The 63,304-nt window shown below is 45.0% G+C and overlaps 2 protein-coding genes across 26 annotated transcripts; one reads left to right on the top strand and one right to left on the bottom strand.

Annotated features, from left to right (window-relative positions):
• Positions 1 to 5,349: 5,349 nt before the first annotated feature.
• On the bottom strand, positions 5,350 to 7,457 carry soul2 (heme-binding protein soul2). Its single transcript, XM_049009568.1, has 4 exons — positions 7,288 to 7,457; positions 7,071 to 7,197; positions 6,726 to 6,888; positions 5,350 to 6,617 (listed from the first exon to the last, which is right to left on the bottom strand). Exons 1-4 carry the CDS (start codon positions 7,408 to 7,410, stop codon positions 6,443 to 6,445), a joined length of 588 nt encoding a protein of 195 aa, XP_048865525.1. The 5' UTR covers positions 7,411 to 7,457; the 3' UTR covers positions 5,350 to 6,442.
• Positions 7,458 to 10,146: 2,689 nt separating this feature from the next.
• Positions 10,147 to 26,767, top strand: LOC125739534 (coiled-coil domain-containing protein 85A-like). Of its 25 annotated transcripts, none has more exons than XR_007397200.1 (6): positions 10,256 to 10,850; positions 12,496 to 13,420; positions 24,049 to 24,106; positions 24,226 to 25,859; positions 26,105 to 26,174; positions 26,210 to 26,767. XR_007397200.1 is itself a non-coding variant. In XM_049009751.1 (5 exons), the coding sequence occupies exons 2-5, from the start codon at positions 10,647 to 10,649 to the stop codon at positions 24,239 to 24,241; spliced, it is 1,203 nt and encodes a 400-aa protein (XP_048865708.1). In that variant the 5' UTR covers positions 10,147 to 10,325; positions 10,617 to 10,646; the 3' UTR covers positions 24,242 to 26,767. The 25 variants fall into 25 exon arrangements, 2 of the variants coding, with proteins under 2 accessions (XP_048865708.1, XP_048865706.1); XR_007397198.1 differs by having other exon boundaries at positions 24,226 to 25,894; XR_007397196.1 differs by lacking the exon at positions 26,105 to 26,174 and adding an exon at positions 26,000 to 26,034 and having other exon boundaries at positions 24,226 to 25,929; positions 26,175 to 26,767.
• The last annotated feature ends 36,537 nt before the right edge of the window (positions 26,768 to 63,304 follow it).

Below are 63,304 nucleotides of genomic sequence, written 5' to 3'. Positions count from 1 at the left end.
GGGAGAGAGACCCTTTGAAGGGAATCTGTCATGAACAGGAAGACCAGCCTACAATTCTGTATCCTAACAGAAGGAAGAGGATTCTACACCCCTCAGTAAGAAGCAGATGTTCCTCTGGCCTCCATCAGCATTTTCTCGACAGGACTGACCACGCCATGCAGCCTAACCCCAATTCCTCACATTCTTGTAGTTGACATTTAGGGAGGAATAGCATGGAGCCAATTCCTGGTGAGGCTTAAGGAAAAAGAACATTTTCAGGCAGCAAGTCAATGAAGCAGTACGATGAAGAGCATCTTTACATGCTTCGGTAATTCCGTTGGATGTTCTTTTATCGTAAGCGCAGACTGATTGTCCCCTCTGACATCTGCAAGCAAAAAAAAATAAATTTAATGCAAAATTGAAATATTCGATGATATATAAGCAGGCCAAACTATACGTCTGTTTTATACGCGACTGGAATGTGGACTAACTTTCCCTTTTCCTCCACATCTTCAGCTGCCCTGATCTTCACATTTCGCATCTCTAACCTGCCATGGGCCCTCATTCCACAGCTCCATAGTGGCACATTCCACCGGAGGTAAAGCCCTTCAGAAAGCTGATTTTACTGCTGTGCCACAGAAATATTTTCCATTGAAGGTTACGGCAGTGTTTTCACGACCACACGCACAGCTATGCTATGTTCAATACCCGCAATCAACCACGCGCAAAGTCAAAAACCCACACGATATGCTATTTCTTTGGTTTGACAGAAGACTGGGATGGTATGTATATACCTCAGTTTCTAAGCTCGTAATGTATTAGGAGAAAAATACTTCAAGAAAAGTTGGCCCAGTTGTCTGTGTTCCTCACCCATGATAATCAGATAATGACTGGAGACTATCTGTCTGAGTGATTCTGCGTAGTCCACGAAGCACCTACTCTGATGTCTTAAACATAACCACAACAGTACCGTGCAACACTTTCACTTCTGCTACTAATTGCATGAAAGAGGATTAGGCCAAGTGTGACTCAAAAAGTTATAAACCTACAACGTTAGAAACAGGAAGTTATTCAGAATGAGTGATGTGTCTGGCGATTGGATTTTACCATTTTTAACAAACGTGTGAGAGGTTGCATCACTCATGGACACAAGAGTCTCCAGTGCAACTTTTTCAACTTTGGTGACTTTGATCTGATGCAGGGGTGATGACACCCCACCGTGATGATCTGACGTAACTGCAACGTCATTAGCGTTGCTAGCTGATCTCCACAGGCCAGCCTGGATCACAAACCTGGATTTTTGGGTTGGGAAGGCAACTTTCAGGGAGTCTGAGTTAAATGCGAGTGAGCAAAGATAAAGTCCATTTAAACTGGGTGCATTAACTCTGAGAAGTTATCCAGCTAACTAACAAATCTCACTTTGTGATACAGGCCCCCGGTGTGGCCCTTGCTTTGGGGTTAGCTTCCCTCTTCCTTTATCCCTGTTTCAGGAGGAAGTCACAACACAGGATCAGCAAAGTTACATAGAGAAGTAAAGGACTCTAAATTTCTCCATCAAGCCTTACAGAACAGCTCTTCCCATTTCTCACTCAGTCTGACTGTGTCTCTCTCTACTGGTCTGGTTGCAGTTTTCCTCTCATTTCTGACTGTGTCATTCAAGATACCCCCACCTTCGCCCCCCCCCCCCCCCCCCCCCATTTGCTTCTTATGTCATACTGCCCCACCTCTAGGACAGCGCATTATGTAATAACTCAACAAAATGTTACATATTTATAGACTACTGTGTAATTTATATTGTGACATAACCGTATTATTATCATAATCATCATTATTGTTTTTATTATTATGAGTTATTACATAATGTGGCATTGTTACAGCATGATGCATTGTAACAACTTCATTACCTTGCCTTATGATTTGGAATGCTTTTCACGTGGCTAAGTTTAGATTTATAATGGAATAATATAGATTTGCCTTAAGAATTCTTGTGTGAGCGTGAAAGTCTGAGAGCGTGAGCGTCACACCAAATGTGACAGTTAGCAAGGCTGACCCTGGCAAATCTGACATAATAATCCACAGTGCCCCCTACAGGACAAGTGCTGCACTGCTGCACAGCATTCGGGTCATTTAGCCCTGAAGCAGGGACCGCTGATGATTTCACTTGAGCAGCGGCACATCTGCAGTTATTCTGACAAATGATTAAAAAAAAAAGGACCAGCAAGAAGGAGACGAGATCCGGATGGGTGGGCTTCCCCCCCGGCTCGCTGACCTGCTGCAGCAAGCGCATTTGCAGCAGGCCTGCTTTTCAGACAGATAAGAGCTGGGTGACAGATAGCCATTAGCAGTTAGCGCTCTCGGCTCACTGAGAAAGCACTGGCAGCTGGGAGCGTCGGGGACCGATAAAGCGGGATATATCCGCCTCTTGCCGTTAATGTGCCTTCGCAGCTGTCATGCACATCCCCGTGATTTAAAGGAACCTGGCAGTTGGTGGCAGGGTTTGGCGGGACAATGTGGCAGAGGGTGCCGGGTGTTGGCAGGCAGGCCAGCACAGGTTATCAGCCTCTGCCAGGCTCAGGCAGGCATTGGTCTCACAAGCGCTGACATCTCCACACCGTGTTCGAGATCCCGTGCATGTGCGTGAGCCCAAAGGATTTAGTTTCTTCCATGGCTGCTGTTGCTCACATATACATTTGTTTTTTTGTGCAGCCAGACCCGAAATATCTGCATGTGTGCATGTGTGTGTATTTATATGTGTCTGGGTTGGTGCCTGTTTGTCCAGCGACACCCGCTGTAACAATATGTATCCATGTGTATTTAATGAGGTCACAAAGGCCAGAGCCTTGCCTATGTCCGGACCTGCTGTACTTCCAGACCAATGGGTCATATTCCCCAACAGGTCAGTCAAGGTACAACCAATCCGATCCTCTCCTCCCCAGAAGAAACAAAGATGGTCATTTGGTCCATCCATGCATGTGTTGAAAGCCTCGTAAATTTCTGCTTAATCATTAATGACCACAGAAGAGATCTTTATAACATAAATATGAAACGTGAAAGCCACAAAATCTCCTCGAGAATAGATCATATATTATTCATGATTGGTCAGTCAAAGATTTAACACACAGGGGACTTCTGTAATATTTCAGAAAGGCTACTTAGGGCATGAGGTCAATAGCATGACTGGAAAAAGACAATCCTGACACTTTGGGAACTGGACAGATGAGTGGAAACACACAGACACACACACTGTGCGGAAGATCGAAAACAACAAAAATATTTGAGGGTAACCAGAGGCAGTTGAATTTAACGTCACCGCAGAGTGTTAGTGTGAATCCAGAGAGGCGCAAACACAAACAGTCCTATTCCCAGAGTCCTACAGCTTGGCGTTTACACATAAATGGTTTCACTGCAGCCCATGCGCTGGAACAGAGGCACACCTACAGATTCCCGACTCCCCCTCAGCGCTCACTGCAGTCTGATGCCGCTCTCTTTGTTCCCTCCAAAGCTTTCAGAAAAGCTCTTTGCTGGGTGGCCCCGTGACGACAGCTCTGAATAAAAGTGCTTCATCAATAATGGATACGAACCAGACGTGCAAAAGAGCCTCCGGTAGCGAGAAGACCCGATTTCATGCACGTCGTATCTGCAAGTCACCACTGGGCGGAGCGTAGCTGCGTCTGTCCACCCTGCAGCCCAGAACAGGATGCGGATCCCAGGCTATAGTGGGAAACTTCTGTTGTTTGGGTCTGAGGCCGATGGCTTCTCTTCAGCAGTGCCCAGAGGTGTAGCCTTCCACATAGCTTCTTGGAAGACCTTAGCTTCTCTGTCAGTATGATCATACTAAACCCCAACAATCAACCCATTGGACTGACTTCTAGTGGTCTGTGCTACTCAGAAGCCTAAAATGTGTGGGACCCAGCTTTTTGTATTAATTTAATTTTTCAGTTCAGTTTATTATGGTGGGTCTCAGAGGGCATCAAGTGAAGAACACTGCTAGATTGTACTGTTTGCAGACTTTTCGAGGGGCAGATGCTTGAATTGGGGGGTGTGACTTAGGGTAAATTTTGTTGGTCCAGGGGGAAAACTTTGCATGATCATCCGTCATCGAAAAGGGGCACTTAGAACCTCAAATGTTGGGGGTGATTCAATTATTTGGGCACTCAAGCACCCCCTGCCCCCCCCCCGTGCCTGTCCTGCACTGGATGCCAGCCCACCGTAAGGTATGTACTCACACAGAATCACACATTATGGGCAATTTAGCGATACTAATTCATCTAACATCACATGTTTGGACTGTAAGAGGGAACCGACACAAACGGAGAGCAAGCAACCCCCACACGCAGGGCTGGGAGAGGGAATCGAGCCCCAGATGTGAGGCTACAATGCTGAGCGATCAGCTACTGTGCCACCCTCCATCTTGAAACGCTTTGTGAAAAATTCCGACAGCATGTTCTGCAAAACCTGCTAAACTGTCATGGATAGCAGCCCCCCCCCCCCGAACCAGGGGTGAGTGATATATCTAGCCCTGGATGGACATGCGCTATAGTTTCCTGTGACAGTTCCCATATGAAAAAGCATGTTGTGAAGTTATATAAAGTGAACAATGGAATTTCCAAAACCGCTGAAAGTGCCCTAACAGAACAATATCTGGGATTGGTATTCTTCATCCACAAAACAGGCAGTGCCATCTAGTGCACATTAATGAGTACTGCAGCAAATATTTTGGCAGTACGTACACATTATTCCCGCAGCGGAGGAACTATAGGCGACTATAGTGAAGAGAAGTTATCCAGAAGGAAAGGGGGTTTAAGCCCATTCTCTCATATATACCTGCTGTATCACGTCATCATGTTTCTGCTTGCAGGACACACTCCCCCCCACCCCTAGGTGGAGCCCGATAGGACCAATTAGGATGCCTCTCCATTACCGTGACACAGTGCTTCCTGAGTCCTCCAGAGGTTTGACCCACATTCCCACAATACATAACTCTACTGGGGGTGGAGTGGGGGGGGACGTCCACACTGATGGGACTGAGTAATGAAACCATGCAATTCCAGAGGAAGTCAAATGTGTGATGGTGCAGCCGCTGAGGTGTGAGCGCTGGGCAGTCCTGACTGCCTCTGGCTGGGGGGGGATAAATCTACCCAGGTTCTATTAAAGCCACGACGGGAGGGGGGAGGGAACGGCTTTCTGTGCTTACAATGTGAGACAGACCTCAGTCAGGCTCCAAGACCCCACGCAACAGTATAGTACCCAGCCTTAACTTAGTATTTCCTAAACTAGCCTAACCACCCCCCCCCCCAATCCTGTTTCAATGCATTAAACACACCTATGGCCATAAATCACTTAATCAAAACATACCAGCAAACACACAAGGACTCTTTCCATAGTTTTATTTTGAATATTATGTGATACACTTTATTACACACAGAGTGCACCTTCCAAATCATTCATTTTGTCACTTCTGTGGGAATTTCTTGAACATCTGCTAAGTACATAATGATCAAAGGTGGCTGTGGCTGTGACTGAAGTCATGTCACACAACATACTGACATTTATGTATATACCAGACATATCTGAATATCCAGTCACGTCCCATCTAGCACATAGCACACATTCATCAGCTTCTGTTTGTTCGTTTTGTCTCGTTTGAGCAACAGAAAACTCTCCTTAGTGAAGCAAATCTTGCTGACCTAAAAACAAACTAAAGCCTACTGTAAATATCCATCAGCCTTGTTTTGATTTGTCTGATTTAAAGCAGTAAATGAGTTTTTATTGCCCTAAATAATCATCTTTGATAAACATCAGAAATTCTAAGATCCCAGAAACTAAAACATGGCATCTTAAAGATAACAAACAATAGGTATTTTATTCAATTATTTTCTTAGACCTTATTTGGAGTTAATAACACGCAATAAATCCTTGCTTTTATTTATGCATCTTAAATCCTTTAATCATGCAATTGTAATGTACTGTATGCTGCATTTTCTCTGAACAAATGTCTTGTTAAACAACCCGAACAAGTGCTACTGCTCAGAGAGTTTGTACCATTTAACCTCCGGGTAATTAATTGTCAACCTGGAATGAGGAAATGTCCGTAACACATTCTTCAAACCGGTTAGTCGGCTGAAATTATGAAGTCGTTTCTCGGACATACTCATCTTACAAATCACAGATGACTGGTATTTAGGGAGATTTTATTGCAAAAGAGTCTAAAGCAACAATCTGCTTTTAAAATCGGCTTTTAAAAATTAACACGACAGCGAAACATTAAGTAAGACATTCGGCTATCACGTCTAATATGGTGAAGTTATCGGAATACAGGACAGATATGCATGGGCATCCCGGCGAAAGAACATCGTTTACTGAAAAAAACGAGTAACTGCATTATTATATACAGAGTAGTATTATAACAGTAACAGGGTTGCCAAGCCCTGCTTCGGGGGGGCATTAATAAGTATCAGTAAACTCAAACTGCGGGGACCCAGACCTCATTGTGCCTAAAAAATAATTTCCATGGAGGGTCATAACCAGCGGCAACATAGTTCTCAGCGTCAAACTCCTTCCCTTCCTTCAGCAGGTCTTCCCGTAGCTGACTGACGTTCTCCAGCCAGTCTGACTCCGAGGCTATTCCATCAAAGGTTCTAGTGGCAGAGCACCATGCCCAAATAATGATTAAGGCACGCAAACAACACCACTCAATAACTTAACTTATGCAAGCTGTTATTCTGATTTGTTCAATTGATGCTTACCTGACAAACACCCTGCCTTCGGGTCGGTCCAGACTCACAACATCTGTGTTAGTGGGTGCTGGTAGGTCGAAGTTGGGAGGAACGTAAAAAGAGATCGATACCGGATCCTTGTCCGACTGAGACGTCGCTACGATAACTGGAAGAGTCATCGGGATCTCCTGACCTGTTACAGGAAGCAGCAATATTATCGTTCTGAAAGATATCCACTGTATTACAGCTTAAACACCTTATATCTGAACATTCACACTGATGCAAATTTCAATCTGCAATCTGAAATGAATTTCCAAAAAAAGGTTAATTTTTATTTATTTTCTTCGTTTAGCCCACTTACAAAGCCTTGCTTACTTCTCTCATTTTCTCCGTCGGTGTATCCATACAATTTCATAAAACCGTCGTACACGACCGATGACGCCGTATTTTCAATACCAGTCATTATCCAGCGGCTGGCGTTATAGTAGCGTTCCTCGAAAGTCTGTTCAGTAAGAAAAAGAAAATGTCAGTAAATAAAGAAACGATCAACAGTAAATCACCGAAAGAAATAAACGCGATACAATCACTTTACCTCATATTCTCGAATGAGCTCGTACTGCGGACATTCATAGCCATGGCAAAACCAAGGCACAGACCAATCATCTGCGGATGTCAAGGCCAAAAGGAGGCAAAAGACGAAGACAATCGCTGCCATTTCTCAGGTTCTCACTGCAACACACGCGGTTGCCCGAGATTAAATCACAACCAACAATTTACAGCAACTCCCACTTCTTATTTTAGCGCAGATTTCATTTTACCTGCATAGCCGGACCTCCCACAGTAATCATGTAATTAAAGTCACAATTTCCCATACCTGTACTGAAGTATATCAGGCAGAACAACACGTTCCATACTTGAAATGTTACAAAAAAAGATAATAGACGTTTGCTATGTATTTAAAATATATTTAGGGTAATTAAATTTAAACCTTATCCGTTTTCACTAAGAAGATGCCTCATTTTAATTTCTTAATTAATCTTTAGATGGAAAGTGTTTTATATTATATTACGTTATTTTACAGATCTGATTATGTATATCCTAAACTATGGTGAAACTGTATTTATCTTGCAGGAGAAGCAGGACACCGACCCTTGCATGGACTGTAACAATGAAGAATAGTTTCCTCGTCTTACTGTGTAAACTCTTGAATAATTGAAAATGAAATTAACAAAGTTTTTACTGCATGAGCGTCAATCCGAACACTCGGGGCTATAGTCCCAAGTATTTTATCCCTGATCTTAATCTTCCTTCAAAAACAAATAAGTCAAGCCCCAGGTAAACTCGAGAGCCCCTGATATTTTCAATAGCTAGACACTGTCCTGGTTAATCTCTTTGTTTTTCACACCGTACTTTCTAGAACAGGGCAAATCAAATCACGGTCCTCGGGGTCCAAGCCCTGCTGATTTTCCATCCTTCCTTTACCAGTGAGCAGGGTGTAAAGCCTCTGGCTAATCAGAATCAGTAATTATTGAACTAGCTATCTGGGAGAAATGAAGACAAGGCCTGGATTTGAAAATGAGGGCCAGCTTGCGGTCCACAACTTCAGTGGATCAGCCATTCAGGGAAACTGGGTGACACACTGGGCCACTATTGGAAATGTAGTACCTGTGTACTACTGAATCCGCGTGCTCCTGAAGGTGGTTGTAGTTGAAACAAGTAGTCAAGAATAAAACGGAGAAAGCTTTCTGCCATCTTGTGTATTTTTATTACTGGGGATAGTGACAGCCCCGGGTACAGTAGTGGCTAACCTCTGTTTAAGCCGTGAATCTTTCTTTATTGTAGTACAAACTTGGGAGAATTCGCCTGTACATCACTAGGGGGCGACAGGATATTACGTTCGACGAACACCATCATGGTGTTTCGCTCTTCGTGATACGTTTTCTGAACGTTCTCAGCACAATCATGTGGAGGAATGGCATGAAGACGGATATTATCCCAGGGTAAATACAGTCGACTGGGAAGTTACATTATGCAATTAATTATTGTCGTAACTTCTAATTATAAAACCTTGATGAAATATGCCAGTATGCTACTGGTAGAACACACTATTTTTCTCAGGATTCAAACAGACACTTTTCATTTGCCATAAGCCACAAAAAACAGATAGATAGATAGATAGATAGATAGATAGATAGATAGATAGATAGATAGATAGATAGATGGATGGATAGATAGATAGATAGATAGATAGAAGGATGGATGGGTGGATAGATAGATAGATAGATAGATAGATAGATAGATAGATAGATAGATAGATAGATAGATAGATAGATAGATAGATGATGGGTGGATGGATGGATAGATAGATAGATAGATAGATAGATAGATAGATAGATAGATAGATAGATAGATAGATAGATAGATAGATAGATAGATAGATAGATATGGTTCCCACCTGTCCTGATTCATGTTCATTCATTCATTATTGCCTGCTTTTCTTCAGCTCCTTGCTAATTCCTTGTGGCTGGTTCCCTTTGTTGCCTTGTGTTGTTGTGCTGGTTCCTTGGAGTGTAGCTTTCCTGAGTACCTCCCTGCCTTTAGTACTGTGGTCCTGGTACTGCCCCAGCCTTGATTTCTGTTTTATCAGTTCTGTTTAGAACCCTCATGGTTCCTTTATTTTCTGGTTAGCCCTTTGCATTAGTTTTGCTAATAAACTCCTTTTGTTGGAGACTCTTTGTGGATGTAAAGATCTATAGGAAACTGATGCCATTTGGAGTCAAACAAGCAGCAACAGCCTCATTTGCATAACAGTACCAATTAAATAATAGTGAACAAATTAAGAAATATATTATCTTCAATTAAATAGAACTAGAGGAACTTCACTCTGCATTAGACTACATAGGTTGCCATACTGTAAGTAACACGTTAAATCAGAAGTGCTATGTTTGTGATGAAGGACATGGGTATTTGCGTTTTGCTATATTTTTGCGCACATATCTGGCTGAAACCTCACACCTCCACAGCTGGCTGACCGCTTGTGTGCATGTTGTCCCATGGATAAATGAATGATTTGTCTTTGACACTTTTAAGGATTTTAGATTTGTAAAATTTATCACTGCAAAGGACAGTTTAACGCTCGATGTAAATTACTTCAGTAATTACGTCAGTCAACTAAGACCTATAGCGAAATGGGCTACCGATCATTTAAAAATGCTGTTCCTGGGTCAATTTGTAACTTCAGATATTCCAGCATTTTATATTCTAAAATGCATAGCGTCTTATATCTGGTGTATGAGCAGAATGCTTCGGTCCTGTAGGTGGCGCTAGGCAGCAATGAAACGCACTCCCAAATCCCACGCAAAAGCAGGAAAGAACTGGGCTGGAGGAGGGGGAAAAAGAGGACGCTTTTCACCACTGTGTGCCAGTCCTTCTCGCTGCAGTCACGCTCTATCCCTCTTTCCCTTTCCGTTTTGCTTGTCAGCCAACGCTGTACCCTCCCTCGATGCGCTCGCTGGCAGCGCTCTCTCTTTGCAGAGGCTGTGCACGCCGTGGGAGGCGTGTTCACCGGCGGCCTGGGAGCCGGCGAGGGTCTCCTTAGTACAGAAAGGATGCAGGAGCAAGGGAAGCAGGGTAATTATTATAAGTCGCAAGATTTACATTTTTATTTTTAGCGGAATTAAATGTACAATCTTACTATCTTGCAGTTTAATTGGAATATATATAGGTTTTTTTTCTTTGGACGTTAAATTCAGGATGGAGTACCGAGAGCAAGAAAATATACAGTATATATAATAAACTGTACAGCATTTTTTAACAGCCTAATTTGGAATTGCCGGCGTGCTGGGGTTTTCGCTAAAGGATTTTTAAAATAGTGTTTTTTTCTACTTGTGTCCGTATTCGAATAACTTTAAATCCATGGAGAAGGCGACGCAGCCCCAGCTTCAGCTGACGATGTCAAAAACCGCCGAAAGTCCAGCCGAGGATATATCCAAGTTGACGGACGACGATTTGCTGAAGTGGAGCAAGGAAGACCTGGTGCGGAGGCTGCGGAAGGCTGAGGACGAGAAGATGAGCCTGATGCTGGACCACAGTAATCTGATACGCGAGGTTAATCGGCGGCTTCAGCAGCACTTGAACGAAATCCGCGGATTAAAGGTGAGGCGTCCTTGCCGGTACCGAGGAAGTTTTGTACTCGGCACACACCTTTACATATATTATTAGTGTAAGCATGTGCATATTCAACGAACATTGGAGATACGCTACTTTATGAGTAACTCTAACAGAGATAATTTTAGTGATGTATTTTTGAAGGAATGCTGAATATGCACTGAAAGTGCCCGTAGTTAAACCATGTAAAACACACACACACACACAATTTTAATATTACATTTAGGCTGTTTTCATGTGAAGAGAGATTAAATATCTAGGACACTAAAGATATTTTTTTTAAATATGAGTTAAATATGTCGGTGATCACACCCTGAATGTGCTCAGATCAATCCGCACATAAACTCTTTTCATATTCATCCTTAAAATGTTACTACGATGTTATGTTGCAACCTTATTCTGATCATATTAAGTGTGTGTGTGTGTGTGGGGGGGGGGGGGGGGGAATCGTATAGCGTAACCATACTTAAGTCGGATGAATCATGTGACCTGGAATGTTACGCTGGGCTTGGCGAGAAATGCTGGTTAAAAAGGAAGAAGATAGTTGGCAGAGAGGCTGAGAATGAGAGTCACTGGTGGCTTGCAGTTGAGACTCTGTAACAAAGGTGATTTAAAGGCGCAGGTCGTGAAATTTAGACCCTGGGCTTATTAGTGGGAGATTTAGTGAGGCTGAGACGAAGTACCCGGGATGTCGCTTAAGCCAGCGAAGCCAAAGCCAATACGGCCGTAACTAATTGGGCAGCCGTGATTCCTCAGCCCGGCGGAGGTCACGACATGGAAAAAAGGAATACATGGCCAAACGGCCAGAGATGGTAGCCTCAATAAAACACCTAAGGACCATCACATGAGGCGTGCATGCACAGCTATGGCCAGTGAAACTCCCAGATACGGTAACTTACAAATAAAAAGGAAGACACACATTGCTGCCGGTCCAGCGAGGGGGGGGGGGGGGGGGGCAGTGGTATAACCAGGATACCACCCAGAGGTGGGCATTCGGCAGTACCCACCGCCCCTGTGAACATGCTGTACTCCCTCCATATTGGTTGGGGTATGTCCCTATTGTCCAAACCCAAATCTATGCCCTTGGCATTTGGATAGGCTGGGTTCACACCGGTGTTTGAATTGTGTCAGAAGTTTTGGAGGGTGGGGGGTGCATCCCCTGAAGGATAACTTGTCAATATGGGAGGTGGGGGTGGGCATCAGTAAAAACGGTGAACTGGGGGAACAATTCTGTTACATCACTGACGATATATTTGGCTCATGGCGGTTTTACTTAAAATTCTTCTGAAGGCAGAATGAAAACTGAATGGTTCAGAGAGATGACCAATCAGATTGTAGAGGAGGTGGGTCAAAGCGACTGGAGGATGCGAGTCCAACCAATCAGATGTCTTGGTCCTGCCTCCTCTAACTACTTGGACCCACCTCATCTGCAATCTGATTGGTTATCTCTCTGAACCAATCATTTTTCGTTCTGTCCTCAGAACATTTCTGCGTAAGTAAAACTTCCACAAGCATATACTTGGTCTGAATTTAGCCTATGTTGAAAATGAATTTTCAGACTTCAGGAGCTGCTGTATAGCCTCTGTATTTATCCTGTGTTCTGTTTCTGCTCTGCTCTACTTCCCTGTCCAAGGATGTGAACCGGAAGCTCCAGGAGGACAACCAAGAGCTGCGGGACCTCTGCTGCTTCCTGGACGATGACAGGCAGAAGGGGAAGAAGGTGTCACGGGAGTGGCAGCGGCTGGGCCGCTACAGCGCCGGCGTCATGCGCAAGGAGGTGGCCTTCTACTTACAGAAGTTAAAGGAGCTGGAGGCGAGGCAGGAGGAGGTGCTGAAGGAGAACCTGGAGCTGAAGGAGCTCTGCCTCCTGTTGGATGAGGAGAAAGGCGGGGTGGGCAGCGCTCTGGTGGGCTGCCGGAACTCAGTCGACAGCCAGGGCAGCCCCTGCCCCATGGTCACACCTGGCTCTGGCGTACCACGGGACCTGGGAGATGGTAGCAGCACATCCAGTGCGGGGAGCACGGACAGCCCCGACCACCTGGTCCACAAGCAGCAGCCGTTGGCGTGCTCTGGGGCAGGGGGCAGCCCAGAGCTCATTCACAAAGTCAGGACTGGGGAGGTGTCCAGTTCCGAGCCTCTAGGGCGGCGCCGGAGCACCAGCCCCGAATACTCTATCCCACTGCTCCCTGCATGCCGACCTCGCTGTGGGTCGGTTTCCACACCTGACCACAAAACCCTGCGGAGGCAAAGTCCTGAGAAGCAGGGCAAGTCCTGTGCAGACCGGCTGGCCCAGAAGCATCTGCTCGGGGTCGGGGCTGGGCCAACCAGCCCGGAGGCTTTCCAGAAGCACAGGGGCAGCATAGGCGGCGGATGCAGCGGCCTGGAGAACAAGCAACAGACCCTGATCTCCACGCCAGAGCACCTACAGAAGGGACGTGCGGTGGGGAGCGGCTGCCCCGAAGTGAGGCTGACCAGCCCCGGCAGGGAGGCGCTGCAGAGGAGACCGGCGGGGGAGGAGTCGTCACCGCACCACCGTGGCCTCTACAATGGCATGAACGGTGGGTGTCACAGAACCGTATGCGTACACACAGCAGGAGCTCTGAGTTTTTTTCCAACATCATTATTGGCAGTGAACTTTGCGTCTATTACGCTCATACGAAGACATTTTAAAGGCAGATTTAAACTGGGGGGATTTGATGGTCAGCGGTTCTAATTCTGCATACCAGCTGTTTAAATAAACAGATGCATTGTTGACAGACATGTGGATTATTTGTACTGGGTGGGGGGCTTGTTGGCAGGAAGAGTTTTTTTGCCTGGGTTCCTGCAGGACTGACATGTTCCAAATTTCAAAGCACAAATTTGAAGGCCTCGATGAAACCCCGTGAAGTTTGCTGGCTCCCAGCATTTAAATAGGGTCAAAGGTTTTTTTTAATGTGTGTGTTTTTTTTAATATGCCACTGTGCTTGGTAAGGAGACCCCCCTCCCCCTCACAGATAAAAAACTGAAAGCAGTTTAGTGTAATAGAGCCACAGAATATTTTACTGGGACCAAATCACTTGCTTTGCATTCTGACACAAGAGGTAACTAACAGCATATCATTTAAAGGTAATTACACTGGGAAGGACTGTAGTGGGTCTTTTAAAGCAACGGGATAAAATGTGGCTTTTTTTTTTGCCTTGAAAGGAATACAAAACATATCAGGAGAATCGTTTATGAAAGACAGACAGCAGTTAAAATGGGTCAGATGCCAAAGGTCGCTTAGCTGATTTCAATCAGCCGTGGCTGATTTTAAGCAGAAAGGTCAGTCGCCCCCAAGGTGGACGTTTTGTCCTGGGTTAAAGACACACCCGCTGTTCATTCGTCTGTCCAACACGCACTAAACTGCCTGCAGCAACCTGTACAGCTCAAGCGCTTAACGATGCTCATTCAATCAAATGGTTCTCCTCTGAGTTTAGGGGTCGTATGTTCACCGTCCACATTTCACTCCTGACCTCCTGTACCTTCCTCATCTTCTGTCCGTTTTTAATGGCAGTGGCCTCTGTTTTTGTAATGGTACACATCTGCCTTGCTGTGTAGGCAGTTGTTGACAGAAAGCAGTATCCTTGTATTTTGGAAAACTTGCGGGGGGGACACAAAAAAAGTAAAAAAAAAACAAAACAGACCACGGCCTATGAGAGAGCTTACAACAATCCAGCGAAAGTCCACAGTTGAAAATTCACATTCAGCCCCACCTATGGTGCACGCTGACCATATCATCATCTAACCATCTCACAGCTGGCTCTCCATAAACCACTGGGGATTATCCTTTAAGAGCCAGGCTTATTTCTGCAGACTTTGTTTTTTTTTTAGCAGTGTACCAAGCAAAGACCACAGTTATTTTAATGAGGATTGCACTGATTTTTTTTTTTAAAAAAAAGGTTTTCTGGTCATTACACAAGATCAGATTGTTCCAGTTTCAGAGAAATCTGTAGTTTGGTCCTGTGACGCACTTAATGTCTTTAGTCGAATGATTCCTATAAGAAAGACTCACATCCTGTCTGTGTGATGCCATGATACTTAATTCCTTGCTTGGTAGAAATCCTGCATAGATACTACTGTGGTACCCCAACGCTTAAGGTACTGTAGCTTAATACGGCTTTCCTGCAAGAACCGGGGGCGTTTGTGCTTTATCCGTCACTATAAGCGAAATAGGACGTAGGAATCCAGTTGAAATTTTAGACAGCTCTGCTGGCTTTGAAGCTCCCGAGGTCTAGTGATGCAGATGATGGAACAGCCCATATTAGCAGCCGGGGAGGCTGGGAAAATTAAGGTGTTTTCAGTCAGCAAATATCTGAGTCAAGACGTCGACTCTGTCTGTGTAAGATTCAGTCCAGTGGTGAAGGTCCACAATGCCCTAAAGGATGACAAATTAACTGATGATTTTATGCTGTGACAGCCAGCACAATCTGATGAGAGACTATAGGTATGACCCTCAATTGACCTTCATAATCAGTTATAGAAGTCTGGAGAGGCAGTTACAGCTGCCCTGAGAATGACCTTCATTGACCTTGAGAATGACAAACTCTGATATTCTGCCTCAGAGCTCAGAGGGCATGAGCCACATCACCGTTAAGAATGATCCTCCACTGTGAAACCTACAAAGGGATGTTTCAGTCACTCTGAGTGATGCTCCTCACCCGTCACACAAGTGCTCGTAAAGAGGGAGCAGGATGTCAGTTTGTAAGTCATGTTGGTTGTAAAAATGAAATGAACCCATTTGCATGAGGATAGCACCCATGAACGGCCATATCTGTGCATATTCTGGATTTTTCTCTTTTCCCCTGGCTGGGACAGTAATGTTCAGTTTAGCCTCTTTGCACTCATTTCATTGGGAGACTGAGAACTCCTCATCTGCAGAGAATTAATGGCAGCAGGCTGCAATGCAATCGTTCCTCCTCCTGAAGGAGAGAATGCGATGATACGGCAAAAAAAATAAAAATACAGCAAGGTAAAAGGCTGGCATTCAGGAAGCCGAGAAAGCCAGGGTGATCTCCAGGACGATGGCAGCTGTACAACCAACGCAGCAGGTCTGGCTGTCAGATTAGTATCGATCTTCATCCTGTGGTGTAACCCTGATATACATGCATTTGGGCTCTTTATTAATTTGTTGTTTAAACAGGTGGGTATTGATTTCTGAGTTGAGTTCGCAGATGAATGTTAAGTTACCTCTGGTGTTACATACAGTATGAAACACAGTTCCATGTTCATTCATTCATTCATTCATTCATTCATTCAATGACATTCATTCATTAATTGTTATTCACCCTTCATTCCTCTGTTGTCATTCATCCATCAATCATTCATTGACATTCATTCGTTCATTGACATTCATTCCTTCATTGTCATTCATCATTTATTCGTTGTCATTCATCCATCATTCACTCGTTGTCCTCACCATTTGTTCAATATTCATCAGATTGTTAGCAGCATAATGGCAAATAGACAATATGTTTTGCGGAGTGACTGCCGTCACGTGACTGTGTATATCTGGGGGTGGGGCTTGTGCCAGTAACCTCTGTCTGGGGGGGGAATGGGAATCAGAAGTGCATCTGTGTGCCAACAGGGCTGTGTTACGCCCAGGCAGGCTATAAAAAGTGTACTGCTGGATAATGTTACATAGTCTGTCTGCAGGCTCAGCTCCCCTGACTGCATGGGGTGTTGGATACGCATCCCTCATTCTGCTGGGGTCCCAGCTTCACTGAAGGGGGTGTGGCCTTCCCCCTGACAGCTACCAATCAAATGTATGCGGGCCAGGGTGTTCCTGTGGCCTGATCCTCATGCCTGCCATAGGCTACTGCTGTCATTTACATATTCTCACATTTGCATATTCTGTTACTGTCCAACTATAGAATGTTATAGAAAATATTAAGCAAGAAAGTCGTGGTGGTCTGGTACTGGTTTTGAAGTCTGGGTGCCTGAGGTAATTAGAGATTATTTTCTCTGTGACGTACGCATCCCATCTGTTTTAATGTGTAATTATAGCCTCTTGTAATTTATTATCAAAGCCAAAGCTGCCCTTATAACAATGAAACATGTTTCCAGACCCAGTTGAGTGAACCTGGGCCAAGGTGTGTAAGTTGTAGACCTGTTGTTTTGCAAATTACAGTGTATTGGACTGGAAATAATAACGGAGCTGACAACGGTGATAGATCACCCGAAATGTGGCATGAAATTCTCTCAGCTGGGCTCGCAGAAGCCATGCTATTGCATATTACTTTTGGCAGGTTTTTATTGCTAAGCAACAGAGGGCACTCATTTTTTACTCTGCTTGCTGTTTTGTGTTTATGTGTGTAAATGGATGCTGCAATTTGCTTTCTTTTTGCCCGTATTTTTTTTCTTTGCTAGCGCCTCTTGCAGGGTGCGTGTAGTGGCACAGTGGGTAGCGCCGTTAGCATCGTTCCTCTTTGGTGAGAGTTTGATTCCCGCCCCTAGATGTCCGTATGTTCCCCCAGGAACTTTCCGGCAGTCCAAAAACATTACATTAGTTTGTCTGGAGATAAGCAATATTTACACAAACTTTCAGGCAGCCTAAAGGGCATCAGGCCTAGAACTGAATAATGGCACTATGGGGCTGAATGATAAGACATCTATGGGCCGGTATTGATACAGACCTTATCAAGCTGCCTGGCTCCCTGCCCTGCTATGGAGTGTCCCAGCACCACACTGATCTCAATAGCAAAGCAAAAAATAAACACAGAGAAAGCTTTGCTTCACCAAGGCGGCAGCATGGGGGCTGAGTCAGAGCCCCTGCCCGGGGCTGGTTTACCTGTCTGAGCCCTGACTCGTCGTACTGCCCGCTGCACAGCGAGCTGTCATGGCTCCACAGATGCAGGAGGACATGCTGGATATACTCTGGAGATGCCAGGATTTTTCAGGCCTGTGTAGGATCTGGTGGGGTGTGGGGGGGGGGGGGGGTAGAAGAGCGACGTGGAGGGAGAAGTGTGGAGTGATAGAGGAAGTGTAGAAGAACATCAGTCGGAAGAGGAAACGAGAACTGGCAGAGGGAGGGTATTAATCTGCAGACGGAGGGCCAGGCACATGCACGGGTCTGACGAGCGGCTCGCGATGCAGCAGACGCGGCAAGGGCTGCGGATGTGGCAGCGTGGAGCGATGGAGCGCCGCCAAGCCAGCCGGGCACGTGCCAGGCAATGAGTCAATCAGCTGGCAGACGTTACGCAACGCTGGCATGGCCTCAGCAATCGAATAATTATGCTAAATCTGGGGGGAACTGACACCTTCCGTGACCATTTAAGAAGAGCAATCGCGCTGATTCAGCTTCCTCTCAGAAACCATGGACCTGATTGGTTCATTGCTGATGATGTCACAGTCCTCCTAGTATGCAAATCGATCACTATGGATGACAGAGTGTAGCTTCAAGACAGCTAGATTCCACTATTAAGACACTGTTCAAGTAATAGTACAATGGATTCCTATCTTTACACTTTGGAGTCTAAGAGTCCAATTATCCCTAACAACACGTTCTTAATAAGTCTTAACAAGCAATTAGTCACACTCTGAGTCAATAATTGAAAAAAAAAGTATTTTTCAATTTTACTACTGCTTTTGACAGCTAGTTTGCGGGTGCCACATATCACTGGTGGCAATGAAAATTTTAAGTACATTGAGGCTGAGCAGAAATGAAGGTCATCCAGTTCTCAGTGGGGGGCGGGGGGTGTTTAAGAGGTAGGTCTACGTGGCTTTATGGATTAAGGGCTAAAACTGGGCCCTAAAGCAGCAGAGAAAGGATGGTGTTGGACCTGTCATGTCCACACTGGCCGGTCAGTGGACTGGAGGTCCTTCACCCACAGTGGTTGTTGTCATTGACAGTGTCCTGCCTGCGCTTTGACGAGTACGTCTGCGTTTGCTCTCTGCAGGCGCTGTGGGACAAGTGATTATACAGGAGCTTGTTTTTACTGCTTTCAGATTTCACTTGTGCCGCATTTGTCCTCCCCGCTGTTTCAGTTATGAAGACTATTTCAGACAAAAATAAATAGAAAGCAATGCAGCATTAAGAAGAATCAGAAATAAATCATGTTCGTTCCTCGCGGTTGTTGTTTTGGCTGATGTCACGGCCCTCAGGATGAAGGACAGCAAAAGTCTCAAAGCAAAGGGAAAGACCATTAAGCATTAATGCGCTAGTGCCTTGGGTGAAGGTGCGGAATTCTGGGATACTGGAGGACTGAAGCAAGTTGGAGATGAAGACCTGCTGCCAATGGGCACCTTTTCCCATTGTGTCTTTACTGCTGCTGTTAGCAATGATTAGTCTCCATCTCCGATGGCTGCTGCAGGCCACTTGTAGAGCCAGCCCATGAAATAGGCCAGCAGCTGCTTGTCTGGTTCCAATTAGCATTACTCTTTGAAGCCCCCCCACCATTATTTATAGTGAGGAATAATTTGCATATTAATCGGCGTCTTCGCCTCTTATGAACTGAACACAAGCCTGGTCGCCATCAGCTGTCAGTGCATAACCTTGACACGCGACTCGGAAGGGAAGATGTGGTAGTAGGAGCTAGAGCCCAGACTCATAATGGAACAATTGTGCATGGGTCCACTTGTTTTTTGTAATTCTAGAACTAGTTTTGTTACAACAGTATTGTTTGTTTTGTGCTTTAAGCCGAGGCATTGCAGCTCTGTGGGCCCCAGCATGAGAAGAAATCCATATTTTAGTCCCTAGGTGGTCCTGCAGGGTCATCAGATGTCCACTGCCGTGCCATACATCAGGCAGTCCAGAATGTGCGCTTTGACTCGGCACCCTACTACTTTGAATCGGCACCATGGTGCTCTGACTCGTTGCCCCCTGTGCTTTGATTCTGCACCCTGATACCTGGTACATTGACTCGGCACTCCGGTGCTTTGACTTGGTGCCCCATTGCTTTCACCATGATGCTTTGAGTCTTCACTCCGGTGCTTTGACTTGGTGCCCCATTGCTTTCACCATGATGCTTTGAGTCTTCACTCTGGTGCTTTGACTCAGCATGCAGCGTTTCCTGTTAGGGAAGCTTTCCTCTTCGCCCAATCCACGGATGCTGGGTTGGGCAGATGCCCCTGTCGCATGCTTGTGGGGCAGCTATGAGGGGCTGTCAGGGCATCTGTCACATACAGGAGTACGACGCAAGTAGGCTTCATGGAGGTCCAGACGGTGCTCGATCATTAGAGAGACCTAGAGGTCTCGGGGGTCACCTTTAGGAGACCTACCCAGGTCTCCAGTGCTTTACACCAGAGGGCTGCCTATATGAAAGAGCAGCACCTCAGTGAAATTCATTTATATTGCTGTAACATTTGAATGCTGGAAGAGGCATTTTTATACTGGATGTCATCCTAGATGAGTTCCGCTTAATCGCTCAACCACAACAGCCAACCGATGTGGCTAGCGGTGAAAGCCTTTGGTCAGATACCGTGGGCATGACTGCTTCTCCATCCCTATTGGACCGCCATTCTGGTCACATGACTGTGGCGAGACCCTGCCAGGCCCTTGCATCTCCAGCAGGACAACAGACAGCTAGTGCCCAGCCGCGATGCCAGGCACGTCAGGTGATGCACGCATCATTTTGAGGGAGATAAGTATGACTGGCACTTTATACGATGCTAAATAATGAATCCCTGAGTGTCGTTACGCAAATCATTATCTGCCCTTAGGAGAGAAACCAGCAAGCTGTGCACCTCAGTGAGAGAGGATAATGTATCCTACATGTTTCCCTAGGTCCCATGGCCTGTCAGCAAAGGGACCTTATTCACCATGTCCATGTAGCATATTAGCACCAGTGCTGTCACAGATTCGCCTGGGTGTCCAAGACTAACCCCACAATGTTAGGACAGCATTGAATTACTGACAGAATAGGAAGTGGTTCAGCAAATCAGGACAGAACACACGAAATGCACAACAAGTCACATGAATGCAGTGTAAATTATGACTAATCGATAATAAGAATTCATGCTAGCAAAGCTTATGAGTGCTTATGCTATTACCTCATTGCAAAATAAACCCTGAAACCCACGCAGGCCTATTTTCTCCATTTAGGAGTCTCTGTTTTATTACCCATAATGCCTTGCCAGTGTCACTGTGGTGAAACAGACAAAAAATGCCACTCTAAGCATGTATTTTTGCCGAGTGATGTTGTCCTTTTTTTGCTTCGTGGTAAATAATTAATGTTGCATGCTGAAAATTATCTAAGGAGTGTGATGCAAAATTAAAAGGTATCGATTTTTTTTGTCCCACTGCAGCCTTATGAAATACGCAGGTGAGGAGGGAAAAAAAAACACGTTTTTATAATAAATTTCATGAATTACAAAGCAGGAAGTGAGGCCATTTTAACCTTTCAAAAATCATAAATTGGGAAGTAACAACTAAGCCTTGGTCAGATCAAAGTCAAGTCAAAGTAAAAGCTTTACTGTCATTCGGACCGTACAATTCGAGGGTGCAGATAATCTGCTTTGCAGTTTCGCTTAGAAAGTCTGAACTCTAAGCTCCTGTAAATGACTGAGAACGTCTGAGAACCGGGACAGAGCTGAATGATGTTCCCCTATTCCCCTAATTCTTTAACAAGAGCATTGTCACCGAGACCTGTTGAGTAGTCATGGCAACTGACACTTGATAACAGTGATTTTACAGACTGTCAGAATACCTGAGCATGTAGCTGACGCGAGCTTGGGGGTGGATTTGTATTAAAGAAAGAGGAAGAAACCTTTTGATCCGCGTCTTGCTTTGGAAAGCAACAGATACCAAACATGCTAATTAATCTGCCTTCAACAAAAACAATGTGGATTGACATCCACGAAAGCAGGCATCTATAATAAAGCTGAGATCCTGTGCGCAAGTGGGCAGTAGTTTCTCCCGGCGTCCCTGTGCTTCTGCAGAACGAGAGCTACTGGTCTGCATTAACCCTAATGGGGAGAAAATGGAACCAGGCAAATGTTGCAGGCGGGCATTTTACATCGCATGACAGGCCAGGCAGTGGAGGCCTGTTCCTATGTAGGCCAATGACAAGGCAGCAGGAATGGAGAAGCACGCAAGTTGTTTTTATACGAAATATCAGCACGATTTCAATTCATTTAAATGAATTATAACTATGCACTAAGCTGTAGTGTCTGGTATTCCTAAAAAGGGATAGAAGGATATTCAAGTACAATGATGGTGAATGTCAAGAAAATACACGGGCATCTTTTGTTAAGTCTTTTTTTAACGGCTTATCTTAATATTGCACATCGTAAAGGATTAGTTTCTGAGTGGAAAAGCCCACATAAGGTTTTATATTTAATTTTATCATTGCTGACATGTCACTGTGAAAACAGATAACATTAAATCAGATGTTTTTCTGACAGATAGTGTTTAGTGTTGGATTTATGTTTTGTTTTCTTTGTCCATTGCTATCGGTATCCAAGACATGACACATAACCAGTGAATTTATCATTTGCAATCACTATATTATAGCTAACTTTTGAAATGTACTGCACCACAGGCTGGGAACCATGAAGGGATTAACTGGCACTTCTGGATAAATTTTGAGCTGTGACTCTAGGTCTCACTGTCGAAATTTCTGCCCAAAGTAGGATAAGTTATCTGGCATTTTTTTTAGTTTCTGCTATATTTACTGAAGGGTTTACTGTTATGGTGAAATTTCATCAATAGCTCCGTGCAAAACATTCTCCTGTATGAATCTCATTTGCTCTACAAAGACGTCAGAGACGTCAAAGTCATAGTTGTAGTATTAAACCCATCAAGGAGCATAACTGAGGGTCCTGATATGAAACATGACCTCATAATATTTGGATATTGATGCTTCAGACTGTAATAGTAATACAGGTCCTTGCAGTACGGCTTTCTATGGCTCCACAATAGAAAAGGGGCATTAAACTGAAGGCGCTCTACCCAAGGCGTTGTAGTCAGATGCCATTAGAGTACATAAAGCAGGGGTATCCAATCTGATCTGCAAAGGGCCGGTGTGTATGCAGGTTTTTGGGGTAACCTGTAGGTCAGCTGTCCAAACCCAGGTGTGAGGACTCTTCAGCCAATCAGTCCTCTAATTAGTAATCTAATTAGGGAGTTGCAGCAAAAACCCACACACACAACGGCCCTTTGCGGATAAGATCGGACACCCCTGACATAAAGTGTGCAGACAGCTCTTTTACACTAGTCTTCAAAGTTAAATCCTGTGCTCTTTAAACCTACTTCCAAAGTCATGGATCAGCTGCGTTGCAGACTCAGAAGGAGTCGTTGCCGATGTTAGCAGGTCAGTGCAGGTGCAGGTCCCGCTTTGAGGTCTTAAGATGTGACGCTATGAATCATTCATGACCCAATATGTGTCCATTACAGGAGAATAATTGCACAAAAAAGATGAGCCCCATGTGAAAGAGGCAGATGTTCTTTCTAAGCTTGAAGCCGAAACTACTGCTCATGTAACATTCCTGGTCTTTCTGTGTAGCGCAGAAGAACAAAAACCTGATTCCTCTAAAGTGTGTGTGTGTGTGTGTGTGTGTGTGTGTCAGTGTGTTTGTGCATATCATTTCAGGTTGGTGTTAACAGAAGACTCCTTTTAACACCACGTAAACACATTGAATCACACCTCCAATTGCAGGTGATCCTCTATTGCTAGACAGTGTGAAACCAGCGGTGTGTGTGCTGGGGGGTGGTGGGGGGGGCATGAGAAGCAGACAGGAAAGCCAGACACTTAAATCTAGCTTAGCAGGCTGTCACCGTGGCGACCGCAGCCTCAGAGAATGGCTGTGACTGACGCTGAGACCAGGTCTTGACCCTCCCCGATCCCATGTTAGCCAGTCCGTCTATAGCTAATGTTGGCTTGCTGCAGAAAATGACTGCTTGGGTACTCGCAGAATAGACTTTTGAGAGAGACAGGCTCATTCCATTGCTCTGACACAGCAGTGATACATATTGTATGAGTAATAGAGGAATTGTATACCCTTTGATCTTTCCTGAGGCCTCAGGTTCACAGCTGAAACAACACAGAAGTCTTTCAAAATATTATTATTATTATTTAATTACTTGTCTTCCTGTTGGCTCAGCTTTTACGGGTCTTTGTCCACTGCCTCTTTGTCTCTAGCCTTCATGCTCTGAATAGGACTTTCTGCTGACTATCTACTTGTTGCCTCCTCATCAAGCTCTTGAGAACATCATCCTGTGTTTGTTCTGCAGTTCTGATGTCGGCTGGCTGTTGCACCAACACCTGTCGAAGTGTGAAGCTCTGGGACAGGTAGGAACTTCACAAACCTTCAAAGGAAGCACTCTTTCATGCTCTCGTTAAAACACATTTATGCCCGTACCTCTATGAAAGGTCACCGACGAAGGTACCTATCATGATTTCCCTTACAGTTTTGACGGATCTTGACTTTCGCTGAGACTGGGTCCTTCTGTAGGCCCGAGAGGTGGTTACCTCCTGGCCCAGCAGAGACGGGTGGTGCTCTCCATTCTCCATTCAACAAGCTGCAGTTGCCCTTGGATGCAAACCCTTCCCCAGAAAGAACCACCCCTCATGAGAGGCAACCCCACACGACATCATAAGTCGCCCTCGATCATCCATGTGTCCTTGTACTTTCTGCTTTATACGTTGTGTCTCTACACATTAAAAGCCTGCCATGAGCATTCTGTGGGATAGACTTGGGTATAGACCTACCTCCTTGGAGAATAAAGCATATAACAAAGCAAGAGGCAAACATTTTGCCCTTGTTGTTTACAGCATTTACTCTACAGGATGACTTGAACCCATATCTGTTGAACTTCAGAGCTGGGTCCATAGGCGTTCATCAGTCCTAAGAGGGTTTGGGGACTGAGGTAAAGCCTTTGCTATCTTCTCTCCCAAACACTACCTGCTCCTCTCAACTGCATGTGAACTTTCATGTCCCATACTGGTGTTACGTACAAAACATCACAAACATCTAGATGCTGCCCCTCTACCATACCCAGCCGCTACTTACTAAATTTTCTGTGATTTTTTTTTTTTATTATTGTTGACGGAAATAACTATATAAAACAAAGTAAAACAAAACTTTATGTTTTTAAGAGATGTAAAGAGTAGTTTAACAGTTTAGTTTTCTATATATATAACTACTATTATTATTATTATTTTTGATGTACTGATAATATTATTATGATAATTATTATACCCAGAGATGAATGTATAAGATAATAAAGTGTCTTTTTTTCTATAAAATGTTTGAAAGGTGCTTTTCACACAGAGTCACAATATATGGCTTTCATTGCCTCTCCTAAAACACATTCACACACATGTACACAGGCTTACGCAAATGAAAATGCTTTGAAAGAAAAACATGCAAGACCATAGTGCAGCCACTAATCCAGTGTTGCCCAGCCCAGTCCTCAGGGAACCCCGGACAGTCCACGTTTTTGCTTCCTCTCAGCTCCCAGCACACCTGCACCAGGTATTCGGTGTTCCTGATTGGCTGGGAGCTGTGACGGAGCAGAAACGTGGACTGTCCGGGGTTCCCCCGAGGACTGGGTTCGGAAACACTTCGCTAATCTATGTCAAAATGTGTGCTGGCTATCAGGAAAGAGCGGGCCTCCGCTGTGAAGAGCTGTGTATGCAGCCTCTGCCCCAGTGCATTGACCTTTAAAGACGCGAGGAGGGCGGTAGGGCTTCAGAGGACCGTGTTTACATACCTGGCTGGGGTTTGAAGCGCCAAAGCAGATTCCCTTCAGTGAGCATGAGTCATTTGGCCCTGGACACCTCACCGATATGGTGCTAGTACAGAAATTTTTAATACTCACCGTTTGTTATAGGATCCAAAAAATAATCATGCTTGTGAAACAATGATTTTGAGAAATTGTGAATATTGGCCTGAACACAGCTGTGTGTTTGAAACAGTTCAGCTATAGATTTGGTCAGGGCAGGGTTGGAGCATCTTTCAGACGATGGTAGGTTAGCATTGGAGCATCTTTCAGACCATAGGGTAGGTTAGCATTGGAGCATCTTTCAGACCATAGGGTAGGTTAGCATTGGAGCATCTTTCAGACCATAGGGTAGGTTAGCATTGGAGCATCTTTCAGACCATAGGGTAGGTTAGCATTGGAGCATCTTTCAGACCACAGGGTAGGTTAGCATTTGAGCATCTTTCAGACCATAGGGTAGGTTAGCATTGGAGCATCTTTCAGACCATAGGGTAGGTTAGCATTGGAGCATCTTTCAGACCACAGGGTAGGTTAGCATTGGAGCATCTTTCAGACCACAGGGTAGGTTAGCATTGGAGCATCTTTCAGACCACAGGGTAGGTTAGCATTGGAGCATCTTTCAGACCACAGGGTAGGTTAGCATTGGAGCATCTTTCAGACCATAGGGTAGGTTAGCATTGGAGCATCTTTCAGACCACAGGGTAGGTTAGCATTGGAGCTTTTTTCCATCCATAGGGTAGGTTAACAAAGCAATGTGGCTGATCTTCATGTCTCGGTCTGAAATGGCTGCCCTTTGTTGAGTTTGTACTTCTCCATCAACAAACAGTCCTCTAACCTTTAATTGACAGCAGTTAATATTTTTATTTATAAATACTGAAGCTGAAGGATTCTACGTGGCGTTCCAGGATTCACGGGAGTAATAAAGCACAGCGATCTTTTAGAAGCAGCACACAAACTACAGCTCCACCATGTCAGAAAGCAAAACATTGGAGGCATTCATGGTGCTCTGTTAAACCAAATATCCCTACACAGGTGTGTAGTTATGGAATGATCCAACTGACATAATGATGCAAAGTTACAGGAAGTCAAAAACTGGTTGAATTATCTGGCTAAGAAATCTAGAGCAGGATCATTTGCACTCCCTTCCATATTGATTACCCTTCATTTGTCTGACAGCGGTGTGAATGTTCCCTCTTGAGTAAAACTGAAAAAAGTGTATTAAAAATCATGTGACGTCAAAAATAAAGAACATCATTCTAGTTCTAGTGCAGTGAGTCTTATTTAACATATTTTCATGCCAGGCCCTTCAACAGATGTTGAAGCATTTCAAACAGAATGCAGAAGGTCCCCGAAAACATGCAGGACATTTCCCATTGAACAAAAGGGAACGCTTTCATTTCTGCCGCCCCATGTGAAATTTCTGTGCTCTAGTCAGACTCGAGGATCCATCTTGAGTTTTGGCCTGCATCAATAGAATCGAACGTTTTTGGATTGTATTTAAGGATCCCAATCCGGGACGGGTTAGGACTGTAATCACTGGCATTCATCGCAGCCAGCAGAGACGAATAAGTGAGCTTTCCGGTTCGGTCTGGTCCTCGTGAGGCAGCTGCTCCATCATGTGGCGTTTAATGCCGGCAACTCTATTTCTGGTCATGCCTCTGTCGCAGTGTTTCGCTCTTTCTCTGACATTTCCGTTTTAATACGCTCCCCAAATGACAGATTTTCACATCTTGGCCAGATTAAGAGTGGGAACAAAAAAAAAGAACAAACTCACAGTGGCGGGAGAGAGTGCCCTTTTGCCTGCCGCTGTGATTAGGGTCGCGGCGTATCTGCGCTCCTTACCGCGATTGCTTTGTGCGTCTGCCGTCCTCCGGAGGCCAGCGGCAAATTCATTGGCTCACAGGTCAGCAGAGACTAAGATAAAAGGCCCAATAACCCCTTCTTCATTAGCTGTTCGTTTAAATATTACTCCTCCAGGAAAACTGGCACACCGTTTAAAAAAGCGAACGCTGTAATTACTATGCTGAGAAGATGATGGAGATATGGCATGATGGCGCTTTCCTCTGGACGCCTTTCAGATTGCCGTCCGACACTCGAACGTCTCTTTGCAGGAGGAATCAGAGAGAAGCTGTGAATAGGCGAACATTTAAACCAGGGATGCATAGTGAGGTTATGGCCTATCATGTGCCCATCCAAAATACACGTACAAGGATGGTTCTGTGTATAGCATTCTTGCTTCGCAGCTGTACGGTTTGGAGTTTGAATCTCCATTCCTTGTGTGTGGAGCTTGCATGTTCTCTCAAGAGGCTAGGCTAATTGGTTGATAGTGTGTGTGTGTGGATTATGTTTATATTACATTGTGGGGACCAAATATTTTGACGTTTTGACTCTTTCCCAGCTCCACACAAAGATCTGTGAATGCAATCAATAAACTAAAAATGCAACAAGTCTCGTATTTTGTTTGGTTACTTATGGTTAAGGTTACGGCTGGGTAGGGTTAAGGTCGTCATGTTGGGATTAGAGTTTTCCCCATAGAAATGAATGGAGAGTCCCCAAAAAGATATAATTACAGACCTGTGTGTGTGTCTGTGTATGCTCTGCGATGGACTGGCATCCCTTTCTGGGTATCCCCAGCCCTGTGCCCTATGCTGCTTGACATAGGCTCTAGGTATTTCCATGAGCCTGACTTGGATAAAAGATGGAGGTGAATTTCAACACGTTTTCTTTATTCTTAATATCAGTTTATATAAGCCACTGAAATCAGCCAACTATTAAAGGACGTTGCACCGGTGCAAGATTCCACGAGTAAGTTGTGGAATCTTCTTGTGAAATCTTCTTGTAGAATCAACTAAAAGGTTGGAATCTTCATGTAGAATCTTCTACGCAAAGATGTGCAAGAAAGCACCCAAAAACGAGGTCACAGCACATGCACAAAATAACACCCCCTCCCCCACACACCCCCTGCCCCTAATGCTGCAGGGCTGCACCTATTGGAAGCACTGAGCCCAATCGAGGCCTTTCGCTCTCTCTCTCTCAGACCTTCTTTCCCGCTCAGGCCATTTGTACATTGAACACGTTGCATGTTTTCATGTTCTCCCAGCATTCACATAGATGATCCAGCGAGAGATGCCTTTCACACGTTGTTTGACCTGAGGTGTGTTTCACAGGTTTACAAGCTAAAGGACGCCGCCCACTGGTGGCTCTGAGGGGTTGGGTATCTTCCCGGAGATGCGACAGTGTGAATAAAAGTGCATAGGAGAGACGTGCACTCCTGCTGACGTAGGCCAAGGATACAGGCCATAGTCCTCTTGCCATCTGTTGCCTCCCTCCCCTCTACGAGGGACGATCCTGAATCACACACATTGAAACCACAACTTGAGCTTCTTTGCTTTTTGTTGTGAACATCGCCCCCCCGTCACACCTGCCACCTCTGAAGCCTTCGTCACATCACTACAGTCAGCTAGCGGAAGCACCAAGCCAGCAGGCCAAGTCTACTTTGGCCCAGATGTACCTTTGCCAGCAATCTGACTGCAGCCAGGCCCCAGGCGCCGGTCGCGCGCCAACCTGAGAGCGTATGCAGCCTCAGCTCGCATAGACGGGAGCCCAGCTTCAGTCCCTCTCATGTCTCGCTGCTCTCCACAGAAAAAGCTGTTCAAGAAGACTAACACTTTATTGATCCCCATGAGGAAGTACTCTTTTCTCCTCCCCCATCCTGCTCTACACAAGACAAGAGCTTGGGGGTCACAAGAGCTTGGGGGTCACAGCGAAAGGCATCCATCCATCCATCCATCCATCCATCCTTTCATTTTTCATGATTACTTAGCCGTTGCAAGATTAGAATGATTATTTCCAAAATTACACACACTGAGGCCTCCAAACCTGTGGTGGTGTAATGTAAAGGCTGGGTCAGCTCTACCTTTTCAGGGACCCTAGGCAAAGCTTTGCTTGGGACCCCCCCACAAAGGTAACTGATGATCATTTCACTTTCTCCACGACGCAGGTAATTTGGAGGCCCGGAGCAGCTGCCTGTAGTTAGAGTCGGCCCTCAGTGTGCAAAGGAAATCAATAATTCAGCCAATGGGAACTGGGTTAAATCAATCAGCGATTGGCAAGGCATCCATTATGGGTCCCCCAGCCTCATTGCTGACTCTTTGCAGATATAAACCATATCACGTATCTCAATGTCAAGCCACAGTAGTGGAGACCTACTACAGTGTTGTATAACCATCCCCAAACCACCAGCAGCTCCATGACCAAGCCACAAAACACTTTTTTCTTTAAACAATTCACATCATCTGCTTCGCTGCCGTAAATCTCATGTCTGTTGCTTCCATGCATTTTTGATGCGACACCCATTTAACTAGATTTAAACATTTACGAGCTTGTCGGATTCCCCCGTGTCTTTGAAAAGGGTGTCGATTTCACCTTGGCGACCGCAGGCAAAAATGAGACTGTGGCAGGCCTCGAAGGAGACTACTTCTCACCTACTGTCCTCTTACTCCGGTTATCTGAGCCGACGTGTGCTTCCAAAAAGCCTTTCAGCAAGGGGCTACACCGTTGGGCCAGAGCAAATTCTGTAGCCTTACTCTGAGCAGGTAATCGGAGGTGGAGAAGCTAAACACCCTTTTAGCTGCCCTTGACTCTTTGTATCTGAACTTGTGCTCAGGTACCTGCAGTTGTACGTGTAGGAATGTAAGGCTTCCTTATCACTCACAGGGGCAGTAGGGTCAGGATGTTACTCTGACATCATCTCTGTGTGGAAAATACCTCCCAAATACCTGCACTCCACTTCACCTGCACTTGCACCTGCCTAGACACTGTGGGCATACCTTACTGTGCATGAGAAACTGCTTCTCTAAAACAACTACCCCAGTCTCTAAATGAATGGGTGTAATATGGCCGCACGACTCGCCGTGAGCGTAGTGTAATATATACTGTGTTTTTTAGGTAATGCACTGCCCATGATTTGTCTTCACATGAGAAATTGCCCAGATTATGCAGCACAGAAACACTGTTTACCTCCCTGTGGACCAGAGTACAAGCTGAGCTTTTTTTGGGGGGTGGCAGGGTGGAGCTGAGGACAGCCGGAATAACAGAACCCCTCCAGCACACACACATGCGTACACACCAGAGTCGGCAGCAGGACAAATGCGACAGCCGGGCCCATGATTTTCACGGGGGGGGGGGGAATTCAACTTGTCGACTGCTCACCACAGAAAGCAGTCATCAGTCACTATATGCCTTAACCATTTTTTTTATTCAAGTGTTTATTTTATGGGGGGCCATAGGCATTCATTTGGAGCTAGGACCCCTCCCCGGATGCGGAAACAAGGGCACACAAGGGCGACATGTGCTCCACCTCATTCTCCCTGATCTAACGGGGTGGGGTTTCTTCGTACTTTGACACAGAAGCCCTGGTGAGAAACCTGATTAGACAGTTTCATAAACTTCCCCGTTTCCATTTTGTCTGATGCAATCAGAGGCTGAGCGACCAAGAAGAAACAGAGAATATATCGTTTATATACGATGAACCCACCAACCTTCTGCAGCCACAGGCTGTGGGTCGGTACTGGGGATTGGGAAACCCCCAATCAGACAAGCTCAGGACTACTCCGTCCCATTTGGAGGGCTCAGTAGTGGCTCTCTGGGTCATGCCGCTTGCCAATTATAGCCATGTTAATTGGTTCCTGTGCTTGGTCGCAGGTGATGAATTGGTCACAATTACACAATCCCCTGTCGGGTGAACTGAGGCGTCCCGACACAGCGCCTACAGGGAGCTGACAGGTCAGCTTCATTAGATCTCCCTGTCACACGGTGGAGGACATATTGATCAATAGCACCCTTACGGCAAACCGAGGGCCCACTAATCGTCTCTGGGAAGCTTGTGTCGTGTAGAGAGGAGAAGGTGCTTCTGCTGCAGCCAGGTAGCCTTTGATGCCTAAGTTGTAAATGGAAAACCTGTTTCCAAAGCTCTGGGAACAGACGAGGTGAAATGTGTTTTGAGTAGGGGGGAGTTCCGGCTGCCACAGCGGCGACGTGCAGGAGCGCCCAGAGGAGATCAATATGTCGCGGTGCATAAAAGGTGGGGAACCACTGGTATAGAGTGAGTTTTACTTATGGGGGTACTAACATGGCTGCCTCATGCATCACTCTGGGATAGGCTCCCGACCCCCTGCAACCATGAGCAAAATAGCCGGTTACAGAAAATGGATGGATGGATGGATGGATGGTACTAATATAGATGGCACTTAATATTGTTAGAGGCACACTTATGAAGCCACTGTATCCTCAACCACATTTTTGACTCTCTCTCCCAATTACTGCATTTACATTGCAGTCCTACTATTTTAATCAAAGTTAAAAAAATTTACCAATTTATACAGCAGAAGATAAAACCAGGCATTAGAACAAAGCCCTTAGCAGACCACAGCTGCTTCCTGAATCTTCCAGGACGCTTTCCTCCAGAGGTTAGCATTTAGCGTGATGGAACATAGTCGGCTCAGCAGCCAGTTTCTGCGGTTAGCTAGATGCTACAAAGCCGCTTTAAAAAACATCGTTCCCTGTTTAACGGAGAGCTGCGCTGCTCACCGCGGGGTTTCGTCGCTATTAAAAGGCACGTCCGCCTTCATAAGTAACATATATGCGGACGCTGCTCTAAACATGCAGATACACAGCGAAGCGTTTCTCGCAGATAAGCAGCACGGAATTTTCACGGATAATCACGATGCCACCCCCAGGGGTGATCTTTTTCTGTCCTTCCTGTGAGACCCGCATTTATCATTTGGCAGAAGAAGGCCGTATTCTACAAATGGTACACCCCCCCCCCCACACCCGCAAATCCTCCCCCATTGTAAAATACAAAAGGAGATTCCGCCCTCCAGATCTCCACTGATAATCTCCATGAGGTTGCTCGACATCCAGCTAAACATGTACAGTAGTGTGGGCGATAAATACAAGCCACCCACTTCTTTTTCTGGATTTTTCTCTGCTCCCTTCCTCCCTTCCACTAGCGTGGAATCAAAAATTGCGTACACATTGCCCCCCCCCCACCCCCCCGTCTCAGCGCCGTCCAAAAAAAGGATCCTTCCTGAATCCTGAAAGTGGGCCAGGAGAAGCGCTATCATAAAATGTACATGCCCCCACCCCTCCCCCCAGCCCTGTCACCAAATCATATCATCATCCCCGGGGGAGGCATGGTGCCGCAGGCTGGGCGAATCGGGTCAGCGCGTGGGCCCCACCTCGCGTCACACGGATGCTGAAACCAGAAAAAAACAGCAGGGGAAGCCGAGAGAGTCCATTATGACATCACTCCCCTGCCCCCCCCCCCCCACCAGTCAGAGTGCCGGCATGCTGTCGGAATGCAGCCGCATGTTCTCGGCTAAATTATCCCCCATGCGTGGACGCGGAGGAGTAACGGCAGCACGGGAAAGCCTGGTAGTTACTAGGTGCTATTTTTCCATGGCATGCCCTCCAATATGCATGTTGCCCAGGTTCACTCGGGACTAAGAGGCTGGAAAGGCATCCAACTCAAAACAAGCGCAACACAGGCTCAGCTAGCCTCCACACGGGGCAATTTCCTGTTCACTCTGATGAATACCAACTTTCGATACGAATTGAAATGATCCAAAACATCGCCACAACCAGCAGGCAATAAAAGAAATTATCGCCGCTTTTCTTTTCAACAGCCGGAGTTCATATTGACTGCGAGGTAATGAGCAGGAAGCGAAACAGAAACAGAGGCTGCTGTTCATTATGTGGATTTTTAATTGGGACTCTGGTTTAATTGGAATCTATGGTTATCACAATGTCTAAGGCTACCGGCACACCCACACACACAGACACACACACATACACACACACACACACAAGAAGTACTCATATTTATTTTTACACTGCATGCCAGAGTCCTGGTTCCACGATTCACAGTACCGTCGTGTGTTGGTTAACAAGCAGGAGCACTGGCCTGGCTGAGATATACGTCCATCTAGAGATAAATGAAGCAAGCTAAAATTTAAATATGGGACAGCACCTGATCAGTACTGCAGCAAGGAATTGTGGGAAAGGCGTGGCGGCTTTCTGCTGCCGCTGAAAGAAGAGCGTGATGCAGGCGAGTGAACCCTCCTCACCTCAGCTCCCTCGGGAGAAAAAGCCGAGGTGCCGAGGAGCCAAGAGAGCAGCGACGTGGAGGTAGGTGGCTGTCGAGGTCCAGCTGACTCATCCGACAGTCCAGTGGTGAAAAGGATCCACTGTGTTCTGAGAGCTTCTGTCCTAAATTCCACTGACCCCGAGTTCATTCATTAATTAGACTTTGATAAACATCTCAGCCTCTAAGGACGTGACCTCCACGTCATCCTCTGTCTCACAGCACAGCAGATTTCCGTCTCGAGGAAAAAAAGAACTCTTTGCCAACACAAAAAAGCTAAAATTGTCTTCCTTGACTCATTTTGTTTTACTCTTCTACTGTTACATGTAATTGGGTAGCAAGCAAATTTAAATAATTGTTTATAATCGCACATAATGACAGATGGTTACAGTAGGACTGTTGGATTGATGGCCGTTCTACGCCGTGCGTGGTTTATTCAATTAGAAGTCGCCTAACATTTGAAGCGTAGGTAAATGTTTAGGCTGGGTGAGCACTCCCAGAGAGTGACACACGGCTGACAGCCAGGCATCGACTACGCTTCTCTAAAAAGCTGCTGTACCGACATTCACCGTCTGCAGGCAGAGAGCAGGAGAGACTCGGAAGGAGGAGGGTGTTTAAGTGGAGAGAGGGATATTAATACTTTGGGCAGCATTCCCTGTAAACAACTGTGTTTTTTTTTCTCATTAGGAAGTCCATCCGCACCATCCTCCTCCCCCCGGCCTGTCTTGAGCCAATTATGTCCAAGTGTGACTGGAGATTCCAACCAAATTTAGTTTGGGCCCAATGTTTGTGCAGCAGACAGAAATGGTATCAGCGGCCATTGGACCTTATGTGGCCGCAGTTCCAGAGGTGCGACACCGACGGCCGACCCTGTGCCCTGATGCCAAGCGGCACTTTCATCTGCATATTGTGATAAGCTCGTGTGTCACGTCAAAGACGATAATAGCACCTTTTTCGAGAACAAAAGTTCCACTACTATGGGGAACTCACTGCCAGCGCAAATTCTTATTGGCACAAACGAGGGGTTCAGTCATTTACATGGCACTTTCAATCAGAGTCATATGCTCCATGACGAAGTATCACATGGTCACTACACTTACTGGTACACAATACAAACATTATATTAAAGGAAACAACACACATGGCTATGCGGGGCACCGCAAGGCATGCTGGGAACCCGATAAGGTAAGTCCGAGAGACAGCTAGCCGGGCAGTTTCACCATATGTGTATTAAAATCGGAAAAGAGAGAAAAATGAGATACGAAAATGAAGGAATTACTCATACAAAGGGCAAATAAAGCATCATTTTATTTCGGTTTCATTTAATTTCAGCTTCAACCCTGACATCAGAGGACTTCAGGCTAATTCCGATTTCTCTCCAAACGCTTAAAAAAACAGGAGCAGAATTCATGTCCTCTCTACAGGCACTTCACATTAGGATTAAATACTACAAGCATTCATTATTTATACATTTAATCAGAAAATGGAACAATTTTTCATGCTAATCTACATTTTTCCCCAGACATCATGATTAGCCAGTGTTGGGCTTCAATAAGTTGTCATGCTTAAGTGCTGCTTCAAAGACGTCCTCAGCCAGAGACAAAAAGCGACCAGCCTCTGAAGGCGACAGCATAAGTGCTGCGTGTCCTCAGAAGTAGGGAAACGTCGGCGTGTGAATCGCGGGCCTGCAGATCTCGACAAACCATTCGGAGGAACTCGGCTGATGAAGCGCTGATCGTTGAGGAACAGCGGTTTTGCTGAAAGCAGACACATTCACAGCTGCTTCGCTGTCTGCCGAGAGGCGGTTACTGTCTTATTTACTGACTTGGAAAATGAGCTGATGGAGTTTATTTTCCAAGAAACCCAAAGCACTTCAGCAACTGGGCAAGATATAACTGATTAATTAAGATAGGTCTGATATAGGGCTTCTGAAGACCTCTTAACATTTCAGTTCCTGCTATAGCGTTGCCTAAACAACCTGCAAAATCATATTATGCTGGGGAATTACTCAAATGCTCCATCTCAAAGCTATGGCTGGCTCATTACCTAAGCAGAAATCGAAAAACGCATTCTGATCTGGGCCCAGATTCAGGCAGCTCTGCTTATCACTACAGCCCACAGCCGAATTCCACACAAAAGCCTCTAACCTCTCCCCTTGGGTATGGTGCATGTCACACTGAGAACGGTACGTGGGTAACTGGGAAAGATGCATGGTGCCTTGGGAACAGTGCAAGATGCAGGCTCAGTCGGAAAAAAATACACATGTTTTTTATGTTAGCCTAATGTTGGGTATTCTCCAGTTTGTCCAATGGAATGGGTGGCTGCTGTCGCGACTGCTATCAAATCACAGCTGGCACAAAACAGCAATCAAATGTATGAAAGACAAACCATTTCAATGAGTGAAACTAGCTAAGCTAACTAGCATGCTAGTGCACTAGCAGGACGGTATCAGCATAACAGTGGGACTGGGATTAATGTGAGAATACCTAGGGGTAACTTATAAACCAAAATTATATTTTGCTTTCTATTTCTTGAAGACCAAAACCATGACAATGGGCGTCTCATCATCTGGGACACCTACAAGAACCTCATGATACCAAAGCAAAGGGAAGATACAGAGATTTTGTTTTCCGAAGGATTTGGCACCTACCTAAAACCAGAACATGATGTAGAGGTCCAGCATGACTAAGGCTGTGTTCAAAATCGCATACTTACTCAGTATGTTCTGAATTTCACTAGAGGCTTATTATTACTCCGTTAATGTAGTATGTACTATATATTTATTCGCAAGAACAGTATGAATGGACTTCGGACACACTGCAGCCACCATCTTGCATATTACCTCTTAAAGTTGGACAGAGATGGCACTTTGTCTGCTATCTTGATAAAAATTTATCAGCAAGCAACGTCCTTCGCTTCTAGCTACAGCTTCAGTGGGCTTGTGGGACAGTATGTTGTCCATTGGTTGCCCACTTTGGAATTTCGCAGAATGTACTATGTCATACGTGACGTCGTTCCATTTGCCTACTGTGTCATCGATACTGAGGATTCAGACATGCTGCTCACATAGCATACTATATTTCCCGACTACTTAGCAAATAAGTATGCGATTTTGGACGTGCCCTCATACTGATCACTTGACCTTGGGACCATGGGCGAACACTAGCATAAGTTTTCTTGCTGCTTCTAGGATGGTGATGTATTTACTGAAATAAGTAACTAGTCTTTTAAAAGTAAGACAGGGCCATAAAAACAATAATACTGATGTGTACCCTGCTCCAAAGTGATTTATGAAGCTGGCTGTCTTTTCGAGGATAAGGGTTCGAATTTGTTTCCTCCGTGACCCAACAGATATCTGTTTTACCACATACCACTCAATCTGGATTGACAGTTATGAAGTGCTCTTGGCAGGTTTGACAGAGCAGAGCCCAGCATGAACCAAAGGTTTGACGTGCTGGTTGGGGATCTGCTCAGCACTCCTTCTTCATATTTAAGTGTGTTTATGGATCACATTTCACCTGCAGAATAAACAAACATTTTTATGATTTGATTCAGGGAACACACTGTGAATGCTTCCCTGAATATTAGTCAGTTTCTTTCGGTGAAATGTTTCTTTTTTCATAAAAATATCCTTCTTAGCTAGCTGCGGCAAGTTTGCTGAAAAAAAACAGTGATACCTGTTTTTTTTTTGACCGTACAAGACAGAAAGAGGACAGTTAGCAGTGATGCTGATAAATATCTGTCTATGCAGACTGACCTTCTCAGTCCTCATTGAACATCATCTGAATTCTCTGTTACGGAAATGTTATGTTTGATACACATCACGCATGAAACACAGCCAAGATAATTCACATAGTTCACACATAGTTAGCAAACAGAGAGAGGTGATGTAGGGAGATGGCTAACCCTGCATATCACCGAATGTGTGCCCCGAAGACTGCCACTGGTATAAGTAAGGCAGATATAGCTGTGGCCCAGCTAGCTAGCTGTTTGTGTTACTAGCCGTGGCTAAGTTAGCTATCTGTTTGTATGGCTAGCTATAGCCCAGCTAGCTAGCTTTTTGCGTTGTTAGCCGTACGTGGCTAAATTAGCTATCTGTTTGTATGGTTAGCTGTAGCCCAGCTAGCTAGCTGTGTGTTGGTAGCCGTGGCTAAGATAGCTATCTGTTTGTATGGCTAGGTATAAGCCAGCTATCTAGCTGATTGTGTTGTTAGCCATGGCTGTTAGCTATCTGTTTGTATGGCTAGGTATAAGCCAGCTATCTAGCTGATTGTGTTGTTAGCCATGGCTGTTAGCTATCTGTTTGTATGGCTAGGTATAGCCCAGCTAGCTAGCTGTGTGTGTGGATATGCTGTAGCTTTTATCCCAGATTGCTGACAATTAGCTGTGCAGCAGTGCCCAGCGTGTTTTCCTCTTTTCCTCCTTAAGAATCTTGGTATGATTAATACTGTATGGGACTCTTGAAAAGGCAGCTATTACCAGTCATTTAGGGAAGCTCTCTTCCGAGATGAATAGCAATGCAACTGGGACGAACCCCTGGCAGTTTTTCATAACATCAGACACCGCTATGTCAAGTGCAGCTCTTTATCATCCTCTGAGACACCATTAATTTAAACATGGCTGCCTGAACACCCCTCCCCCCCAACTGCAAGGAATGTGGCATTGAGAGTACCGCGTCATGTCTTCGAGTGGGTCTGTGTATCGGTATCTGTGAGGTGCCTTTCTTTCCTGGTATCTCCTCACACGATAAATGCTACTAAACCTGAAAGACCTGCCTCCGTTTCTCACGAGCGATCGGTCGCCCCACCCTAAAAGCTGAAGGTATTCTTATCGGCCCTGGCGGAAAAAGAGAGAAGCCATTTATAGGACCTGGATGAATTATCTTGTGGGGGCAAGGTTTTAGTGCTAAAGTTCATCCATATATAAGTTCCTTTCCTGCCATCAGCGTATACTATCACAATCATCTGCTGAGTTGCCCAGGGTTGTGGATCAGGAGGTAAATGGGTGTTAGCCCAAAGCCCAGAAGGCTTTGCCTCGCCAGGCCGGATGCCCCCCTCCACACCCCACGCAGGCCTCGGGAAACCGGCTGCCAACCTCCCTGCGATTAGCCAAACACGCCAGCATGCGCCATGGAGGGAGACACGAATCCCGGTCCTCTGGGTCCAGGAAGTGCTGGCTGCGAGGAATATCCGCATAGTTCATGCGTCGCCTGTTACGCACAAGCACAGCAACACGTCGTTTGCGGCATTAGTGCTTATCCAGTGCTTAAAGACGACTTCCGTGGATTACCGACTTGGGTCTGGCTGAAAACGAACGGCAGAAGGTCTTTCCCCTTGAATGTTATTGATCATTTTAATCAATGTCGGCTAGCAAAAATGAAGCTTTGATGAGCTGCCGGTGACACGGATGAGTTGAGCTCGGTTGAGCCTCTTGAGCGAAGGGCATTGGTCTGAGTGCATGTTCCCAAATGCAGCAACAATGTCAAGAATGTACATTACTCTCTTGAGATAACTGCCTCCTTCCACCCCAGCAGTAACTGGCACATATTTGCATCACCTCTAGGGCCATATCCAAGCTCTTTCTATAAATAATCAGCCTTGGATACCGGCAAAGCCCAGCAAATGCAAATCCAACCTAGATATGGGATTTCATGTTTCATTGTTTAATTACATTTATTAGGCTACTGGAAATGGGTTGTGTTTAACGTGAAACTCATAAATATAGGAGACAATTTAAATAAATGTAAAAAAATATTTTTGCATATGCGTTTCAGTGGAAATTTTGCTGAAAAGGAAGCAAAGTAGTGGTTTACTTGGTTTTAGTCTTAACAGCTATGGTGGCATGAACTGCAAACTGTAATTGACAGGTGTTATGCATTTAACCCAGGCTACAATTGAATTCACCTGAGACAGACAGGTGCTTTCTGCTAGAACAGCATGTCCTGGAACACAGAGTTAAGCACTCTCATTTAGTTGGACGTCTAGACGAGCGCCACCCTGCCCCAGACACTGTAATTACCGCTCCAGGACATAAATAAGAATTAAAGGCCCACCAAGTGGCTCTCAATTGTGTTAGCCAGACAGAGGAAGGCATGTGGAGAGAGGCCTCCATCGCTTGATTAGCTGCTTTGCAGAAGGCTGTTGATCTGTTATAAAACTGTTAGAAATAGATGTAGGGCCACATGGTGCAGGAAGAAATGGGAGACAGGAAGGTGGACACAGAAATGCATGAAGCAACAGCTAAGGGATGCTGTTCAGATTTGTGCAAAGCAAGTAGCGGGTCGGACAAATCAAATGCAGAAGTGTTCAGGTAAGACCACGGCTCGTTTAAATCGTCAGATCTGTGCCCTGATGCCCCGACTCCTGACATTCCAGAGCAGCGTGTGGAAAGTACAGTTAGCACAAGCTGTGCTCCAGCAGGGGGCAGCACTGTCAACCTCCAAACAGATCTCTTGGGCCTGACACACCTCCCCAATCCCTGGAAACCTTGTCAAGACCATAAGGAAGGTACACATACTCCTAAACCTGCCCACTCAAATTAGGAGCCCCCTCATCAATGAAGAGGATCCCAGAACAGAATTAAGATCCAGTCCTGAAATTCAGTCCAACATGTATTTCCGCTACATAATCAGTAGTCTCATCTTATATAAATAAAAAGATCCACTCCCACACAATTTCACAGCCTAGACCAGAGACGTTAGGCCTGTCAGCACACACAAATGATGACAACACCTTTCAGCCACCAGGCACGTCCTCTTACTACCATTATATGGAAGTACTGAGTTCCATTCGCTATATTCTTGCATATAAATTTGAAAGCCACTCCCACAAATACATGACCACACCCACCAGTATCAGTCCTTTTGTGGTGAGATCATTATTACTGAGTACTAAGTGCCATCAATCACATACCAAAAATCACTAAAGACTTTGGCAAGTGGCTAGCTATGGATTTTAGTAGCGTCATAAAGTCATTCAGTTCACAGGAATGGAATGTTGTCAGGCATAATTGTTTGATCTTTGTTGCAATAGACATGCTACTCTCTAATTACTTATGTGCTATGCAGTCTAAAGCGACACAAACGTTAAAACAAACCTCAGAGCTAAAACCTAATTCTAAATGCCACTCAGGAAATAATGTGATCGACAATGTATTTGGTGTGTTTGGTGTCTGCTGTCTGTAATTCAATCAGGTAAATCCCTAGTGTGAAGACTGAGATCCAGGTACAGGAAGTAGGAGCAGCGGGCTTTCTAGCTTGCCACAGGAAAACAGGGCCCTGTCAGTGCGCTGGGCAGCTTCTGTTGGGAGAGGGACTCTGTAGAGAACACAATCCTTTGGCCTTAGACAGAAAGAGAGCCTGACGATAGATAGATAGATAGATAGATAGATAGATAGATAGATAGATAGATAGATAGATAGATAGATAGATAGATAGAAAGAAGGCGGCCCCACAAACGCGGCCCACCCCTACCCCAATTGGAGCATAGGTTATGTAGATAGTGTGGCCTAGATGTGCAACACCCTGGAGCCTCACTATTGTGGGAGAGAACAATGATTAAAAGGTTACTGTGTAGAATAGTGCTGATATCACTGACACGAAGGCTGCACATTTAAATCCCAAGAAAACCAGTCATGGCAAAAAATAATAAGCTGCATACATCAGACTGTAACAATAAACATCTTACTGCACAATTAAGCAAAATGATACATCAGTGCAAAAGTATTTATGGGCAGCATTATGGGTTTGTAGGTAGTGTGTGTGTGTGTGTGTGTGTGTGTGTGTGTGGGGGGGGGGGGTCCCTGTATTTATTGTTCATGTGGCTTTTTCCCACAAACGCCAGTTTCTTCCCGTCATTCAAAGATGTGCTGTTAAAGTGAATTTGTAATGTTAAAATCTCTTTAGTACAGCGTTTCCCAGTCCTGCAGACAGTCCGTGTTTTTTCCTCCCTTCCTGCTCCCAGTAGGATAATGTGAGAAGGGAGGTGGGAGGAAGCAAAAACGCAGACCGTTTGTGGGTCTCCGGGGGCCGGGTTGGGAAACACTGCTTTGGTGTATCTATTGTGTTCATGCAACAAGGGACTGGCATGCTGTGCAGACCGTGCCCTGCCTTATGTGTCCGACCCCTAACTGACTTAACAGCCATTAGTATTGGGAGGATGGATGAAAGCATAAAAGAAAATACACACACTATGAGAACATTAAAAACACATTCTTGAACTGCTCAAATAGACCCTCACCAAAAACAGAGAGAGAATTCCATATATACCCACACAGTTGGGGGGGTGGGCACAAACCCGGCGGGGGGGGGGGGGGGGGGGGGCAAGCCCACAGCCCTGGATGTAGGAGGAGACAGTTTTAACCACTTTGCCAGCTCACACATTGTTATTTTGAATTTAAATAATAAAATCCTACAGTTGTTAGCCATGCAAGTACAAAAGTACATGTTGTAAATAAGTGGTACTGACATACATGGATATATTCCCAGAGGCTGCTTCTGCAAAGCGCCGAGCATCTGGAGGCTGCGAATGTCACGGCCCGCTGACTTCCCGAGCGAAGACGCGCTGCGTGCAGCCGATGTCGGGCCTGCTCCCTCCGACAGCCGCCGTTTGATTTCTGCATCTGTGGCGGTGCCTTGCCCCTCCATTCAAAAGGGTGAAATATTTTGTTTGGCTTTACGGGTGCTTTTCACATTAATAGGCCGACAGTCACGGCTTGGCCAGCACGCGATCATAAAGGAAAACAGATTACTTAAATATCTTACTTATAATGCCAATTGAAAGCTACCTGAATCCATCAGTACAAAGAGTAACTCCTTCCAAAAGCAGCCATCAGTCTGGCTTGGGTTCAAAAGGAGAGATTCCAACATTCCAAAGCAAGGCTTCTATCGTTTCACTGTTATTGACTGGGTTGCATTTCAGAGATGTATAGCTGAAGCAGAGGTATAAAATACCTGGAGCTGGTTACATTATACAGCAGTGTCTGTTCAGGTTGTCTAATGATAATCGTGTGACACCGGATTGGTAACCGGGCCAGTATGATTGTTCCGGAAGCTGGCTACAGAGTGTCTGGCAGACTTCTGTTGCTGTTGCGTCACCATCCCGGATAGAATGGCTACCTCTTCCTGCAGGGGGCAGTGTTCTCCGGTGGCCAGCCAAGCTCGTGTTCAATGACATCACTGCATTCCCAACAGACTAGTCTATTTTGATCATGCGAGGGGGGATTCAGGGGGTCCCAGGGAACAGACTGTTATGTCAATACGTGCAGTGTGCGATTGATGTGGTCCCGGGCTGGGTCGGCTGCCCTCTCTCCACATAGACGGACAGCCCAGCTGGGGAATCCGCACTCAGCTGGGGTGGGGCCTCTCACACACCACTGGACTCACAGGCACAGGGACCGACACACACAGAAAGACGCACACAGGCACACAGAAATAGGGATTAACACCAGCACACACGTTTGTAATTAAATCCTTGTGGGGACTCTCCATTCATTTCTATGGGGATAACTCTAATCCCAACATGACGATCTTAACCCCCACCTAGCCCTAACCCTAACCCCTACCCAGCCCTCACCTTAACCATAAGTAACCAAACAAAATACGAGACTTTTGCCATTTTTACTTTTACTTTTAAAAATTTATTTTTGATTGCATTCACAGATCTCAAACTGTCAAAAAACAGGTTTTTATTACATTGCGGGAGACATTTGTTCTATTAATTTAGTTAATTTGGTCAACATTTGGTCCCGCCCTCCGTTCGCGTTTCCATTCCATTCACCGTGAATTGTATTTAACATTCTTATTACTGTTGGGAATAAGCTGTCTTGATGTGCAGCGCCTGATGGACCTGTAGCATGCCTGATGATACATACATACCTGCACAGAGATCCATGGATGCAGCCCAGATGGTGCCGAGCTATTTGGACAGAAATACCCACATATTTGTGCCTGACTATAACCTGGCATATGTCGCATATGTTGTGGCTCTTGAATATCTATAACTAGATTGATCACGTGGTTCCTAACCGCAAGTACGGATGATTGTAGATTTAGTTTCCAAGGATTCTGTCAAACAGAGAGCAGGTAGCCAAGGCAACAGTGCAAGCCTACTGATGGCCCTCGGGTATTTGCAAGTACCATGTAAGTAAGCAGCAGTCAGGATTATGGGTGTATTGAGGCTAGGATAACGCTGTTACCCTCAAGCGATATAGGGGCTATGAACAGTGTAAGGTACGAGTCAAAGGTTTGGACACACCTGCTTTTGAGGTATTTGTCTCTGTGTCATCTCTGTTATTCACCTTATAGTAGATGGCCTCAAGGCAGTGAAGTAATACATACTGAAAACATTTCAAAATTTTCTTACATTTTAGACTCTTCAAAATAGCCCCCTTTTGGTTCAATGACAGCACAGCAGATCCTTGGGATTCATTCAGCGAGATGTAACCACCTGGAATGCTTCTCCAGTCCTGAAGGAGTTTCCACAGGTTCTGGCCAAAAGTTGGCTACCTTGCCTAAGTTGGCTTATTCTTCGATCCAACTCATCCCAAACCAGCTCTGTAGGATTTAGGCTGGGGGGGGACTTACTGTCATAGAACTCCATCTCTTTCCTTGTTCACAAGATAATATAATACTTACTTAACCTCGAGGTGCACTCAGGGTCGTTATCTTGTTGAAAAACAAATGACTTCCAGTAGGTGTGTCCAGACCTTTGACTAGTACTCTAATTGTATTTTCTTTGCCTTGTTAAACAAGGTAAGTGGAGTGAGCAACTTCCAGCTGTCCTGCATGCATCTAACACCCCCATGGCAGCAGCTGCCCCCATCTATGTGGCCCATGCAGGACAGGCTCACTCGCCTATGGGTGTCAGTAGGGAAGTGACTTGGTAGTGGTAAAATCACTGCTGTGATAACTGCAAAACCTTTTATAATGCGACTGATGGTATTTTATTACACTGGAAGCTTGGTAGCTTAGAGCTATACAGTGACTCACTGGGTAGAACGGCAGCCACAAACCTCTAGGATATTGTGGTCTATTCCCAGTCTCTCTCTCTTTCTCTGGCATTTCGATGCTCGCCTTCTGTGTGGTTTTCCTCTCACTGTGAACTGGTATGTCCAGTTTTGTTTACATTTCATTTATTTAACAGACACTTCCACCTACAGGAATGTATATTTTTCAAAAGCATAGTTAGCCAGTCCCTGCAGCAACTGGGGCTTAAGGGCGTAATTCTTAACGGTGACATCACTCTGCCAAGTCTGGGATTTGAACCAGCAACCTTCTAATCACAGGCACAGTGCCCTAACCTTAACTGCCTTGCCTGAAATTCCAGTCCAGGTTCTCTGTGCTTCCCAGGATAGGCTCCACACTCACCTGAATGCTTTACTTGATATGTATGTATGGAAGATGGATGGCTTAGCTTTAACCCACGTACTGTTTACAGTAGAAGTTATTATTTGCTTCCCATGTTAAAGCATGTGTAATTGTTTACCATGACTTTTTAATACAACCTTTATAAAATTCCGGAACTTATTTGCATATCCAGTATGCAGTAAAGTGTATCCTTTTAGTCTTTATCGCGAGCTCTAATTTGCAGTCTAGATAGGAAAACGATTTTTTTTGGTTATGACACATTTTTATAACCTGGTTTTAGAATCTGTGGGAGCATTAGGTTTTGATACCGCAAACCATGAGGACTGACGCGTTCACTTACTAGCATGATGAAAGGATGCTAAGAATATCTCACCAAAGCAGTGGGTGCTGAGACTGAGGTAATAAATAAATATATATAAATATATAGCTATGGGCTTATCTGTAGTAACTGTGCCCACAGTAGCCCAGCTTTCCAGTTGTATCATTGGTTGTATATAAGGCTCTTCAAATCTGGCCCTCGATTCCAAATCCAGACCTTGTTTTCGGTTCTCCCAGGTAGCTTGTTTAATGATTACTCGTTCTGATTGGCCAGAGGCTTCACACCTGGCTCACAGGTAAAGGAAGGATGGAAAATCAGCAGGGCTTGGACCTTGAGAACCGTAATTTGAGTAGCCCTGATGTAGAGGATATGTGTGGGCGGGCAAGGCTTCTGACAGGACCTACTTGGGCAGTAAACTCATCGGTCTCAGAGTGGACAGGTGTCAGTCACCCCCACACACAAGGTCCAGTCTACTGCCTGTCCCTCACAGTCGTAATCAGTTTTCTCACAAGATGTGACTGATCGTTTATCCAAACAGGTGATTGCTTTCCTCTGATTTGTGGCTCTCAGCGATGCCCTCGGGAGCAGTAATTTACAGCAGTTCAGGGATTTACGTCCTAATTCAGCACCCAAATTCTTTGCCCGTACATCCGGATCACCGTCAGCGTCATCAATCACTGGGCCTTTGCTCACGGTGCAAATTGTGCACTATAAAATCATGAGAAAATTTAATTCCCATGAAGCTCAAACCTTTGACCCCCTCAGTGTTGACGCATAGGGGTTTAACCGAGTGAACACGACGTCCTTACCCTACAGGAATGTAACGCAGCTGCATAGCACCTGCGCTGATAATTTGTGTACCCCTTGCTCTACAGTTGCACCACACTGAGCTGAGCCATGCAGACAGGCAGCTAATTCGGGCTGCTGCATTGCAGGAGTAACTGCGAGTTGCCCTGAGTGACCAAACTGTAGGGAGCCACTTTGTAGGGTCACAACATGAGGCTCAGCCTAATAATTCATGGGGACTGAATACGAATGTGCTTGCAGCTGCTTACGAAAGCAGCTGTGACACACTAATGAGCACATCAGAGCTGGAACCCGATTTGCTGTCAGATCCATCCATCAGTAAGGAAGAGAGCTGTGGGTGGGTACCAGAGTGATATTTATGGGTGGGGCTTGAGACAGGGGTTGGCCCTGAGATCAAATAGGATTGAAAATAGATGGGATGAGCCTAATATCAGAAAAATCAGGTAATAATAACTCATGATTGCGTAACGCAATTTAAGACAGAATTTAAGAGATATTTAGCAATCAATGCATTAAAGAGGATTATTCTAACTCACTTATTAACTTACATTATTGTTCATTATTATAATTCTGCCACTCTAATTCTAGTGTGATAGCCACTAACAAGACCTCGAAAATGATCTCTATGATGATAGTATGAAGCGTGTAGTTATCCAACATGCAGCTGAATGTTAGATCGTAGTATTTAAGCAGGCAGATAAAATCACATATTTATAATGTTTTGGGGGTTAACTTTGGAAGAAAAATTGTAAACGATTGTAAACGAACTACAACCATGTTTCAAATTTTTCATCAGCAATAGAAATGAGAAGTTAGAGCTACTTCAGATCAATATTATAAATTACTTTCGAAAATATGTGCTTGGCTGTTTGTCAACGGTGAGTTTTTGAATTAATAATATAAACAACACACAGTTAGACGTTTTCATGGGGCTAAATGGTCAATGTCTTCACACTATTTGAAAATATAAAACTTCACACTACTTGAAAAGAAAAAAAGAGAAAGTCTTACATAAATACAGCAGTCACACCTTTTTTGGATATTAAAAATAGGTGAATTACTTGCCTTTTTTATCCTAATGTAAGATGCTACAAAAAACCAGGATCTTGAGATGGCAAACAGACCAGCATGACCCGAGTAATGGAAGAAATCCGGAGTGAGTCAGGCAGGACAGCCAATCAGGTAAGGGTGTCAGAACAGCACCCAAATGTCTTGCCCCTCTTTCCTGAGCTGGCCGGTACTGTGATGGCCTTTTTCAGGCCATCCAGTCGAAACCTGCAGGCATCTCTGAACACCCTGTCGCTCTTTTCAGTGAGGACTAATCCCAAAACGTCTCTGAGCCGGACTGGGAAGGATCCCCACATCCTAGTAGATGGCCAGGTGGCTCCAGCGTATTTGTTCGCAGCCCAGTTTAGAGGGAAGGCAGCACTGACCTAAACATAGGTAAACTTGCCTGGAATTAATAACAAGGGACTGGCCTTACGTAAGAACTGGAGGGCAGAATGGGGTCATTGTGTTGGAACCCTGAGAATGAATTAGGGAGGAAAACGGAATCGTATAGAGAACTATTTTCCTTTCTCGTTTAAAAGGAAATCCACAAAGCTACACCAGCCATTGTGCCCTGACTCTCTCTCTCTCTCTCCTTCTATTACACCAAAAACATGCTTTATACCCTTAATAATTAATTACAAGTGTGTTTTAGGGATTGTTTCCCAGCCACACTCCTCCCCCCAATGCATCCACACTCACCTCATGTCCCACAGACACCTTAAAGGAAAACTGGGTTAGACAGAACCATGTGACACAGGGTATTTGGGTAAGAGGATTCTGAATGGATTTCCCCCTTCCTTGTGGAGGAACAGAGGTGGAAGGGGGAAGGCGAACTACAAAACCCAATGGGGAAATGAAATAATCGTTAACCTGTTGTTCTGGCTGGCACTAAAAAATTAACAAAACTGCTCTCAGCCCAGGGCTGTTAAACAGTTGGGTCCCAGCGTACAGAAGGGAGGGGAAGTGCGCACACTCATGTAAATATCCAGATAAAGTGATGATCAGGTGGGAGAAACTTCACACAACCTGATTAAAGATACAAAAGATGTGAGAGGTAAGGAATGCTAGAACACCAGTCCAGATGCTAAATATTTTCCTATTGGTGCATAAAAGTGAAATAACCATGAAATAACTGGTAGTATTCGGGTTGCCCTGTTGACACATAAATAACTCTTGCATCTCCATGGTTAAACTGGCTGCCCACAGCATCACCAACCTCACCTCCTTCTCCAGGTTCACCCTGTGGGGGACTAGCATTGACAGTCTGGTTACTAGACTTTCCCCACTCCTTATCAGCACCTAAAGGAGATGTTTAGCAAGCAGTGCCAACCTTACACTAACCCCACACTTGTGCTACTGACCTGGTACCTGGCATTACACCCCCTAAGGGACAGATCTACCCCATTTTAGCTCCTGCTCGCTGAAACCCATATCTGCAGGATTTTTTTTCCCTTCCAATCGACTAGCCGTTACTGACTATCAAGCGGCAAAGAAGGATAGCAGATGGAAGCCTTGTATTGATTTCCATAGCATCAGTGCCATAACAGTAAAGAACTGTCAACACCTTCCTGTCATTGTTGTTATTATTGAGCAGGTTTGTACTGCTAAGATAAACACCAAACTTGACATTCATTGCACCTACAACCAACTAACCTTTTGGAGATGGATGAATGGAAGACAACCGGCACCCTACCACAGGACTTTATGAGTAGCTGGTTATGCCCTTCGGGCTGGTAGATGCTCCAGTGGTATTCCGGGCCTTTGTAAATGATGTTCTGAGAGACATGCTCCATTTATTTGTCATTGTTTATCTAGATGATATACTGATATATTGTTCTGATGGAGAAACCCATGATCAATAGTGTTCAGGCCCTTCAGAGGCTCATGGACAATGAATTGTTCATGAAACAGGAAAAGTACGAAAGGTGATTATGGACCGCAACAGTTTCCTGTTTGGCAGTCTTCAGACTGCCAAATGTCTGAACTCACCTCTGACTAGGCCAAATTTTTAAGGATTCATTCTGCAGCTGGGTTCTACCCTGAAAATTGTGCGCACAACTTGTGATGATTGTCGTGAGCACGACACTTGGGGCATTATAGACAACTGTCTACGTATGACAGCGTCCTGCGTCAAGTCAGCTTACAAAAGATCCCTGGCAGACTGCAGTACACCAGGTGAGGTTAGAAGAGACACGCGTAAGGAACACCTAACACAATAAATAAGTTCTCCACAGCTTGCAGTTCACTGATAATTAATGCTAGCAGTGCAATTGATGTTGCTTCTAGCACAATTAAAGATCCTTGTTAGAAAAACACATAAATAAAATATCTGCTTGCAATCCTCAAGGTTGTTGATAGAATTGCCTGTTTCATAACTGGCATAAGGTCTCAGATGTAGCGAGGCACATTGTACTGAGGACTTAATTGGCTGGAAATCAAAGCTCGGGATGTCAGAGTGCTGTCATGTGACCACATGTCAACATTATCTACTGAATATGCTGGTGGCTGCCTCTTGTGACACTCCTGTGACCAATCAGCCTAAGCAAGTACTATAAATGCCATCTCAGATTCGGCTTCTTTCGCATTCCAGTCGCAGCTGGCCAGATGGGACAGATGCCGAAGCTGCCAGCTAATCGCAACAAACATTGGCTTGGCAAATGTCATCTGGTCAGATCAAACTGTGACCAGATTTGAAGTCCCAATATGGGTCCTAAGCTGCATCACCAGTGGGAAGACAAGAAAAGCAAAAAAGAGACAGATGGTGTTGGAGTAAAACTGCATTTCTTTGAGATGCATTTAAAATGTTCTCTTCTGCCTTGACATTCCCCATTCTACTCAGTGGGCACTTTATTAGGTATGTCTAGCTAACACAAGGTAGAGGGGGCTCTTTAAGAGTAGAGGGGTTTAGAGCATTGTTTCTATAACTGGTCATTGGGGACCCCCAAACAGTCCACATTTTTGCTCAGGCAGGGACCTGGGAGGGAGCAAAAACATGGTCCACCTGGGATTCTAGAGGACCTAGTTGAGAAACATTGAATTTGACTTGTACTGAGCTGTTATTTTTGCACCTGTAGATTTCTTATGTATGACGGCCATTTGTTTCCGACCGCTCTCATTAACAAGGTGTTTTTTTTGTTTATCACACAATTCTTTATAAATTCCAGACACTGTATGAAACTTCACACAGACATTGTGTGAAAATCCCAGAAAGGTGGCTTTTTCTGAGATACTGGAAGCACCACGTATAGCACCAACAATCACACTACGTTCCAAACGACATAGATGAGGTGTGTTAGCCGTTGTAATACTCAGTTGAGCAGTAAGAGAACTTGACCCTGTTTGTATTCTGTAGAAATTCAGGTGCAATAACATTGTTTACTGCTTGGAAGAGCAGGATGTTTGCCTCAATAAGTGTGCAATTATATAAGTCAAGTCAAGTGGGCTTTATTGTCATACCATGTATATACAGGTGTACAGCAGCATAAAATAATGCTCCCCCAGTGCAACATGCAAACAGCAGCAACATACAAACAGTGATGGGTGGACGGTTTTAACAGGACTTAAAGAGTAAAACACAAGACAGTATGAAATGCGTGGGCAAGACATAAGGATTTATATACATATGTGAACAATGAATACAGCACCATAAAAGAGTGGAATAAAAATAGTGGAACTGAATAAACAAATAATAATAAGTCAAAAAGAATAAATGTAAATCTATATAAATGAATAGAATTTGCTTTAATTCTGGTCTTGTGTCAGATGAAAGCGAATGCATTGGTACCATTTTTTATAAAAGTTATCGTACACATTTTCTCCAGGGATAGGACGTACTGTACCTGAGTGTCAAGGAAGGTTCCTTTAAAGTAGTTCACAGACGGTAGCTGTGGCGGGTGTGAGAATAAATACCCCCAGGCAGTGGCACCTTCATGAGAACTGGCCCCAGAGATGCTAATTTTATTCAACATAACCGGCATGAAACAAGGAAGAGGGAGGAAGTCCCCGGGAAAGAGAGGGAATTACGTAGAGGAAGGGCCCTGAGGAGGTGATGTGGGAGTCGCTGGATACGGTCAGGTGGGAGTGGCTCGAGATGGCCGAGTGGGAGTGGCTGGAGGCGGTCAGGTGGGAGTGGCTCGAGATGGCCGAGTGGGAGTGGCTCGAGATGGCCGAGTGGGAGTGGCTCGAGATGGCCGAGTGGGAGTGGCTCGAGATGGCCGAGTGGGAGTGGCTGGAGGCGGTCAGGTGGGAGTGGCTCGAGATGGTCAGGTGGAAGTGGCTCGAGATGGCCGAGTGGGAGTGGCTGGAGGCGGTCAGGTGGGAGTGGCTGGAGATGGCCGAGTGGGAGTGGCTCGAGATGGCCGAGTGGGAGTGGCTGGAGGCGGTCAGGTGGGAGTGGCTCGAGATGGCCGAGTGGGAGTGGCTCGAGATGGCCGAGTGGGAGTGGCTGGAGGCGGTCAGGTGGGAGTGGCTCGAGATGGTCAGGTGGGAGTGGCTCGAGATGGCCGAGTGGGAGTGGCTCGAGACGGCCGAGTGGGAGTGGCTCGAGATGGCCGAGTGGGAGTGGCTGGAGGCGGTCAGGTGGGAGTGGCTCGAGATGGCCGAGTGGGAGTGGCTGGAGGCGGTCAGGTGGGAGTGGCTGGAGATGGTCAGGTGAGAGTGGTGTGAGATGGCCGAGTGGGAGTGGCTGGAGATGGTCAGGTGGGAGTGACTCGAGATGGCCGAGTGGGAGTGGCTGGAGGCAGTTAGGGTGAGAGTGGCTGGAGATGTGTGGTGTGGGAGCAGCTGGAGACAGTTGCTGCCATCCTCTTTGGGTGCCAGGTTCCAGAGAGGGAAAATGAGAAACAAATAGCAGACAATATCACAAAAAATGTACCAAACCCACCCCCAGGTTGGCAAATTTACCGACCCCATTGAAGTGTTGGCCTCCTTGCTGTTGGATCCATCCCCCACCCCTGATCAGAACTAAACTGAGCACAGTGGTGATCCTACAAGCACTCAGGTTAATGGTGCAATGTGGACAATTCTTGTATGATGATGTCACTTCTCTTTACAAAAGACTCTGCCACACAAGCTTGAGATTCCTGTATCCAAAAGTGCATCAAGGCTGTTTATTCAGATAAACTATTTCAAATAACCTTAACATTAATTAGGATTCATTGTAGCTGCCGTATAACGTGACTTAATACAATGTGAATTCAATTACAACATGGACATCATCATGGCTTCTGAATATATTGTACAAATGATTGGCTGAAAATTACATAATTTTGATCTGCACAACATCATTAAATACCAACTGGTTTCTCTGGACAGTAGCAGAACAGTTATTATAAATATTAGGGCTGTCAGTCAATTAATTTTCTTAATCGCGATTAATTGCATAAACTAATCAGATACATTGTCTAAATCAGGTTTCAAGTTAGAAATATGCAGAAGTCAGTATGGTAACCTCAAAATCCCCGAAAATGAACAATGTGATACAGAAAAGTCAATAAATGTGTTGTCTTAACCTCAAATGGGGTTCTAAGGTAGGCTGTGGAAATGTTAACGTTAATGTATAAAAGTGGATGCTTTCATGTAATGTGAGTTAGACAATCCAATCCCATCCCATCCCATGGTGAAATCCCTTTTTTGTGGGACAGCGTGTGGTGCAGTGGGCTAAGCCTGTGTGCCTTTAAGCAGCAGGTCACAGGTTCAAACCCAGCCGCAGCATGTCTGTGGGTCCTTGAGCAAGGCCTGTAACCCCCAGCTCCCTGGGCGCCATTGCAGGTGGCAGCCCTTCGCGGACAGCTCACTCTACATGGAGCAAGCTGAGGGAGGCGTAAAGACAATTTCCCCACAGAGGGATCAATAAAGTATCAATTATTTACTGACCTTGGGATTTGACCCAGTGATCTTTTGATCACAAGTGCTACACCCTATACCCACCCCCCTTGACTGGAAATAGTTTGTTGGTTCTATTAAAGTCATAATGGGTTTTAGTGGCTTGCTGTACATTGCAGGTATCATAAATTGCATCTGGGTGCATTTCCCCTCTATTTTGGTGTAGATTACAGCAAAACCATTACATGCCTACATTGTTAATAAACACTACATGTATCGCTATCAGGAGAACACAATCCTCATTATACCACTAATCTAACTTTTCCTCCTAGTTCCTGCTGCTTCAGAGCTTATAAACCTCCACCCCTAGCCATTTCCCAAACCAGCCATTCCTTTTCCTTGCTGGTCCCCAGACTGTAACCCCCAACCATTTAACATCCCTGTCTCTTAGCAACATCTGGGTGTGACATCAGGATGTGTCTTGTTCGGCTGTATTCTCGTACCCACTGGCTGATGAGCGCCAGGGAGTCTAAATTTGAGCGCTTTAGCATCGCGCTAACAGAGGACAGAAACGACTAGGCTTTCTGCGCTAAAGCCGAGGTCGAGGCAGACAGCTGGCAGGATGTGGTTTGGTGTTAGCCAGCTGGCAGTTTAGCGCTGTGCATACATCTGAATGAGCTGAGAAATTCAGACAGCTTTTTTATGTACTGCAGAAGAGTAAAGTTAGAGCGATGCTCACTGTAACCCACTTCCTGTTCATTCATAATAACCAGCGTGTTGGGAATTCTTTTGGGACGAGGACAAATGAGTCACTGTTTGTGTGATGATCGATGCAGCACGGACAAGGGAAGCAGGATCGGGGTAATATAAACGGATTTAATGTGGAAATGAAGGGGCATCAAATCCACAGCACTACAGTGACAGAACTAGGGAAACAGCCTTGAACGTGGACTAAATACAGGACATGACATCAGACTAATGGAAAACAGCTGGGCACAATCGGGGAAGCACACGTGGTCGATCAGGGGGGCGTGGCACACACGGGGATCGGACGCGCAGGTCATGACAGTTTGAGCCCGTTCTGTGACGTATGAAAGTCAATCAGCCAACCATAGCCATTGCCTCTTGATGACATAAAGGCTTTAATGTGTCCCAATACCACCCCACCAAAATATACTTCCCTCACATACCTTACTGCATCACCAGACATAGACAGCCCAGACTGATTTCAGGGTGGTGGATGTGGGACATTCGGGGTAGGGGGGTTCTTGCTAGCCTACCCCACCCCCCCGGCAAATATAGCATTTTGTTTTTCTTTTAAATACCATATAACGTGGTATAATTTCTGGACAGATTGATGGTATTAAAAATGGCACGCTGCCGAAGCCTAGTGTCGACCTTGGGGCAGCGGTGGTGTTGGTGACACAATTTGCTCCGGGAACATCTGGGATGGGAGGGGTGCAGGTATCACAGATCGAAGGCTTTCCCCAAGATGCTTGAGTTAGTGCTGAAAACGGAGCCTATAGAGCCAATGTCACTCAGACCTGTGGTGGCAATATTTCTTGCTGACTCCGATTTGATTTCAGCTCCACGAAACAGCATTAAGGTGATCGTTCCATCCCTCATGCCACCGTGGGCATGGCCAAGAAAGCCGTCTCGCTGGCAGACGGCGTAATAATCGGGGATCAGCGATTAGATATGCTTGTTAGAGGGGAAAACGGGAGGCTTCATGGATATTACAATCCCCGGAGAAAAGGGTAATTAGAACTTAATGAGCTATGATTGCTACAACTCGTTTGGTATATTTTTAACCGTGGGTGCATATGCTTTGGAAACTGCGGTTGTGGCAGCTCAATCTGTCACCTCGTGGATTTGTGATCAATGACGCCTTGTTTAATAATCAATGGGATGCTTTAGGGAGGCCTGGACAGTTTTAATTCCCCTTTATTCATGTTTATACACGTCTCTCTGGGTTATTGATCGCCGACAGGTCTGGAGACAAGCTTGGCATTTGATGAAACAGAGCCAACGTGAATTGCCTTTGATGCGGATGTCAGAAATGGGTGATTGATACAGTGTGTCATGTCACTGGGGCATCTTAGAGTGAAAAAAGAGTTTCACTTTCACTGGAGAGTCCTGTAATTGAGCCTAAAAGGCGTCTGACATGGTGTTGGGGTGTGAGGGGGGGGGGCTGGCTGGTCAGTTCTTCTTGGGTGTGCTCATACGTCACAGTTATCTGCTGCACTCACTGGAATCGTGTCAGGTTGGTGGGCAGGGGTCGGGCAGTTGCGGGGACCTTTATTTGGGGGATGCAGTGTCCTTTTCGGCCGAGAACAGCATTAGGGCCGTAGCCAACCTGCTCAAATGCAAGCAAATTGCCCTTGTGATTGGGAACTGAAATGAAAACCAAATGTACTCATCAAAGAGGAGAGCCACAGGGCAACTTATTGACACACTGACACCAGTCCCCTGACTCAAACCTCCCCCATCCAGAAAACACATCTATATGAAAATAAAAAAAAAGAAATTATAATGAGTGGGGGGGGGGTCATAGCTTACAACCAAGAACAAAAGGAAATTCTAGACAACCACAAAAAAAAATGCAACAGATTTCATTACAATCACTGCTATGAATTTACTACACTTTAATTACTGCCTTGTAATTACTCCATTGCAGTTGCTCCATTGCAATTACTGGTAAAGCCAGCACTCATGTTTCAGTCAGAAGTATTGGTTTTAGATTTAAGGACATATTCCAATATAATTCTACAAAACTGGATCCTTTTCAAAGTGTGGAATGATATGGAGACAGATGCAGTTTGGTGAGCCCATGACACTGGGGTTGTTGGGATGGTCAGTCCACTCTAGTGTAGAAAGTGGATATGCAACATGCATATGAGGAGGCCGCAAGCCCAAACCCAGGTAGGGTGTGATATATGAATGCAAGTCATGCAGGACAGGCTGTCCCAATCCAGGAATATAATTAGGACCATGCATGTCAGAACAGGACAAATAAGCGTTCAGGAGTTGCACAGTCCTGTCAAATGACATGTTAATAGAAACCGCCACCTCGACTCTAGGTATCGACTTCACTCCTGTGCTTCATTCAAGGGGACAGATCTACCTCCAGGATGGATACGAAGCCACAACTAAACCACACACAGTATTCATCATGCTCACTCAAGTTAGTCAAAAACTGTTTTGTATACATGAACTATCTTTACATCACGGCACTGTTGAACTTTTAAATCAGAAGGGTGTTCATTAATTTCTGTGACTACAAATGCAGTGCCAACCAGTGAATCACAGTAGTATAGTAAATCGATGCGTGATTATAACCATTAATTTGAAGTAACGTTACTTAAAGTAGAACACAATTTAAAATTGATCTAAATGTTTAATTGTTGCCGCTGCATGTCAGCTGTTCTTTTTCTCCCCAGCTGAGCATTTAAAGGGGAATATTGTGCCATTTGTCATGCAATAACCCATAGAGAACCTACAACAGTAACTATCTACCATACTGGCTTCTTATCATAAAATGTAGCATGATACACATTAAACATTAAACTATCTGAAGATGATCCTCACACCTCACTCTCAGACATTTCCCTCATGGGTTCTACGTTAATACCTGACAGCTAATCAACTTATGAGTGCCTATATATGTGCCCTGCTACAGACGGGTATCCCATCCAGGGGAGAACCCCACCCTCGTGCCCTATGCTGCCTAGGGTGGGGTCCAGATCCCCCTCCCCCATACTCCCTGTAGCAAATGACAAGGATGGGTGGATGTTAGAAGGTGGATGGATGGATGGATGGATGGATGGATGGATGGATGGATGGATGGATGGATGGAAAAATTGTATTATTTGCCTGATTTGTGTGACATATATATATTTATTACGACACCTGGGATGTTCTTTGATGAAGCTACCAGTGGCCTCATAGTTAAATGTATGAACATTAAATGTTTATTTCTGTGAGAGATCTCTGCAATAAGTATCATACTTTAGCTGACCTCCATCTTAGTGGTTAGTAAAAGTTTATCCTCCTGTGTTGGCTGACATTGATTTTTATTTTCTAGTACCAAGCATGATTCATTGCCCTGTCAAAGCCGGATGTCACTCCCACTTTGTGGGTAAGTTCTCATTTGTCTCAGATGCCCAAAAACACACAGTGTGTCACAGCTTGTGTGTATTTCTGTCAGGACTTACCATCAAACTGCATTCCACTATGCCACAGATCCAGCAAGCCTGCTCCCATTTAGTGACTTATTGCCCAAGCAAGTAGCCTCTGATATGCGGCCCATGTAGTCACAGCATTTAACACAAAACACTGTCACTGACAGCCAGTGAGGACGGAATAGCTTCTATTCTCCCATTAAGCTGTCAGCTCTACTTCGTGTTCTACAGTTCGGAACAAGGCCAGAACAAGCATTCGGTACATAAACCCGAATAAACAGAGGCTTGCTTATGTCTTAAACATCCTGTTATTCCTCAGAAACTTATGTACTGCTTGTGAAGTAATCACTCTTTGGACCGAGATGACTTTTGTAACCATTCCCATAAACCCATCCTGACAGCTGATAACTTCATGAAAGCGAGGGTAGATGCTTGTGAGATTAAATTACACTAGATTAGATTACGTGCAGCTAGCCAAGGGGGAAACGAGCCTTCAAATTTTGTCATGGGTGAGACGCACCTTTCGCTGTCAAGCACTACCTGGATTTACCAATCAAAGAGCTAAACAGAGGTGGCTTAAATCAGTGATTGGCAGCTCAAGGTAAAGCCTTGTCCACTATAGCAATCCACAGCTGCATTGAGGGAATATTCTGGCTCCTCTGCAGAGCTCTGACTCAGACACCGTCTGCGTAGTATGAGGAGTGCAGTCTGAGGCTGTGACATCAGAAAAAAGGGAACCCGGACTCACCATTATTTGGCATAACAGTACGATTCCGGAACACATGCATTTTACATTGTGATAATGCGGTAATACTTTCCTCTGGTTTCCCCCCACAGTCCAAAGACATGCTGAGGCTAATTGGAGTTGCTAAATTGCCCGTAGGTGTGCCTGTGTGAGTGAATGGTATGTGAGTGTGCCTTGTGATGGGCTGGGCCCCCATCCTGGGTTGTTCCCTGCCTCGTGCCCGTAGCTTCCGGGATAGGCTCCGGATCCCCCGCGACCGAGAAGGATAAGCGGTTTGGAAAATGGATGGATGGATAATGCAGTAACACATGCTTAGTAGGAACTTACTCATAACTTACTACTGACACCTACTAATGAAGTACAAATCGTGAACAAATATAGTGGCTACTCCAGGTAAAAGATGCGTTACGCGTCATTAACGATGAACAAACATGAGATCAGTATTTCACTATTCATGACTTGCTTCAGTACTCCCTTCAGTAGTTCAGGTGACAAAATTAAAAGATATAGTAATAATAAAAGATGCACCATGATTCATTAATGCATGAATTAACATGAGATAACTATGTAACTAAGACTTAGTTTGTGGGAAATTAATACAAATATAAGAGCGTAATACTGTATTATTTCTGTCCCCTCAAGTAAAGCGTTACCGATACACTTGAATCTCACCAGGTATTAATTTTAAGGCCATTTATGAGGTAGGTGGGTGAGAGAGGGATTGGAGGGGGGGTGGAGTGAGTCCCGGAGAGGTCCGCGATGCTCTCCTGTGCCCGCCCCCCAAAATAAACATCATGGTGGCCCTCCATGCCGCCGCAGGGCAGATTATACATTACACCATTGGCCTGTAGTTGCTGTTACTGAGATAGGGCTCCAGCAGGAATGTTCAGAATCTTGTCGATTTCCATCCTCTTTGCCCATTTCCCCATAGTTCATAAAGAGATGCCATTGTCCGGCGTCCATTGCGGCATGTATGATGAGACAAGTCTGGAATTACGCATGGAAAGTTAGTCTTTCCCAACAGGGAGCCACGGAGCAGTAGCAAACCTGGTTACGGCAATGGGGTATGCATGGGTTCATTAGCAGTTTAATTAGCTTGCACACTGAGCCAGTTCATCTTCTCCATGAGGTCTTACGGCTCATTGCAGGGCTGAAATACCGTCAACGATCAGTTTGTTGATCCCTTGAAAAAAAATCGCTGAATGCAAAAGATTCATGATAAAGAGCCTTTTTTTAAAAAAAAACGCTTTGGAATGAGATTAAGGGAGATTCAGGCCAGATGCCGTGGCAGCGACTATGATGTCACACATCCCGGCTGTGTCACACTGCCTGCTGTCATCCGTCTTTGTAGAAGACACACCGGAGACACTAAAGTGTCACTTCGCTGGCCTGTTGGCTCCTTGCATGGAGTACAAGCTGCTCGCATAGAGGGAGTCCTGTTTTTATGCATACCGCCCGGGCCTTGATCTTGCCACACGTTGTGACCCGATGCAAACGAGGGCTACGGAGGTGTGAGAAGTTCTGTCACGCTGTAGACCTTCCTGGCTCATTAGGCTGACTCAGGCCTGGTTCGTCTGAGGAAAATCACAACACTCGCTGTTTACTTCCCGCAAATTTAAGACCCCCCCGTGTCACCTAGGAGGCCACTGGTGAGTGATGTTCCTGTCTTTCGTCACCTGGATGTGGGCTAGAGTGCGGGCTGATCATGCTTCCACTGGTCGGCCACGGCTCGCACCCAAGCCAGAGCCCCGTTGTTGGTCATTTACTCTAAATGGAGCTGCAGGGTGAGTGTCCACAATAAATTACTGTCCCTGTGCCAGCGCCTTCTTTCACCTGGTTCTGTTCACACACAGGGTAAAAAATTTAATTAAAGGAAAACATAGGGGACAAAAATAGCTAAACTGCCAGCCCTTCCCAGGACCTGAGGATTTCTTGGGTAAGCAGAATTTTTTGGGTAAACTGAGACAGCTGTTGAAGGGTCAGGTTTCAGTCTGACTGTATGGATCACAAAGAGGCTGAATATCCGCTGTGTAACAACTAGTAGAACTGAATTAATTGTAATGTAATAAAATTGTAATGTAATACTGGCAAAAGGAGTTTCGTTAGACGTGCATCTCTGTGTTCCGTTACGTTCCTTCGTTTATGTTTAACGATTCTGCTGCCATTTACAGGAATGCAGATGTGACTTTGGGGTGATGTTCTGATGAAGTGGAAAATACAAGTCAAACATGAAGCTGTTATAAATAAGTAGATAAATTACTACTGTCACTGAATAAATAAATAAATAAATACTATGATTTAACGAAATGCCAGTAATTGAAAAGTAAGCAATTGAATTAAACTTTTTTTTGGTTAAACACAGAAAAATATTACAATAAAATACATTGCTGAGCACTGTATGCCATGTTTACGGTCGCGATCGCTATAGAGACCAGAAGCCTGGATGCTGCTATCGGTTGGCATCAGTAGACGGTTTTGTATGGCAAATTCTAAGTTGATTACTGAATGTGCATCGCTATCGCACCATCATAAAGTCGAAATACCGTAAGTTGAACCGTTTTAAAGTGAAGAGCATCTGTATTACTAATAGGAATAATAACGATTGATGGGGGCACCTTGCTTCAGCGGGGAGGGGGTGCTCTGCTTCTCATCTGCAAGGCTTCAGCATTATATCCCGTAGCTTTGCACAGTGGTCTGCATGTTCTTCCCGTAAATCTCGATAGATCTCCAAGAATTTCATCTGAGAGTTTGGCTGATGACACTAAATTATTAGTTTGAACTGTGTGTCTGCTGTATAACAAATTTGTACCCTGCCCAGGACACAGCCTGCCTCCCCCCCGTCCAATTTCAGAGATAGATAGACATAATTTTAGCTGATAATATTGAAACAGTCTGATATAATGGGCAATACAGCACAGGTACCCTTTATTCCCAGACACAAAGGCTGAACACTAGAGTGAAAACCAGACCTATTTGAGTGGCACCGGCAAAACCGAGACAGAATATTTAATTACTCTTTGTCTGCGAAGAAGGTGCCTTACAAAGCGATGTCAGGACGTGCAGACCCTGTTCCCGTACGCGGTTTTTGGCAGGGCAGATATTCCAACAGAATATGAAATGAGTTTCATTTGAAAGCTCCGTCTTAGGTTGAAAGAGGAGTTATCTGGATATGTAAGGCACGCCGGCAAAGATCAGATCACGGTGATCCCTGAGAAAACTTTTGTGTTGACATGGAGGAGCACAAACACCAGGCCCCAAAGGTGCAGCGATTGTCTGTAAGCAGGAACCTCTGCTTGTCACATATCCTCCATCCGTGGGTAGGCGCCATGCTTGGTAGGCCTAAGTCCCTGTACAGCTCCAGGAGCTCATTGTACTGGCGCGCTGCCTTAGCTCACGCATGTAAACCCAGCTTTCCTGAAAAAGGCAGGTACTCACGCATAAAGCTATTGCCGATCATCCGTGTATGAGGGAGCATATGTGTATGTTTATGCACTAGCTCTCAAATTGGGGGTTGGGGCTACTAAATATCTGGGAGGGGTTGTGAGATGATTTTCTTGAGTATGCCAAAAGCAAAGCTTTTGTGACTCTTTTCTTAAGGACTTGTTTTTGGTCATTTATAAACACATTCATAATGCATTATAATGCATTCATAAAGCATTATAAACATGGCTCTTATTATTAAGGATGCTTTATACTGCATTATGAAGGTATCTACTGTATAGTGCATTATAGATGAGTGTCATACTGTAGAGCATGCATAATGCATAATAAACACAGCTGTAATGTGTTATGCCCTTTGATAAGTAAAGTGCCACCAAAATTTTAATTAAAAAGCTGAATTTTATGAATAACATCATTAATTATTCAGTAGATGCATAATTAAAAAAAATCTGTATACCGTTCTGAAGGGAGAAACAAACAGAGTGGGAGAACTCAACTGGCGGAAACAATTTAATCCAAACCGCCAGGTATATTATTTTGTGGACATCACCCCCTCCAACCCCCCGGTCCCCCCACCCCACCCGCTTGGGAAACTTTATCATTAACATCGTTAGCAAATATTGTCATCGGGGATGGTTTTATCTATCTTTGCTTTAGTGGGCCATGGGGAAAAAATTATTGAGTATCCCTGAAATGTAGGATTGCTGGGTCTAGAAATACAGGAGTCCTGAGACATGACCAACGTTTTTCGGGGGTTCTCCACACCCACCGTGTCTGTGTGTCAGGATGGTACTAGGTTGCAGGTACTTGTGTCATTTGTGATGTTGACCAAGGTATGTGTTTTTCAACAACAGGTCTCATGCGTCATGGATCCAATAAGCCAATAATTCATGGAGGTTGTTTAAGCCAATGAGGTACTACGACATGGTGACCTGCGGTTACTGACCTCCCAAGCCCAATCTTGTGACAGTGTAAGGAATGTTAACCTTTAACCCCTAAAATCAGAACAACGGGAAGCAATAAATCATATATCTCTTCTTGTTGTAGGAAAACCACTTCTCCCATTTTCCTTGACGTATCTATTCGTTTCCAAACAGACATATAGCCAGTTAACAAACCAGCAACTTTGAATACGCTCCCGTCTCCCAGTCGACAGAATGTACAGATTGCTGGAATCTGCTGCCCCCATACCACCCTAAAATGTATTCCTAGGTATGGGCCTACAAAAACATCTTGCAAATATGTTTTCATTTCCATGAAAACAAAATGCTCATGTAAATATTCTTTCCCATTAAGACTAGTCAGATGTAATTACATGTACACCATAGGTCAGCTGATGTTTTTGGAACACATTTAACCTTTTTAAAGGTTCTTTGTGTGGTTTTGTGTGGATAAAGTACTAAGGTCACCTACACCTACGACTCACCTGCCGTATGTTAGTATTATGAGAACAATGGAGAACAAAGGGTCTTATATTTTATACTAGACATGAAAAAGGGAGCTCCATCCATCCATACACCCATCTTTAAGCAGCTTATCAATTACTGTGTTGTGGGGAGGGGGCGCACACAGGCCACAGAGCAGGAACAAAGGAATTTTGAACAGAGCACAATTTAAATGACTAGTCAGTCAATCCATTTTGTTCTCTGTAAATTCAAATCTTTCAGAACAATGAACAGGTGAAAGATACGGTTCTTAAGATAGAAAAGTTATGCACTGTTATATATTACAGTTTGTACATAATACTCGACAGCTTCCAATGCAGTTCACATAAGAAACTGTGAAAATACCACGGTGACCTTGTAGTCCAAGTTTAAAATTCCGGCAGCAGTATAATACAACCGTACACAATTGATTAGAAGTTTTTTATAATAAAGATCATTTTAACTGT

This window comes from Brienomyrus brachyistius, chromosome 3, assembly GCF_023856365.1.
Source record: "Brienomyrus brachyistius isolate T26 chromosome 3, BBRACH_0.4, whole genome shotgun sequence".
In the NCBI taxonomy this organism is placed as follows: domain Eukaryota; kingdom Metazoa; phylum Chordata; class Actinopteri; order Osteoglossiformes; family Mormyridae; genus Brienomyrus; species Brienomyrus brachyistius.
The sequence above is the reverse complement of the archived record's forward strand: the minus strand, read 5'-3'. Positions and strand labels throughout refer to the sequence as shown.

What these genes read in the sequence shown, in the direction of transcription:
- soul2 (XM_049009568.1), bottom strand. Translation starts at nt 7,410, where the DNA reads ATGGCAGCGATTGTCTTCGTCTTTTGCCTCCTTTTGGCCTTGACATCC. An exon ending in AGCTCATTCGAGAATATGAG is followed by an intron (nt 7,198 to 7,287) that starts GTAAAGTGATTG and finishes CTTACTGAACAG; the next exon opens with ACTTTCGAGGAACGCTACTA. An exon ending in GAAGGCAGGGTGTTTGTCAG is followed by an intron (nt 6,618 to 6,725) that starts GTAAGCATCAAT and finishes CTCTGCCACTAG; the next exon opens with AACCTTTGATGGAATAGCCT.
- LOC125739534 (XM_049009749.1), top strand. Translation starts at nt 10,611, where the DNA reads ATGGAGAAGGCGACGCAGCCCCAGCTTCAGCTGACGATGTCAAAAACC. An exon ending in ACGAAATCCGCGGATTAAAG is followed by an intron (nt 10,851 to 12,495) that starts GTGAGGCGTCCT and finishes TCCCTGTCCAAG; the next exon opens with GATGTGAACCGGAAGCTCCA. An exon ending in CCTCTACAATGGCATGAACG is followed by an intron (nt 13,421 to 24,048) that starts GTGGGTGTCACA and finishes TTTGTTCTGCAG; the next exon opens with TTCTGATGTCGGCTGGCTGT.